Genomic DNA, 72089 nt, shown 5'->3' with positions numbered 1-72089 from the left:
CAAAACTAAAAAAATCTTATGGTACTTTAAAAATCTTTTTAACTGGTCAAATACACAATAATATTATTTTTTGTAAAATATAAAAAAAAACTTATTTATTCATGTTTATCGTTTGTTAAAGTCAAAAACATTCAAACTATTGTGTAGGTTTTATAATTCACTCTTTTCACAAAATGGCTATTATTATTATCTAAGTTTCACTTTTTTATGGCTGGCTGCTTTCTGTATAACTACGTTCAATTAAAAATACATTATTTGTCCTTTTATATTTCTAAATTATTTTTATTTCTTGCGTGGATAAACTCCAAACTACATTTCATCATCAGAATATTATTTAAAGTTTGTTTTTATATTTGAAGACATTTATAAGCTATTAGAAAAAGAAAAAAAAAACTAGATTTACTTAAATTCACATGAAAACATATTTTTTCAGAAAGAATGTGTGTAGATTAAATTGAAAAATAAACAAAATTTTGATGATAGCACAGATTTTTTTTCAATATTGAATGTTGTAACGCTAATAATCGGCTCCGCATTCTAGCGCCACATTGTAACGCTAAAGCTCGCTCCACGCATGTAGGTGCTCATAAGACCACCTACATGGTATGGACAGCCGCTGAACAAAAATCAATCGTATAAATCTAGCTTACTTGCAAATGGGTAAAGACAAAATTACAATCTGATCCTAGACAATGGAAAGATTGTCTCTAATAAATGTAAGAGTGAATCCTGGACGACGTTCAAACTGCCCTCAAACGGATCATACCAATAGATTTCTAGTCAATAGATGCCAGAGGAAAAAGGACGTAATTGAAATAGATAAATAAATAAGTAAATAGATAAATATTGCTCGTTTGTAAATCAAAGGTAATTAAATAAATAAATCAAATAAATGAAATATTATATGGCCGACTTTTATTACAAACGCATTTACCAAACGAGCTCAATCAAGAGATATGAAACCACAGTTAATAGGTAAGATAAATAAAGGTGTGCCTCTTAGGAGGGGGCAATTCATATAAACTAAATATATATATATATAAAATGTAAGATAATCTCTCCAAATAATATTACGTGGTAACATTCTACAAAAAAAAATCAACACTAAGGAATTTCACACTACTTTCGACTCAATAAAATAAAATATTGTTTTGTAAACGATTGTGTTTTAATAATAAAAATGATATAACATAAATTTCCGAAATTTTCATGAAGGATAACAATCGTATAAAAAATAAAATAAAATAAATAAAACAACTTTGTTTTGAACCACTAATTTTTATTTTCCACCGACCGGTATCAAAGCAAACAAGCTTCTTCGTCAAGGTTTACGTAACTAATGAATTGATTACTTTTTTATTTTTATCACGTTCACTAAATACTACACCTTGACGAAAAACCTTGTTTGCTTTGAAACCGGTCGGTGGAAAATAAAAATTAGTGATTAAAAATAACGTTGTTTTATTTATTTTATTATAATGAATAACCACAAAGTTAGTGCTTCAAATATAAACTTTATATATAGATAACATTCGTTCTCAAAATAAAATTAATCAACAGTATCAAACATTTCAAAATCTCTGATCAGTAAATTTGCATTTATGACACCATAGTACATCGCAATAATGACAAAAATAAATAGGAGAATTTAGTAAAGAATTAATTGAAACTCAACCAGACGAGTTCATGTTAAAAAATATTATTGTCTACCCGCAATAATGTCGATTGTTTCGAAATATAAAGTATTCCTTCGAATATTACAATTCAAAAAATATTTATAAATTATATTAATTACCAACAATAATGATTTGACTTTTACAAAATATGCAATCACTGTAACTAGAAAATATGTCCTAGCATTTCTCAATTAAGATTAATACTCGTACTACACAATCTTGTATGACAAAATTATCATATTAATAATCAGCCTAACATAAGAATTTCTACATCATTGTATGAATTTAAATTACAAAACAGCATTTTTTCAAGATGAAAGACAATTGCGTTCGACGTCTATTTGGACCTTGAAGAAGCACGTGGTTCCAGATAGATTTAGTAATGCTTCTTCTAATGATTTGCCACATGGAGATATCATCCAGCATGCTTTCTCCAGCTTACCGAGTAAAATATCTGAGGTTCCGTCCCATCATCATGTAAATTGGAGTAAATATATCTCAAAACTCTTCAAATTTACCACACAGCTCGGTGACAATTTTGCCGTACAAATCGACAATATTCAGTAGCGTGCGCTCACATGAAAAAAAGATTGAGGTTAAGGAATGTGAAAATTTCACTTAGTATGTGGATTTTTTGAACCTGGTAAAAATACGAAAATTATTTTTTAAAAAACTATTTTGGAGAATCTCGCTATTATAAACAAGGATTACTACTTACGTCTTGTTAAGGGACGCCCATTTTAATGAGGGATTATATCTTTGATTTTTTTCTCCTAGCGTGAATCAAATCCTGCCCGTCACGGTTTTATGTCGTGCGTTTTGTGTACCCGGAAGTTCTTTACAAATCACACAGAGTTGCCACTCTCAAAAATTTCAACTCGCGTGCCGGCAGAGTGTAAAATGTTTACAGCCGCGGGAATTAAAGTACCTACGCGTCGAAATCGACTTGTTACAATGTGCCTGAAAATGTTACACAAATTATGAACCTGGGTGTGAGGTACCCGAACGCACTTTGAACCCACCCATATCAGCCCAAGCGCAAGGCACTACTAAAACAAAGCTAGCTATTGATACGTCAGTCTTCTTCCTCCAGTTTCTGATTGGAAAGGGATGCGACGTTGTCACCCGAGTTTGTTGACGCCCGGTTAATGAAACAGATGATTAAGATTCACTGCATCTGGTATATCAATACGATACATAACGCATCATTCAGGTACGATATTTGTTTTTGTACAACTGACTCGTAGCTTTATAAAGTAAACGCTATTTTGCTGTACTGAGAATGAGAAAGTCTATTCAAATCATGAATTTATAACTGTGTAATTATATTTGAAAAAACATATTTAAGTGTAATGAAGTGTCATTTTAGCAACTGTAAAATTGCCATATTTACGCGCAATTTTCAACCCCAGAATTTGCCTCATGTAAAAAATAAAATACCCAAGATTTGACGTAAGAATTATTTACAAATAGCAACAGAGATGGAGAATATTTTAAAGAACAAAATATGGTAGTCCAGGCGTTTACAGGACTTATGACCTGTTATTGTCTGGTTTAAGTGGGCATTCATCGTTCTTTCAAATTCATTTATTTGTTGATTTAAGTGAAATAAAAGAGCTGAAATATTAGTTAGTGTGAAGAAATTTATCTGATCGAATTATTTCACAAACTAGGCAACGCCTTAAAACAATTTTCCAATTTTTATTCTTCCTCTTAGACTAGATGGTTTAGTTCCAATATTTTGAGTTTGTCCAAATGTTTTAAGACAAAATACTGGATTTCACCCCCTAGGGAGATACAGATTTTCACACCTAGAGAATTGGAGACAGGATTTTACCCATTGAGATTTATAGTACAAGAAACTGCACCAATCCATATATATATATATATATATACGGGATAGCCCAGAACTGGTAGCTATACCAGAAGCTGGTTGGAAAAGAGATCGTCGACGTCTGATCTCGGAAAACACACAAAAAGACGACTTCAAAAAATAATATGACTGTTAATTACATCATATCTCGTACCTTATACTCTATACATTTATAGAACTTGCTCTATTTCTCGCATATAACGTATCGTATTGAATGCATCAACGCGACGCGACGCTAAGTTTAGCGAATCTCTACAAAAGGGGGTCCTCTGAAACGTCATAAAATAAATAAGGAACGTGACGTACACCCTCGGGAATTGAACCTTCCATGCTATAGCCACGGGGGCTGTAAAACGTCTGAAGAAACGACCTTGCCACCAAATCGAAAGGCAACCAATGAAACTTTGAAGGGATTGCATACACTAAATGGCCCAATAAGGGAGGAGCTGCAATTTATTTGGACGGGTTCTTATATTTATTGAGGGGTAAGATCAACATCCCCCTTTTTTCTAAATGAAAATGGAACATTGAGCCGCTTTTTTACTTAAATTTTTTTCTCTTCTTTGTTTAAAAATCACATATGAATTCCAAATGTATAGTTTTCACAAACCACTTAAACATGTTTGGCTGAGATTTTTAAACTAATTATTTGTTATATTTTAGAGCCAATTCTGTTTCGTAAAAAAGTGATTTAATTTTAGAATTCTAGTAAGTACTACTACTTTAAAAAATGAAGTAACTTGTATTTATTTAATAAATTACGATTAATTAAATAGTTACACCATTTCAAAAATACAGCAATAATTTTAAATAATTTAAACATGAAGTTAAAAATAATTCTAAAAATTCAAAAAAGACCAACAAAGAAAAATACCTTTGACGGACATAGTATTTCAACTAATATAAAGTAATTATTTAGGAATATGAAAATTAAGTCATTAACTCTTGTGTGACTGTGATGTCACACTAGTCGACATAGGATACAAGACTTGATATATCTCTTTTATTTTTTTAAATGATAAACTCGTATTTTTTGTTGGATGTTTACAAAAAATATTTATCCTTGCTACGCGAATAATGAATGTCCGCTAATTCAGCAACACATCTGTAAAAGAGAGAAAATAAAGATATAACTCACAGCACGGAAGACAGAGACGCTGTTCTGTGGCAGGTGTTGTGTAAAACAGATTCAGTCTTCAGTCGGTTGATGACAGTGATGCCCCGCGTAATATGAGCGGTGGAGGCGTATTTATGTTTTTTTTTTCTTTTTAACTTTTTGTCAATAATTTTATTTATACATTGGCGGATTTCTTGCCAAATGGTAATTTCTTTTACCCACTAAATAAATAATAGTTTTATTTTTATTATTCAAGTTACAAAACATATTCAATAGAAAATAAAAATTAAAAAGCTAAAGATTTATAAAAATATAAATTACCTTAAATTAAAACTATTATTCCATGGGAAAAGGGAAAAAAGAGGAAAAAGGAATGGAGAGATTAAGGAAAAGAAAGGAGATGTTTCTTCACACGTGATTTAAACAGAGATAATGTAGTTACATCTTTAATGGTGGATAGGACATGATTCCACAGTCGAGCCACATGGACACTGGGCTGGAGTGAAATGTGGCAATTTTTTTAAATATCATTGACCCTGTATTACTTAACGATGTTATGGATAAGTAGCTGTTGAAATAGGTATAAATTTATTTTTTTTACCTATCTTCAGGTGGCGCTGAAGACTTAAAATTTAGAAAAAGACAGAATTTTTTGAAACATTTCAATAAATAAAAATAATATTTTTATCCACTTTGACTCCACTATACAAGAATTGTACAATTGGTCAATACGATAAATTAATAACAAACTGATTTTATTGATTGATTTGGTGTTCATTTTGTAGAACTCCATATTTAAACTTATAATATTATAAATCAAACACTGATTTGAGTCTACTGAACACTTTATTTTATTTTTACAAATATGACGCCCTAACAAGGCGAAAAAATTGTCACGAAGTTTTTGTTTTTATATTTTTTATATTTGTAAAAATAAAATAGAGTTATGACTCAAATCAGTATTTGATTTCAAATATTATAAACAGTGATTTTTATTAAATATTTTTTTATTCAGTATTTTATCCATTTTTGTTATTAATATTTAGTACACCTTTCGTGTTTTTATATTTCAATAGTCAACTAATCGGGTAATTATCAAATAAATTCAGTGGACCATACGTTTATTACTATAATCTGTATCTAATTAATGACATACGCATGTTTGACTGATTATCTATTATTACAATATTATGTTGTGAGCAATTCACAAGAGCGTGTCATATCATCATAGAGATTAATTACATTTCAAATTACATGATACCATCCTATAAGGCGATTGTTATTTTCAAAATTTATTTTGTTTTCGTATTATTTTTTAAATATGAATTTGTGAATACAGGTTTATTACGGAAGGATAGAATTTATTGAGTTTTTACACGAATATTTATTATTAAACTGATTAAAGTAAAGTTATTCAACTATTTGACTTACTGAGTTTTTGTTTTACATTTAAAGCTTGGGTAAATAAAATCAAAAAAGCTACTAGATTTATTTTTTTTAATGGTTTTTTTAGGAACAACCTTAGTCTTTAAATTGTTTTTGGATACGTGGCAGGAGTGCTTTCAGACCAATATTTCATGTTTCTGGACTGGGACGTGAAGCGTAAGACTCATCACTTTACGTCCATGTAACAGATGCTCCATTAGAGAGGTAGAAAAATTTAATGTATGGGGTAAGAACGTGTATGTGCAGAGAGGTAGAAACATTTAGCGTTCATGTAAAAAATATTGTATAATGTATTCATAGTTCATACAATTACATTTTATTTTTGGACTTATATATTTATTTATTCAGTATTTTAAATGTATGTTTACATTATGAATATTCTTTAATGTATTTTTTTTACTCAGTAACCTTGACGCAAAGGCTAAAAAGTTGCTTGGGAACTTTATTATTGACAATGCATTTTTTAAATAATATTAAACTAGCATTTTCTTTTTACTTTTATTTTAGTTTTTAAGCTGTAAATATTAACTTTTGTCTAATTATTATTTTTTTACTTTTGTAAAATGAATAAGAAAGCTGTAAAATATTTAGATTTGCTGGGCGGTAATATTTCTTACAAAGGAAATACTTTAATGTTTTGGTATTATGCAGTTTGTTTAGGTGGCTTAAATTTTGAGCTGGCGCGTCTTGGCGCCGGCCATTTGATTCTTAACAAACTAATTGTTCTCCTATATAAAAGGAAAACACATTAAAACTTCGGTTAGATTAATCAAACAGTCAAACAGTCAGTTAAAATGAATAGTGGAGTGTTACTCGCGCCGTTCCCCTGCGTAGATAAAACTCCGTATCACTAAGTCTTTGTATACGGACCACGCTTCCACTACTTTCATACGTCTAGACATTTACGCCCTGCTTGATACCCTCATCTAAAAAAATACTATTGTACTACCAAATCTGTAAAAAAATGAAGTATATTTTAATCAACTCACACGTCTGACAAGTTCCAGAACCAATAAAACGAACACCAGTTAGTTTAGTAAAAAAAAAACAGTTTATAACATTATGTTCCTAAACGAGCTGAAATTCAATGCCTTGGCTTCCATATTACCTTTTCGAAAATGATTTCCCTCCCTGTTGCAACAAATTTCAATCTCAACCAGGTAAACGTTATAATTTAAATGTATTGCTAAATTCTTGGGGATGGAAGAAAAATTCAGCCGCTACATACTCAAAATAGTGTTCATATTAAATTTAATCAGAGTTAACTATATATATATATTTTAATTCATCAAACATCTAATCTAGTATTTAATAGTTTATTTGATCTGGTTTCTGGGTCACCTGCAGTGTAATTTTCAATTCAAAGAGACATCCATTTTCATTTAAACCGGTTCATACATTAATCATATCAAGTTGCAACTCACAACTGAAAAAGTAATGTAATATTATGTATGAACGTTCTACCAACTAGAAAACGTCACAATGCAGTTATTAAATAATGTCTTTGAGAATTTTAAATCCCTAATGCGATTTTCTTTTCATAACTAGTGTCATTCTTAGTTAAGAAAAGGAGAGAAGAATTCCACTTAGCGAATTTTTTAGAAAAAGCAAGTATTTTTAAATAAGCAATGTAAACGTACTCATACCCAGTTCATTTGATAAAAAAACAAATTTGAAATTCCAACTGCACAAAATATGTTATTATAAGTTTAAACTATGCATTTATTGTATTTGTTTACTCACATGTATATGATAGAAAAGATCACATACAGTATATTTTAATGCAAATGATTTTAGAATGCTTTCGGGAAAGTAAAATACAGTCAAAAGCGGGGTTCTTGGAATATATTTATATCTATATATATATATATATTTATAATTCCTCCGTACGTGTGATGTCACTGAACTCCTCCAAAAAGGCTTAACCGATTTACGTGCGGTTTTCAGAGAAATATAGATCTTTGCGCTGTGCGTTTTCGTAGATATTAAAACCTTCTATCTAATATGTAAAAAAGAAGTAAGGAGCATAAAAGTTTTATTCATCAATCTACCAGGGTTGCATTTGAGGAGAACGCATTTACAAAAAAATGGAAAGATGTTTCTTTGTGAATAAAAAAAGTTTGTTTTTGAATGTTTAAAACCGCATTTGTTTTTTGTGGATCTCAATCAGATTCTATCCTTAAATTCCTTATAATTTCTACCCATTTATTTTTTAACTGGATTTTTGATAATACTGAAATAATATTAAATTCAAAACATTTTTAAAAATCGTATTCGCACATAAGTACACCCCTCTGTTGGTGAGAAGACCGGATTTTGACGTTTGCAAAAAAATACCATATTTGAAAAAATATATTTTTTATGTTTTGGAATTCAACCATAAACAAGTACCTTGGTACCTGCTTATCAATGAAAAGTCTTTTTCTAAGCTAATAGCAGACAAGCCAACGTTCGGGCAAGACAACGTCGGAAGGATCCGCTAGTCATTCATAAATTTCACCATTATATAATGATATTAATTTATTTCTTTTGGATTTTTTTATGTAATATTATTCTAACTTGCTTTAATAACTTTGTTTATTTGATTGCTTCACTATTTTGTTCTTGTAATCTATTTAAATTACATACATAACATGTCACATAACGACACAATATATTTTTTAATCTTTTATAAAGTTTTAATGTGTTTCGTTTCTTGAGTATTTCCAAACGAGTATGTTCATTGGTTTTTTTTAAAAATAGATTAGTCGATAGAATTTTAAACTAAGCCAAAATATAAAAAAGTGTACTTTTATATTTCGTATCAACGCTATGATTTTTTTAAGTTTCGTAATTTTGAAATTCACAAGCTCTGTTCTGTCTTGACGTCACAAGTTCTTGTCGGAGAGCTCTGCTGCTTGCCTAGTTGGCTTCCTAAAAACCGTAAATCTATCACAACACTCTATCATTGGTTTTCCCAGTGAACTTGTGACGTAGTTCAACGTAATAAAAAAACAACAGAGATGGAGAACATTTGAGAAAAGGAAATTTGGATGTCTAGGTATTAACAGGGCTTATGACCTGTCATTGGCGGGTTTAAGTAGCCATTTTACACACTGTGTAATAATCACTATTTTTCTTATGTTTTAACATCCACATTTCTTCAAATCGTCTATCTGTTGATTTTGGTGGGGTAAAAGAGGTGAAACCGTTTTTGTTGTGGAGAGATTCACCTGATTGAATTATTTCATATGCATGGCAACGCCTGAAAACAATTTTCGAATAGGCACCCGGACACCATTATGTTGCGTTTGTTGCGTGTTGTAAACCGAAATTGGGATTCAGGAGTTTATTTACATTGATGATTTATGACTGATTTAATCGGTGACTGTGATTTGAAACAAAAATGCAAGGATTGAATTAAATCAGTACGAGATTGTTAAAACCTTAGAGTAATATACTCTCAGGTTAGAACAGTACTCTGATGTGTTAAAACAAGCTATCATAATTTTACTTCCGTTTCCTACAACTAATTTTCTTGATTGATTTGGTGTTTATTTTGTAGAACTCCATATTTAAACTTATAATTAGAAATCAAACACTGATTTGAGTCTACTGAAAAACTTTATTTTATTTTTACAAATATAAACATATAAAAATAAAAACTTCGTGACAATTGTTTCGCCTTATTAGGGCATTTTCAAACGAATGTGAAGATTATTTGGATTGAATGTCCTTATATGGTTATATAATTCAAGGTACTTAAGTAGAAAATAAAAATAATCTTATGAACTATAGCATGTACATTAATCATAATTGAGGGAAAAACCGATGGTTAAGGGTGAGGCTAAGTGTTTAATAGGTAATGGGGAATTTAGGTATTTATATTTGAATTTCGGGGAAAATATAACAAAGTAAGTATTTATTGACATACAAGTATGTATTGTGAGATAATTAATGAAGCCTTATAGTTTTGTAAATTTAGATAATTGCTGTCGAAAAAAAAATCAATAATATTATAACAGGTTGCTGTTAATTTTAATTTTAAAACATGATTGAAATATTATGAGGAAATTTATATAAACATAAATGTATTTTTTTTTTTTTTTTATATGCCTCCACTCGTTTGCGAGTGATTTTGGCATAAATGTATTATCATACAATATTTCTATTTTCAAGAATTTCTTATCAAAATTTATCAATGCAATCGTAACATGACTCATCTATTAATTACGCGTCATATAAGCGTTTACAAAAAGGGATTCTTTTTATATTTTTCCCTCAATTATGATTAATGTACATGCTATTGTTCATAAGATCATTTTTATTTTCTACTTAAGTACCTTGAGTTATATAACTATATAAGGACATTCAATCCAAATAATCTTCACATTCGTTTGAAAATGCCCTAATAAGGCGAAACAATTGTCACGAAGTTTTTATTTTTATATGTTTATATTTGTAAAAATAAAATAAAGTGTTCAGTAGACTCAAATCAGTGTTTGATTTCTAATTATAAGTTTAACTAATTTTGTATTATGCTCCAACAATACCAAAATGCAGAAATAAGCTCGATGCTACAACAGATATATTAGGGTATTAGATGCAAATTTAGAAATCTCCGTCAAAGGACTTACTGAGATATTTGCGAAAAACTTTAAAAAAAGAATTGTGAGATTTCGAATTATGCTTCATCAACATATTTATTTATTTGACACTTTATATACATATACAATAAATATACATATAAGGGCGGGCATATTGCCTTAAGGCAATTTCTTCCTACCTACCCAAACCGTTCAGTTTGAGAAAATTATAAATACATGGACATATTGAATCTTACAATTTTATACAAAAATTAAAAGCAAAGATTAACAAAAATAAATATATGAAAAAAAAATAACTCTTTACTATGAAGAGAGGAGAGGGGATGGGAAGGAAAGAAGAAGGATAAAGGAACAATTTAAATATTTAGATAGTGACATTTCAATCTTGACTTAAATGTAAATAAAGAAGGGGCGTCTCTAACATTAGTGCAACATAGTAGAGAATGCTTAGTTTACGGTGTCAAGTAATACAATTGAAATCTGTTTTTGTATGATTTGGAGACGGTTTTGAATTACGCTATTATATACGTAGGAAGGTTTTTACGCATAGTTTATTTCAACATCAATAACTAATTTTACATTTTTGGTGGAGATTTCTAAATTTACTTTTAATACTCTTATATATAAAAATTAAACTCACCCAGTGCTTGGTATCAAAAACATTTGTGATTCAAGAACTCGAAATCAGCCAAATCATCGAAAGATTTATTAACTCATATTGTTATGAAAACTTTTATTTATATTTTTATTTGTTCATTAACGCCCAAGGGGCATTTACAAAAATAATAAAATACATGCTAACTAAAGCTAAAGATGTGAAATTAGTTAGAAAGGTTAGAAATTTAGAAAAAAATACACACGATCTAATATAAAAGTTATACAAAGTCAAAAAAAATAAGAACAATAAAAGTAAACAAGAAAAAATTAAGCGTATAAATAAAAAATACAAAGATGTCAGTTAATAAAATAAAATCTAAAAATCAAACAAATTAAATAAAGTGTTACGGTAAGCAAGAAAGAAAAATGTGAGTAAAATCAATAATTAAGAAAGCATGTTATCGCGAAAAAAATAGAAATAACAAAAATATATGAAATGCGTATTTGTCATTACTTAAGAGCAATTGGGAATTTTAGCAAATATAAACAAGTATAGGGTAAAAAAAATAAAACAAAATAACGTTATGAAATTTAATTGTCAACAATAGTTTGACGAGCAGCTACAAATAAACTCAATATTGTGGACTTGTAAGATTATTAAGTATTGGACAGAATGTCTGCAGCTGTTCCATAAGTGTTACCTAAGGTATGCAGTCTTGGTATCAATAAATTGTTATAATTAATAAATGTTTTAATTTTTTAAAAATCTTTCTGTTTTATTTTAAGGTTTTCGGATCTGCAAAGTTTTCCGTTGCTGCGAAACAATGGGAAACCCAGAGTCAAATTTATTATCTTACTCGTGAAAATCGCTGCACTTAGTAAATACATCAGTCTTAATATTGGAGATTCTAACCAAGTGGAGGCGCCTAATTTAGGTCGCGGCTTATTCTTGACTAATGAGATTATTTGTGGAGTTCAGTGCTCCATCTTACTTCCTGCCTCAAGTGTCGACCAACTAAAAGTTCTAGAATGACTTGTCCCACGAGAGAATTCCCAAGCCAACTCAACTTCGGGCGAGAATTATAATAGCCCTCATACACCTGGGGTTTGGAACCTATCGCTGATTTCAGATTTCGACTAACGTAGAAATCAAATGCGGGAAAGGAATAAGTTGGTAGCCTCGTTGCAGTATCAAAAAATAATCTTCGTAGATTAAATATTATTTATATATACATATTTTATTATTTTTTTTATTATTTGCAATCTATTTATAAACCTTTACTTTTAATATATTAATTTAGATATATTTTTTAATTCTTACCTACTCTTTGGTATTGAGTCAGGTAGCATATTGTTTAATTTCAGTCCTTGATAAAAATCTATTAGTCTCAATTGTCCTTGTCTCGTTTAAAAATGTTATATGTTATGTTGTTCTGACATTTTCGCATTGTCATCACCATCAGTACGTTTGTGGGCCCTGGCCTCCTCTATAATCTGTATCCGTTCCTCCCTGCACCCTGTGGCTCTTCTCCAGTTTGTCAGGCCAATTGCTCTAAAATTACTTTCAAAATAATCCAGTTATGTTGGTCTGCCTCTGCTTTGTGTGTCTTTCGGAGTGGTATAAAGATTTCTTTGAGGCACGATTATCATTAATTCTGTGCACATGACCTAAACATTTTCATCTTTTTATTTTTAATATATTCGCTTATAGTGCCTCTAATTCATGATTCTTCTCCATTTTCTGTTTTGGTTGACAGTGCCAAATATCTTCCTTAATATATATATTTTTAAATATTTATATTATGTTTTCATCTCTTTTGGTCATAACCTAGCATTTGACACCATATGCAATGACCGATCTGAGAAGAGTTTTGTAAATAATGGTCATAGTTTTTCTAGAGATCGATTCGGATGCCAAATGTTTAAACAAGCCATATTAACATATGTTTGTTTGTATCATAATTAGTTTTCATTACTTATTTTATTATCTAAATATTTCAAAGAGTGCATGGACCGCCATAAACGTCTATCCTGACATACATTCCTAGCCTCTTGCACATTCGTACATCTCGTCGTAAATGATATTTGGTTGTTTGTACTTTTGACATGACGAGACTCGAGATTCATCTGATCATCTTCCTCTTTTTATTATTTTCCACATCCACTCCTTAGTAGAGCATGCGGACATCACTAATTGCCTTCGGGAGACCCTATCGCCAGCCAGGATTTACGCCATCTCCCGTGTCAATCCAGCGCCCCATAGTTCCGCCGAATAAAGTCAAAAGATCGTCATCGACGGCCTTCTAAAACGACGTGAGCCCGCCTTCTAAAACGACGTCAGGTCTAAAGAAGAGGCAACTTGAGTTTAGGTTCTCCGGAGGCATGCGCAGCACGTGTCCAAGCCAGGCCCAACGCCGCGACCTCAAGACGCTCATCTTTTTTTATTGGTGGCTTAAAAGGTTTAAGTATTCTTACACACCGTAAGAAACAGAATATTTGTCTCTCGGCGGCTGACAATTTTCTAGATTTATTTCTATTTTTATTCAATGACAAACCTCACCAAATAGTCGGATTCCAATTCACCATTGATTTTATTCAAGTGACAACGGTTTACTTCGAAACTGTAAAACTAAACTTTAGATAAAGTTTACTGTCACCGTAATAAAATAAACCATAGCAAAGCGTGTTTGATGCTTCCCGTCTTAATATGCATGGTGAATTTAAGTCGTTGAACAATTTGCCGGTCAAACTAAAATTGAGTGAAATAGTAAAATCAACTATCAAATTGGATGGTGTTATGCAAAAATGTGTCAGCGACAAAATCTCAAAAAATTAGTTAGTGTCAGAATCATGATTCAAAAGTAAACATAGTTTTGCAGAAAGCAGTCAGACCACAATTCGAAAACTAAGGTTTTGGTGTTCAATTCTATGTTCTGCTAAAAACTGCCAGGCCGCTTTTATACAAAAACTGTAATAGTCAGCTTCTGAAAATAGCGTCGATCACAAAAACGGCATTTCTCAATTGACAGAAAATACCTAAGACTCTAGAAAAAATTTACGGTACTTTATAAATCATTAAAACTGGTCAAATACATAGTTAAATTATTTATTTATTTATTTATTAACATACACGGCATAATTGCCTTTTACAAATTTATAATTTAAACATATAAGGTTTGATATTTTTTAAACTACATATTTGCACTCAAAACTAAGGAACAATAATCAAGCCTAAAAATTATATAACATAATATTTAAATAAAAAAAAAGAAGTTTAAATAAAACAAAAGTTTGAAATAAAAAGTATACGAGAACTTTAAAAATTAATATAAAAAGTAAATCAAATTTTAAACATAATAAGGTTTATAATAAAAATATATAAAAAAAAAAAAAAAAAACAGAAAATCATATATGAAGTAACTACATTAAATATGATAACTGCTCATCTTTGAAAAAGTTTATAAGGTTTGTCCTATAAGAACAATACCCCACATTAAATATATCCGATACGTGGGAACAACTATTGCCGAGTTCATGAAGTCGGCTCAATACGGCATTACAATCATACACTGTGCGTGAGTTACTACTGCAAAACGGTGGCACCCGCCTAGTTATCCTTCCAGGCACCCTGAAGTTGACGAGTGACAAAAGTTCTGGGCAATCCCATATAGAATGCACAATTTTATACAAATGTTTTTATTTATTTTTATTTTTGTTTATTTTTGTTTTTATATTGTTTATAATACTCGTAAAAAAACGAATGTACTCATTGTTTATAATTTGTCAAAAGTCGAAAACATTTCAACTGTTGTGTAGATTTGATTATTCACCCTTTTCACAAACGTGCTATATCTCAGTTTTACTTTTCAATGGCTGGCTGCTTTCTGCATAAATACGTTCAAGTGATACTGTTGCTTAGACAAAAAAGTTTGATGAGTTTAAACATAAAAAAATATCTGTAATATCTTGATGTGTTAACCAAAAACCATGCAACAGTATAAAAAACAATATAACACTTATTTAGGATACTTAAGATATTATTGCGAATTAAGATCAATATGTGGCTAACATAATAACAATATTGCAAAAATGTGTTACCCGTAAAAGACGCTTTGTTTGCTAGAATTGCCGACAAGTTTTGTTCATTACAAACAGCTGCTAACTTTTCGTAATAATTTGGGGATTTATATTGGAAGTAAATCCCAAGATGTTTTAAGCGTCTGGTTTAGAATATGAAGCTTTTACTGTATTTATTTTTAGTCAAAATTTTCCATCTCAATAAAATACATACATACCATTGATACTCGGCCTCGTGGTGTAATGGTCAGCACGTTTGCCTATCATGCGAGAGGTCTCGGGTTCAATTCCCGACATGGTTGAAATGAAATATTTATTTAAAAGGGTGTTTTTACACCGGAATATTTCATAGTCCCCGGACTGGTACCTGAAGCGTAAGACTGATCATCTTACCTTCATGTAACGAAAAAAAAACCAATATACTCTGCAATTGGTGTACCAATGCAGCGCCTTATGCACCATAAGTTGCGAAAAGGAATGATAATGATGATGATGATAGTTTTTCATTTAAAAAAATATATAAAAATAACAAATTTATGTATTTTTTGGTAACTAATATTGCGTTTTTTAAACATTTTTGCGTAGTTGTTATTACAAAGGTAATATTTTTTTCATGTGTAATCCAATTTTTTTTTTCGGTTTTTTGTATTTTAAATTAATAAATGTAAAAATTTCATCGCCTTTTTTGGTCTATTGAGTATTTTTTATAATCAAATATAAATAATAAATCAAATTTTTAAAATTCGCCTAATGTTAAAGATCAACTACCTTAGTTTGAAGTTAGTGTAGCTTAACTTATTTTTGTATGACATCATCCAATTAATAGTATACGAAAAAGATACAGAGTTTAATTTGACAGATGGATGTTTGAAAAGAGATGAAGAATTGAATATTAAAATCAATATTTATTTTATTTATAATATCATATTATTTTTAACGTGCCCAAACGCTTGTAGACGAGGCTAGATCCAATCCCTTGGGGGTCATTAATATTTAAATTTATTGCAACTGAGAAGAAAAACACTTTTGAAAATGAATTAGGAAGTTTAGGCATTAACAAGGTTTAAAACCTGTCATTAGCAGATTTAAGTTGCCACTTTACACACTGAGTAATGAATAATTATTCAACCAGATTAATCTTACCGTAATCAATAATTGTTTCAGCGTTTTATTTACTTACTTAAAAGTCAACAAATGGATGAGTTAGGGGAATTATAGATGTTCAAACAAAGGAAAAGTGGTGAACTTCGATTTTCAATTCACCTCTCAAAAATGTTATTCCTCTTGTTGCAAAGATTGCACTACGTATTTCTTTTTTTTTTAAATTTTTTTATCATACCATTTTTCACCTTATTGGGACGTTTTTAAACAAATGACAATAAGAAAAGTCAGCCCTACTCGAAATTGAATACAAAAATTGATTTTTTACATGCGGTGAAAATTAGAGCATTAAATTGCAGTGCAAAGTTTTTTGAAAATGCATGAAAATAATCATCAAAAATATTTTATTAAAAACCAACTACTTTAGGCAGTTATTTTATATTTTTTTGTTAAGTTACCTTAATGTTATCTTTCTACAAGTTATGTTGTCTTTCATCCAATCTTCTATCTGTGAATTTTTGTGAAGAGCTAAAAATTTTATTGGCATTAGTGTGATTAATCTGAATTATTTCGCACACTAGGCAACGCCAACGCCTGAAAATACTTTCAAATCTTATATAGTATACAAGAGTAAATATGATGCTTTTTTGACAGTTTAATTCAATTTTCCACTTGCGGAAAATAGAGCACAACTCACATTGATTGCAAACTACCAAACAAGTCCAAAAAATACATAAACTCGTATGCAATTTCATCAAAATATGCCCGTTTTGCTTGTGTTCACTATTTCAAAATGAAAATTCGGACGAACGTTTTAAAATTGAAGCAATCTGAAATGAATTGAAAAATGTCCACAGTAAATTAATTTATGATTAATACTTCTACATATTTGTCCCATTGGAAAGTATTATGTTTGTACGGGTAGCTATAATTTGATAAGGTAAAAAAAAAACACATGTATCTTCTTCTTCTTCTTCAGCCCTGATCTCTCCACTTCTGGATAAAGGCCACTTCCAAATGTTTCCACTTCTTCCTTTCACCCATTGTTTTCATCCATGTTCTACAGACTATCGAGGCAATGTCGTCGGTCTATCTTTTTTGTGGTCTGCCAGCACCTCTTTTGTTTGCCCATGGTCTGCGCTTTATTATTCTGGGTGTCCACCTTTCATGATTTTGTCTCACCAAGTTTTACATCTATTAATTTTGCGCTTAATTTCTCATTATTTATCCTAGACATATCCCAAGCACCGGTCTTTCCATGGATCGTTAAGTGCATTTAAGTTTTTTGACTACTTTTCTGTGTCACAGACGTGGTTTCTAGTTTTTATTTCATTACTGCCAATATTGTAACGAGTGTAATTCATCTTGCCCCATTTTCGAGCACCGCGTAAATACTTACGATTCAGAATTTATATTTTTGTATGCTCAACACCAAATCTGGCAATCATGCCGGAACCCGCGGCACTTGTTCGAAAGATGGCGAACGGGTCGGTTGAAATTCCTTAAAAGGGAAAGTGGTATTCACAAATTAGAAAGATGTGAATTCTTAATTACTGGAAGCGTTGCTTTTGGACGCAAGTACAATGAATTTCAATTTATTGTTTAGAGATGGCCAAAAACAGAATCTAATGGTGTTTTTTTTGTTCAAAAACAGGCTTCCAAGAATCCTTTTATTGTTATAATTTAAATCTTATAGCATAAAAACCACCTTAAAATTCAATTATCATTTACATCTGTCTAAATCTTGACAATTTACGTCAATTTGATTTCTATATAATTTGAAGCATTTTTGATAACCAGATACCCGTAAGAGACGACAATAATGCTTGTTATCTGAAATTCGTCGCTGCAATTATTTTGACGAGGCGTGAAATTCTGTTTGATAATTATGATGTTATTCAAACAAGCCTTTAACATGAAATTTTTACAAGGAATTGAAGGTTCTTGGAAAACAAGAACATTAAATATCTACAAAGAAATAATTTTATGAATTTAGTGTGGTTTAATTGTAACATTTTAATATTTGAAATTAATTCATCTGTAAAACTCTTGAAATTTGGACTTCCAGGTAGTAAATTTATCTAGTTAAATTCATTAAAACTCAACCTGAATTGTCTAGAAATATTTATTTAAATTCACGCTGATAAATTGCTTGTAAAATAAAATTGTATTTTTGAAGTTAAGTCTTTGTTATTTCACAATTACCTGTTTAACATATTATAATTAACAATGCACAATAATTAATGATACTACGAGATTATTTAAATATCGAATCCATTTTTTTATGATTAATCACATATTGTTAATGACATGAATGTATTATTGTTTTATTTTTTCTTTATATATCTTATGTTTTTATTTTTCTTTCTCATGTACCTACTCGTATTTAAAATTATATAAACTCTTACAAATAAACAACTTAAACAGTGTAAGTCACTCTCCAAGCACAAGAGTTAGTCTCTTTCTTTAGAGAGTAACAGTGATAACATTAACTAGATGTGTAAAAGTAGATATGTTTAGAATTTTACAAAAACATGTAATTTTTATGAAATTTATTAATAAAAAATAAAAAAATAAATTTCAAATAAAAATATTACAACCCGTGAAGTGTGTAAGGCTGAGACATGCATTATTGACAGAATTAAGAAAGGGGTGCTGCGTTGGTTTGGACATGTAGAGCGAATGGACAGCGAAAGAACGACTAAAAAGATCTACGATGCAAATGTTGATGGATGCAGAAAACGAGGAAGACCGAGAAAGACATGGCACGATCAAGTCCATCAAATACTTGAAGATGGACATGTCAAAAGTAGGAATAATCGGCTTGCGTGCATAAGAAGATGTATGAATGTAGAGGAAGCGAGGTCTGTATGCCAAGATAGAGTGTTATGGCGTTTTATCCTCTCTGCCTACCCCTACGGGGAAACGGCGTGATGGTTTGTTGTTGTTGCCTTTAACATGAAATTTTTACAAGGAATTGAAGGTACTTGGAAAACAAGAACATTAAATATCTACAAAGAAATAATTTTATGAATTTAGTGTGGTTTAATTGTAACATTTTAATATTTGAAATTAATTCATTAATCTGTAAAATTCTTGAAATTTGGACTTCCAGGTAGTAAATTTAGCTAGTTAAATTCATTAAAACTCAACCTGAATTGTCTAGAAATATTTATTCAAATTCACGCTGATAAATTGCTTGTAAAATAAAATTGTATTTAAGTCTTTGTTTGTTCACAATTACCTGTTTAACATATTATAATTAACAATGCACAATAATTAATGATACTACGAGATTATTTAAATATCGAATCCTATTTTTTATGATTTATCACATATTTTTAATGACATGAATGTATTATTGTTTTATTTTTTCTTTATATATCTTATGTTTTTATTTTTCTTTCTTGTGTACTCGTATTTAAAATTATAAACAACTAAAACAGTGTAAGTCACTCTCAAAACACAAGAGTTAGTCTCTTTTTTTGGAGAGTAACAGTGATAACATTAACTAGATGTGTAAAAGTAGATTTGTTTAGAATTTTATGTAATTATAGAACATGTAATTTTTATGAAATTTGTTAATAAAAAATTTAAAAAATTATCACAAATAAAAATATTACAACAGAGATGTGAAACTGTTATATTACCTGTTTATATGAACATTTTACAACATATTATAATAGAGATGTACAATTAAGAATATACAATATTGTTTGAAGTAATTTGTAAGTATCTTGTGTCTTTCCCTATTTAAAAAATCCTTATGTAAATTAAGTTGTTTTTTGTTGCATATTTTTTTAAACCTATGGTTTTTGATGGTGGAGATATTTCATCAGAAAAGATACAAAAAAGGTGCAAAATTACCAAGACAAAAAGTTTTTTTTACTGGAATTTACAAGCTGAAATTTCTAAAATACCCTACGCAATGTCTTGAAAGGCCCAGTTTATTTTCTAGGAAAAATGGGTAAAGTTCTTTATTTTGTTTACGTATAAATAAATTATGATTGTTGGTACGGGACTTCAAAGAAGATAGGTTTTTCAGTTTGATACTCGAAGCACGTCCGTGTAATAAGCTTGCTAACGTTATGTCTGGTTCCTTCAAAGGGCTTCCAAATACCAATTCAATTTTCTATTTCAAACGCAGACTTGAATTCTTACGATTGAAATGCATTTCACAAGTCTTTCTTAAACTACGAGCGTATTTAGCGAAAGGTGATTTTAAAGATAAATTATAATAAACAAAATTATTTGACATGGACGTAAAAACAATGTTTGAGTATGTCCAAATGCGTGAAGACTGACTGGATTTCCTACCTAGGGAGTTATTCATATTTAAATTTATTTCAACAGAGAAGGGAAACATTTTAGGACAGGGAATATGGAAGTCTAGTCATTTACAGGGCTTTTGACCTATCATTTGCTGGTTTAAGTGGCCACTTAAACCTTCTCAAAAATGTTCCCTCTCTGTTGAAATAAATTTAAAAGTGAAAAACTCCCTAGGGAGAAAATCCAGCCAGTCTACAAGCATTTGGACATTCTAAAAAAATTTTTGAATTAACTACCTGATAAAAAAAGAAGTATAAAAATTGGAAAATGGTTTTCAGGCGTTCCCTAGTAGGTGATTTGGTTCAGCCGGATGAATCTCACCCACGTGATAAAGGTTTCAGCTCTTTTACTTCACAAAAGTCAACAGATGGAAGAGTTAAGGAAATGTGGATGTTCAAACATGTGCAGAATGGGGAATGTTACACAGTGTGTAAAGTGGCCACTTAAACCAGCCAATGACAGGTCATAAGTCCTGTAAATACCTAGACCTACATATTTCCTTCTCAAAAATGTTTTCCCTCTCTGTTGAAATAAATTTTGGATAAAAAAAAAAGGCTAATGTGAGATTTAATTTTTATCTTGCGAATTAAATCAATGTCAATCAAAAAATATATTACAACCAATGCGTACACAAAAAACAAAACTTTTGCCTTCTCTGGTTATTCGCATGGTTCAAACTACCCAAATTCCTCAACTTTGCCACGACTCCACGTGTTTGCAAAGAAATATTGAAATTTATTAATTAGGTAAATAAGGCTGAGCAAATTGGCTCTGACAACGATCATGAGCTTCGTTTTTGGCTGGAAATAAACAGAACTAAAACGAAGATCATAATCGTTGATAGAGCCAATATGCTAGAAACATCAAATAGACTCCAAGACCTTGAAAAAGTGCAAGATTTTGTTTATTTAGGCTCATCCATCTCTGCGTTTGGTGCATGCACGTCAGACATTAAAAGACGCATCCTAACAGCAAAAAATAGCATGACTCGACTTACCAAAATTTGGCTAGATCGGGGCATCTCGAAGAAAGCTAAAATGTTCATAGAGCGTACGCTTGTGTTCCTAATATTATTATATGGCGCAGAAACGTTGACAATTAAAACACGTGAGCAAGAGAGAATAGATACCTTCGAGATGTGGTGTTGGCGTCGAATACTGAGAATACCATGAACAAACAAAAGAAAAATATCTCCATACTGGAGTAACTTAACGTAAAAATTCGCCTATCGGCCATATGCTGCCAACGTATGCTGCAGTTCTTCGGAAACATAGCTAGAAGTGACCAATAAAATCTGAAGAAAATAATAATCACGGGCAGTGTGCTAGGACGAAGAAGCAGAGGTAGAGGCAGAGCTGCAGCTCGATGGATCGACCAGATGAAAACAACGTCACGGGCGACCCTTTATGGAGCTGTGGAGAGGGCGCGGAGCCGTGAAAAGTGGAGACGCTTGATGATCACGACCCTCAGAACTGAGGAACAACAGAAAAGAAGAAACAATATGTTTACAATACATTGACAATTTATGTTTGTATTAGTGTAGGACTCCCATGCACACACCAAAATAATTGTTTATACTGAAGGTAATAATTCAAATTATGTTAAATATAACCAACGTAAAAACAAGAAATGAAAATGATATACCTTTATAATAATAAAATTAAATAAATATCTGCTTCTCTTTATATTTATGACTTGATTTAAACTTTCGTTTATTGTCATAAAAAATATCAGCCTTAGTAAATCTATAATGATATTAATCGCAAATTCTAGGTATTGTAGACTGTTTAATATAGTTAAATTTATGGTGTAGTGGTCAATGCATTATCTTACCATGTAAGAGTTATCTGGTTTTATTCTTGATATGGTTGACATGAAATATTTATTTAAAAGGGTGTTTTTTACTCTAGAATATTTCATAGTCTCTGGAGTGGCACCTGGAGAGTAAGACAAATTATCTTACCTTCAAGTAAGAAAAAAAATATTAAGATTCGCTGCGATTGGTGTACCAATCCAGTTCCCTATGCATCATTAGGAGCGGAAAGGAAATGAGGATGATGATGACGTGTTGTCTGTGTAAAACAAAAGATTATCAGTTTTGATAACACACTGAGTGGAAGTCTTTAAAATAGATTAGGGGAATCAATTTGATTGTTTATAAGTTTGTAGAAAAATAACTGGTTTAACCATAGAATTAAGAATAGTGCAGAAGGAGCGTAGAATCAAATTTTTGGATATGTCGGCCTGTGTCCTAAAATTCCCCCACTATTCCCCACTTTCACCGCGCGCATTCGTGATGTCGCCGCGTAATGTTGCACAATGGGAAAAAATATAATCATAACACAAATGTAAGGTTGAAAAAAAGCAATTTGTTAATTTCTCTAAAATTTTCTTGTGCACGCAGAAACTTTGATTGACACAACAGAGTAGATAAATAAAAAGGATCATTTAATAAGAGTAATTGAATTAATGAACTTTGAACTTAAAATTTAAAACAAATTTAATTTGACATAAAACGGATATTTTTATATTATGTTAAATAATATTTGATGTTTTAAAAATAATGTCGGTCAAATTTCCACCACAGAGTTGTTTAATCCGAGGTCCAATTTTCATTAGTTCTCTCATTAGATGAGCAAAAGAGAGTAAACAAAATTACTACCCTGGCAACACTAACGAAATGTCCATTTTGATTTCTTCAACAATCTGACAGATAGAAAAATAATTCAATTTTTAAGTAATGCATTTGCTACTTACACATTCATTTGCTAATTACACATGAAATCTGATCCCACCCTGTTTCTTTAAGATCCCAGAAGTATTTCTACACTTTAAAACCACACAACACGGCATAGTTGAATTCTAATCGGGAGTTGCGTACTGAGCGACGTCTACAAAGAAACTAATGGGTTAAAACGTAAACCTACTCATTTATGAGTAGTTTAGTCGCCTTCTGTTTGATGTGCGTACGCGGATTCTGGACTATTCTGAATTATATGTTAACATTAATCATTGATTTTAAACAGAGTTTATTCTGTGGTATTTCATACTTTCGGAATAGTTAGAGAAGTTAAAGTTTAACAGGTAGTCGACCTATTCAAAGATTTTTTGTTGGATCCTTCTAATCTCTTAATACTAACATTTTATTTAGTTGACCAAGTAGGAGTACAGTATTCTAGCTGGTGACGAATAAATATTTCGTAAAGTTTTTCACATGTCTCTGCATGTTTAAATGGTATCGATACCCGCCTGATAAGTCCGACCATTTATATGTTTTTTTTTAATCTTCCTTTTAAAATTACAAATGATATTTTTAAGTATTTATTTTCCAAATTGTAATTATTAACTACGTTAAGTACTGTCTGAGGCTGATTACTTTAATATAAAGGAATAAATTATTATATATCGCCTCTCTCACTCAATTTTTTTTTATTATTTCATATTTCCTAAAAGTCGTAAATAACTTTTGCTGGAAAAATGGAAATCGAGTTGTGGTAGAGTAGAATTTGAACCTCGGACTTTTGGCCCGTGAGTCCACAATACTACAACGGAACCACAGCCCAGTTTAAAAATGTTTTCTTTCGTTGTTGCGGTATATTTAGAATAATATCTCATTTATTAACCCACCCGTTCCTGTCATGTAATACTGTGGGCGTCACAAATTGCAATTCATTTATTCATATTTCAGCTTGTACTTAAAATATAACCACAAACTTTGTAATCTTCAAGTTAACCTCAATACATAAGAAAAAAATTAAGGTTAGTTGGATAATTTTAAATGAAATATTTTGTTGGTCGGAATCTCCAATAATGACAAAATATCGAGAACCATGAGACAAACATTTATTTGAGAGAAAGAAATGCAATTCAATTAAATCTCTTAGCAGGACACCATATTATTTTAATATGATGAAAAGATACAGTGATTATTAGGCGATCATTTCCTAATCTCAGGTTACTACACATGACTCACTGGAGTTTTTTACAAAGTATGTTAAAGGTTAAACTGTTATTCAAATATTACTTTTGTGTCATATATAATATTTTTTTTAATTTGCTATTTTTTTCTTGTTAATTATTATGGCTATAAAGTCAGGCACAGTCTAAAAAAATAAGTCAGGTTGTGTTAGTAAATGATTTTGAATGAATAAATAAATAAATACAATGGATAACTTCCTCTATTATTAAGAAAAAAATACTAAGAAGATTTATTTATTATAGCTTTACAAACAAAAATTAAAACGGGGCGTTATAAACACCCCTCTCAAAGAAAATAAGAAAACATCTAGTTTAAACTTCCGCCCTTATTTATTCCATTATAAATTTTACTAGGCCTTCACAGTTTTTGCGAAAGCACAAGGGTAGTTGCTCGAAGCCTCTCGAATAGGCCTAGAGACGTGAGCTGCCTGGGAACTATCGCTCTATGTGAAATAAAGGCCTTCTTTTATTTACAGTAAACCAGTTTCGTGCTAATTACTAACCGTTTCAGTATTGCTGAAACGTTTCAGGAATGCTAAGGCGGAATCCCAGAATTTGCGAGTTTGCCAAATGCGTCATTATTGCAGATTTTTAAACATATTTGCGTGGGGCATACAATCAACCATCATTTGCGGACAAACCGAGTCCTACTTGGCAGATTTTTTTCCAAAAATGATTTCAACATTAGTTCAAAATGTTCATAAATCACGCAGGGCCACATAACCGCCATAGACACACTAGTTAGAGACCAAAACTTCCGGGGGCCTCCGACCAAAAGAAAAACTTGGAATTGCTGAAAATTTATCGGATATTATTTAATTATTTTATGAAACGCATTTTTGTCTAGGTTTATTTTTAAAAGTGGGTATTGGCGTAATTAAACTCAAATTAATATATTTTTTTAAAATAACAAAATATTTTAGGCGTTATATCGGAACAAAATATCAAACCAGAAACCCTTGAGTATTGATACGATATTATTAAGGTATAATACTGTCCAATACTAAGAGTATTTTTCTCTCAAAGGTAGTTTCACTGATGTGAAATTATCTATATTGACAAATTACAACAGGACTGGAGAATACCTTAAAGAAGGGAATATGGAAGTCCAGGCGTTTACAGGGCTTATGACCTGTCATTGGCTACAATGAAAGCATCCACCCCTTTCACAAAACTGTTCAAAAAGACTCGAGTCTTTCTTCAGTTTCGCATATCAATATCATTTTTTTTTTTAAATAATTAAGCAACAATTTAGTATTTCTTTACAATCAAACGCGGAAATAATAAAACAAAGAAACTTTAAAAGCTTTCATTTTACCCCTCACTGCAGTATTGTCAGTCTGTTATCAATTAAATACACATGGTCAGCACAATCACCTTTTTCTAATTTCCAGTATTTTCCGGTATATGTTTATAAAAGGCATTTGTGCCGCGTACACCAATAAAATAATAAACAATAAATATAATATATTATTAACCGTCAAAGAGTTATAAAGTAATGCACTATGACCCCGATTATTTTCTTTCTTTTGACGATTTTCCTCTATCCTCTTTTCTGCTAATGAGGTGGAAGGCGAGTTCTAAAAGTTTCTAGTGCCGGAGGAAAGTTTAAAGTTGGGCCGTATTCTGGAGCGGGAGCGACTTATCAACCGCAGACATAATCACACAAAGTGCATGAGTGTGGAGAAAGTAATAACACCTCGCAACACTAAGTAGAAGTGGTGTTTTTAATTTTTTTATTTTTCAACAAATTACAACAGAGATTGAAAACATTTGAGAAACTTATGAACAGCTTTTTTCACAAAATGGCTTTGGATTTTTTTTTAATATTGAATGACAAAAACGTTAATATTATTTTTTTAAAATTAACATAAATGAATAAGAAATAAAATAAATTTGAAACAAGTTTGTTTTAACGTATTTATTTTTATGTTTTCTTCCGACCGGTTTCAAAGCTACAAGCTTCTTTGTCAAGGTATACTTAGCTAACAAATCTTATTTTATTTATTTATTTGACGGACTTATGCAGTCCATTCTAACGATGGTAAATAAAATTTCTTATAATAAATACAGGCACTAATAAAATAAAATGCTACTAAATAAAATTAAAGCTAGGACAAAAAAAATTCTACCTCAAGACAAGATCCGGTCTATCTTAGTGATTTTTTAAATCTATAAAGACTTACACCAAAAAGCCCAGATCTTGCCTCGAGTTTACAATACAACACAATGGGACATTTTAACAGTGATTACTTAATTATATCGAAACATATGGAGCTAATGAGTCAAGTCTTTTTGTCATGTTGTTTTATTATTATAAATGTTATAACCACAAAGTAAGTGCTTCAAATAAAGTATTTTTTTTTAGAAAAGACAAGAAATAAAATATACTCGCAATTGTTTTTAATTCGGCTGTTATTTTTCTCTGACATGTTTTTTTTGTAAATTCTTTAGTTATACAATATTTTTTGTTGTTTACTTAGTTTCCGACTTTAATATTGGCGTTCGTGTTAGTGTGGTTTAAGACATTTTTTTAACAGATATTTTCATCTAACTGAATAAGAATTTATTTTTATTTACTTTTTATATACATATACAAAATATAGCTGCAGAAAACGAAATACCCTGGGACACTATATTAAAGTATTACATTCTGAATTACCTTAAATTATATAACTATATGGGGACATTCAATCCATCTATTCTTCACATTTGTTTGAAAATGCCCCAACTAGGCTAAACAATTGTTACGAAATTTTTGTTTTTACATTGGTAAAAATAAAATAAAGTATTCAGTAGACTCAAATCAGTGTTTGATTTCTTACATTATAAGTTTAAATATGGAGTTCTACAAAATAAACACAAAATCAATCAATGATTATGTTCAATTTATTTTACCGGGAGTTTTGTTGTATAGGATACGAGTATTTCATTTCATATTACATGGAGTATGTTATTATTTTTTATAACTAACAAATGTTTAAATACGATAATGAGAAATATAGACCAAACCGAATGAACTCAACCATTGCATTATAATGAATTAAATTAAAGTAAGTGTCAAGTATCGGCTGCGACGCCGACGTTGCGTTTTACATCTGGTCCCAGCGCTGATCGCAGAAAGCGTGTCTCGTTTCCGTTGTGTAGCGGCTGGTGGCGTGTTACGTTGATGATTGTGGACACCTTGTTTCTTGTACTGCCAGAAGTGTCCACATAGTATCATCATCATCATTCCCTTTCCGCACCTAATGGTGCATAAGGCACTGTATTGGTACACCAATCGCAGCATGTCTCGATCAAAAATTCAAGTACCAGTCTAGATGAAATATTCTACTTTGAAATATTCCACTGTGAAATATTCTAGTGCGAAAACACTCTTTTCAATATATATTTCATATCAACCACGTCGGGAATCGAACCTCAGACCTCTTGCATGGCAGGCTAACGCACTGACCATTACACCACGAGACCGACCATGGCACATGGATTGCAATACAAGAAGTTAACTTTACAACTGTCTAGTGTCGGCTGCGACGCCGACGCCGACGTTGCGTTTTGCATCTGGTACCAGCGCTAATCGAAGAAAGCTTGTCTCGTTTCCGTTGTGTAGCGGCTGGCGGCGTGTTACGTTGATGATTGTGGACACCTTGTTTCTGGTGTTACCAAAGGTGTCCACATAGTATCAATATTATCATCAGCATTCTCTTTCCGCACCCAATGGTGCATAAGGCACTGTATTGTTACACCAATCGCGGCATGTCTCAATCAATTTTGTTACATGAAGGTAAGGTGATTAGTCTTACGCTTCAAGTACCAGTCTTGATAAAATATTCTACTTTGAAATATTCCACTGTGAAATATTCAAGTGTGAAAACACTCTTTTCAATATATATTTCATATCAACTACGTCGGGAATCGAACCTGAGACCTCTTGCATGGCAGGCTAACGCACTGACCATTACACCACGAGGCCGACCATGGCACATGGATTGCAATACAAGAAGTTAACTTTACAAGTGTCGAGTGTCGGCTGCGACGCCGACGCCGACGTTGCGTTTTGCATCTGGTACCAGCGCTAATCGAAGAAAGCTTGTCTCGTTTCCGTTGTGTAGCGGCTGGCGGCGTGTTACGTTGATGATTGTGGACACCTTGTTTCTGGTGTTACCAAAGGTGTCCACATAGTATCAATATTATCATCAGCATTCTCTTTCCGCACCCAATGGTGCATAAGGCACTGTATTGTTACACCAATCGCGGCATGTCTCAATCAATTTTGTTACATGAAGGTAAGGTGATTAGTCTTACGCTTCAAGTACCAGTCTTGATAAAATATTCTACTTTGAAATATTCCACTGTGAAATATTCAAGTGTGAAAACACTCTTTTCAATATATATTTCATATCAACTACGTCGGGAATCGAACCTGAGACCTCTTGCATGGCAGGCTAACGCACTGACCATTACACCACGAGGCCGACCATGGCACATGGATTGCAATACAAGAAGTTAAGTTTACAAGTGTCGAGTGTCGGCTACGACGCCGACGCCGACATTGCGTTTTAGAGTATATTAATATTTTTTGCTACATGAAGGTAAGATGATCAGTCTTACGTTTCAGGTACCAGTCTAGGGACTATGAAAAATATTTTAGTGTGAAAACAACCTTTTATATTAATATTTTATATCCACCATATTGGGAATCGAACCTAAGAGCTCTTGCATGGTAGACAAATGCGCACGAGACTGACATCATTAAAAAACAACTCATATGATTAGATTTTTTGATATGATATGATATGAACTAATACAAATTAAAGCAATATGGATGTTCAAATATAGGCAAAATTGTGAATGTTACGCAGTGTGTAAAAAGGCCACTTAAACCAGCAAATGACGAATCATCAGCCCTGTAAATGCCTAGACATTTATATTCCCTTCTTTAAGGTATTCTGCATCCCTGTTGTTATTTGTTAATCTTTATGTCTCCGAAGAGGGTGAAATCCATTATTTTGTCTGCAAACATTTGGACAAACTCTAATATTGTAATAAAACCGACTGATCTAAGAAATTTAAAAGTTGTAAAATTGTTTTCAGGCGTTGCCTAGTATGTGAAATAATTCAGTCAGATGAATCTCTTCACAACAAAAAAGGTTTCAGATCTTTAACTTCACTAAAACCAACAAATGGCAGAATTGAAGAAATATGGATGTTCAAACATTTTAGTAGAAAGGAAAAAAACATGTTTATGTTGTATTCGACCCAAATTTTATCGTCAAATTGGAAAACTGCATGATAGATTATGTTATCTAACGCAAATATAGACTAGCTTTATGTTTATTCTAAGTAAATTCTTTGTAGGTTCTCAAAACTAAATACAAAATTTTATTATCTAAGTAGGTAAATAACATAGCCTAGATTTGTTTAATTAAACATAATATATTAAAATTAATAAATTACAAAAGAGATGGAGTACATTTTAGAGAAGATAATATGGACGTCTAGGCATTTACAGGGCTTATGATTTGTCATTGGCTGGTTTAAGTGGCCACTTCATACACTGTGTAATATCTACCACTTTGTTTATTTAAGGCAAAATGGTGAAGGAAAAAATTAAAAATTAGCCGTTGGCATAATGGTGAATGTTACACAGTGTGTTAAGTGGCCACTTAAACCAGCAATGACAAGTTATAAGCTCTGTAAATGCCTAGACTTTCATGTTCAAATTTTTTAAGATATTTTCCATCCATGTTGTAATTTGTTAACTAATATTAAAATAACAAACGCTGACAAACGTTTCATTTACTTTAGTTTTCAACTCAAATCTTTCTCACCAGGAAAAATTCAGTCCTGAAACCCTCTTATAAACAAAGATGTCCTTGAGAACTTTATACACACTTTCAATATATTGAACACTCTCGGCGTGATAAAGGTGTGCCTCGGAGCAAACGTCGTGTGGGTTTCTAGTATAAGATAATTCATATTCCGTGAAAACCCCGTGCTGAGACATCTCTGAAAATATTCATCATTCTGCTTCTGTTGATTTAAACGTTCATAATTAATATATTTATTTGTATTTATCTTTTCTACCTAAGTAATTCTAGCAAAGCGAAATTTCTTGAATTTTAAAACCAATTAACTGCCCTGAGTGTTCTCGTATCAGTGCAACCTTTAGGCAAGTGAGGTCAAGGGTTGATCTTCTAACTCGACCACAAGTGATTTAATGTTCAACCCTTATTACATGCTTAAAGGGATAGAAAACGTGCATACATAGTGCCTACTTACGTCATTGAAACGTATAAATTTATTCAAAATAGATATGTAATCACTTAACTTATCAAAACATCTTCAAAGTAATCACGAGGAAACATGAAATAATTACGGAAACTAACGTCAATAAGTATTAGTATGTGACCACATACCGACTTTTGTGTCTACCGGTTTCGAGACGTACCCGTCTCATCATCGGGACACTCACTACACCAACACTCAAATTCTAAAATACACTTTCTAAAATACAAAAAAAAACAAAACAAACAAATCATCACGCAGTTTCCCGGTAAGGTTAGACAGAGAGGATAGAACGCCACATCTTTCTATCTTTTAATACTGATCTCGCTTCCTGTACATTCATACATCTTCTCGGGCGCGCGGGCCGATTATTCCGACTTTTAACATGTCCATCTTCATTCTCTTGGGTTTGGTCATGCCATGTCTTTCTCGGTCTTCCTCTATTTCTGCATCCATCAACATTCGCATCGTTTATATTTTTTGCCGTTCATTCGCTCTACTTGTCCAAACCATGACAAAGCTCCTTTCTTGATTTTGTCGATAAAGCTTAACTCAGCCTTACACAATGTACGAATCTCAACATTTGTTTATCTATCGTTCATAGTTTTACCACACATTTGCCTGAGAGATCGCATTTATAAATTTATTTATTTTTTTCAAAAGAAAAAAAAAATAAAACGAAAAATATTTCGCGAGTTTTTATTATATGATACAGGACTTAAAATTTTTTACTCGAATGCTAAAAAATGCTATAAAATTTATTAACCTGGAGGTTTTTCACATTTAAAAAGCTTTAAATAAAGAATAATCCCCTCATTAAATATTTTTTTTGTTCTTTTTTAATATGGCCTACATTTTGATTTATAAATTAATCAATCGAACAAATTTCAACCTCACACCCCTTTCTCTTGCCAACCTCCTACCAATTCACCAACTTTAAAATTCATGTTCTATTATTTGTGATAATATTTTTAACATCTATTTTAAAGGTTATCTGAGTCTTTTGTCTGGTAATTTATTGTATAATTTCAGTCCCTAGTTTATTAGTCTCGACTGTCCTTGTCTCGTTTTAGAAAGTTGTATATGATATTTTTCTGATATTCTCGTATTGTGTCCATGTTTACTACTTTTTTTTTCAAGTTTTAGTTCTTCGTCTACAATTACATAAATGGCTAATTTATGAATAAATTTAGGTGATTCTGGTTGAAAGAGTTCAATTATATTTAATTGCTTAGTTTGTTTAAAAAGTTCTCTAGTTGCTGTTAAATAGGGAAGGTCACATACTAACTTTAATATTTTATTTTGCTGTCTTTGTAGTCTGTTTATGTCATTTTGATATCCTGTTCCCCATAGTAGTTGCTTATAACATATTTAAGTTTTTACATAGGCTTCATACATTAGAATTTTTTTCCGTTTTTGGAACAAATATTTGATTTTTTTAAAATACTCGATAATGTCGTCACTTTGCTAATTAAATTGCTAATATGAATAGTCCACGTCAGTTTTCTGTATATTGTTAGTCTTAAGTATTTAATTTATTATATAAATAAAAGACGAGTGGTACTTTAACTCACAAATTTGGAATCAATCATTTAATAGAAAATAAACATTCCTTTGAATTAAAAAAAAATGTAAAAATAATTAATATTGCACCTAAAGGCCATAAACTTGACAAATTAGAAATTCCCGAAATTAATAGATTATAAAATAAACCCGACGTAGAATTACATAATGAACAGATAACACACGTGCGTTCTCCATTACTATACCCATTGTAATATATTTTTACTAATGACTTTTTACCCTTTGTTTTTCAGAAATCATAATTGGCAAAATCACACTCACGAAGGATGGGACACTAAAAATAAAATACTTAAATTCATAAAAATAGCATTATATCAACTCATTAGTTAACCCGAAAAAAAATTGATGATGATCCTTAAGATAAAAATAACTTTATTTAATTTACTTTCATATGATTTTGAATTCTCTATCCTTACCTCTGTTTTGTATAAATACATTAAACTCCTTAATAAAGATACCAGTCTCGAAGATGTCGCGAAAGTGATCAAACCGGTCACTGGATATTCGAAATTTGTGGATAAAAGCATCACTCGTCTTTTATTTATACAATAAATTACAATGAACTTCCATCAAGAGTTTTCACTTACAAACTTAAATGTTTTAAGCATTTAACATGTTTAATTTTAGTTAGTCGTGTATCATTTATGTGAGCATCTATATTATGACACTTTTTTCGAGATTCAAAATGGATAATACATTTTTTTTCATTAAGTGTAAGTAAGTTTGTGTTTGTCCATTTAGCCAGCATAGTCAGGTCTTTGTTTGTCATTGTTTGTTAATACGTATTTTCTAGAATATTCCTATGTCGTCGGCATACATAATATTTTTCTTTTAAAATGTACAGTGATAAATCATTAATATGTAAAATGTATAAAAGTGGACCCAAAATATATCTGAGTTGCAAATGTCTCCAAGTGTACAAAATCTAAAATCGTATTCGGGTCGGCTTTAAACGGGGTTTTCCAAAATTATGGTTTAATGATTTTTTGAACGAAAATCATTGTAATAAAGGAGCTTTCTTTGTTTACAATGAGTAAGTACTTTATTGAGTAATTAAGCACTTTCCTCAAGTGTAAATGTTTTTTTTTCTCTGAATATTTTACGTGATAGCTTTCAAGTGTACAATATTGTTAAGAAATGTTAATAATCTGTATATATTTTAATGATAATTAGATATAAATTAATATTAGGACATTCATGCATTATATTTTAACTATTTTAAGACTAAATAAAAAAATAAAAAAACTTGACTAGTTTTGTATGCCCGGCCCTCCGAGGATGGAAACGGAGAGCGTGTTAACGAGCTTATGTTTGTTTTTTTTAATGACAGCTGCCGGGTAAGGTCGTATCTATGGTAACGAGTTACACAAATGTGAACATTGTAAATTTATATCTTTCTTACATGAGTGATTTTTTTTTTTTTTAAAAAAGAAATATTTGCGTTCTTATGATTTACCCAAATATTTAATTTTGAGGGCCATTTTCAACGAGTTGTAAATAACTCACTATTAGAAAATGGAATCAAGTTGGGGTAGAGTGGGATTCGAACCACAGACCTTTGGTCCGTGAGTCCGAGACACTAGCCACAGGACCACAACCCGATCAAATTGATTGTATGTGAATCGTGATTTGATTTTTTTTAAATATTAAAACCAACGCAATATTTCCCATATTTTGAATGTTCCAAGTATAGGAATGATATGTCCATCTATTGTACATTAGGGGCTAAATTGTGTTAAGTTAAATCAATAAACTGTCCAAAAGAGTAATTGTAAATAACCATCTAATACCAAATTACCGTCTAACTGTTAGTCAGGCTTCATCAATTCAGTGAAACTGATTTCTATTTTGGAGGTCAGTTGTTTAGAAGCTTTATTGGAAAAGTTTTACCTCGGCTTAATTCCGAGTCGCAAAAAAACTCACCATTTACGTTTATTGGATCAAGGTTACTTACTTTTTGCGTAGATGTTTATCAAACTTGGCTTGATCCTATTGGAAGCCATTTGGATAACTAATTTCCTTATTTATTTCATCAGTAGCCACATCTAATAAATATTGAATAGACAACGGCTTTTGTACGCTAACGGAGAAGCTTGGTGCTACGGAATATCGGATAAAGAAACTGTTTTCTTATACGTGGTAAAAATTAAAACACTTCATTATTTTTGGTACGTGCACACACAAATCTGGATTTTCTCCCAAGGGGGAGTAGGTGTATATTTTTATTTATATCCCTACAGAGATGAGGTAGAATTTTTTCAAATTCAGGATTATGGATATTCGAGCGTTTACAGGGCTTATGACCTGTCATTGGCTGGGTTAAGTGGCCACTTTAAGTACTACAAGTACTACAGCGGAACGGAATGGGGAATGTTGTAGTACTTAAAGTGGCCACTTAACCCAGCCAATGACAGGTCATAAGCCTTGTAAACGCTCGAATATCCATAATCCTGAATTCGACCAAATTCTACTTCATCTCTGTAGGGATATAAATAAAAATAATTAAAACACTTAATTGTAAGGCGAAGTTTCTCTTAAATAAATAAATAAAAATATTTATAAACATAAGTTACATTGTAATATAACAGGTTTATGTGATCACGTGTATTTGATAGCTAATAAATTATAGCCTTGTTTTGTTGTTGAGGCAACCGGAAATGGATTATCAGTTTACGGGGTAGCGAAGTTATTCGACGCTAAGCGTGTTTTGACGTTGAGTGGGTACGAATTCTATTTTTTTTTAAATTATAGTTGCAAGTTATTTGTCCCTTGCTTTTGTTTTATGCAAGGTTTAATAGGCTAATGGGTCAAAACGTAAACCTTCTCATTTATGAGTAGTTGAGTCGCCTTCTGTTTGATGTGCGTATGCAGTTTTTAACTATTCTTAATTCTATGGCTGGAACCAATCATACTGCAATTCACCATAGTCGATTTTTATTTATTATAACGTAAATATCCTATTTATTTACAGACAAATTCAAACATAGCTACAAAAGCATCCGATCGAACTGTTATGTTTATGTTGTCAATTAAAACAAAATGGCTACCAATTGGTTGCTAGCCAACAGACCAACATCGCTTGCGTTTTATGAAACATAGTGATAGGGCTTCTCTCGAGGTTACGCATTATTACTCTGAGGATAGCCTTAATTCAAAATAATAGGGAAATATCACATATCTACTACTAATACTGATAAAAATATGTGAAATGGATTTAGAAAAGTTAATTTTACATTAAAAAAACATTTAAAATAAGTATAGACGGATAGCATAGAGATAATATTTTTTTAGTACCTAACTAACAATACTAAGCATTCGAATATATTTAAATACCTTCCATGTTCAAATTTTGACAATACGACAAAACTAATTTTCAGATATATCTGTAATCGATCAAAATTCCCTGTTCAGAAATTCGTTAGAAGCAACATGTTCTCAAAAACGTGGAATCTATATAGTAAAATATCGCAAACATATTTATCATTCTAAATTAACAATCCGGGAGATTTTGATACACAGAATGAATTTAAATGGAACAACGTCATCAATTCTCAATTATATTTCTACATCTCGACTATGTTTGATGGCCCAAAGTGACCTCCCAGCAGTACATGTTACTTGTAAAACTACTTCGAAGTCAAAATCAGATCCAACCCTCTATCCTGTACTTGCTGGTCTGCCAAACAATGAAGATCCTGGACCGTCAAAATCAAGTCAAAATCAGGACAGAGCTGTCAGTTTAAAAAAAGACGTAAAAGATGAAAAAACTAGAACGCCACAAGGTAATTACTTTGTTTTTCAGTAGAAAAATGGCTTTTCATACGTAAATAAGTGAATGGTAAGAATATAATAAAGAACAGACCAGAAACCGCATACGCGCATCAAATAGAAGGCGACTAAACTACCCTTAAACGAGTAGTTTTACGTTTTGACCCAATAGTTTCTTTGTAGACGTCGCTCAGTACGCAACTCCCGATTTGAATTCAACTATGCCGTGTTGTGTCGTTTTATAGTGTAGAAATGCTGCTGTGATCAACAAGAAACAGGATGGGATTACATTTCATGTGTAAGTAGCATTGTTAAAAAAAAATATATTTTTCTGCATGTCAGATTGTCGAAGAAAACGAAATGGACATTTTGTTAGTGTTGCCAGGGTGGCTAATTTTTTTAAGCTACTTTTTATAAATATGAATATCAAATATTATTTAAAATAACATAAAAATATTCGTTTTATGTCAAATAAAATTTGTTTTATATTTAAAGTTTAAAGTTCATTAATTCAATGACTCTTATTAAATGACCTTTTACTTATTTACTTTGCTGTGTCAATCAATGTTTCCGCGTGCACAAGAAAATTTTAGAGAAATTAACCAGATGTTTTTTTTTAAATTATATCTTACATTTGTGTTTTGGTTATATTATTCGCGATCTGGCCACATTACGCGGTGACTTCACGCATGCGCGGTAAAAGTGAGGTAAAGTGGGGGAATTTTCGGACACAGTCCGATGTATTCAAATATGATTATACGCTCTTTCTGGACTTTCTTAATTCTATGATGGTAAGTATAGATTAAATAAAAGTAACGACGAAGAAACCTTGACAGGTAGAGGATATAACAATGACGTATAAGAGGTCTTTGATTTTAAGAATAATACTGTCTGTTTTTTTAAAAAAAGAAGCGAAAGGAAAAAATGCAAAATTATTTTAATGTAGATTTTCTTTTTAAAAAGTTTTATTTTTTATACCTCCCTACAGTGCTAACAAAATACTATATTCATTGATTATATCTCAGCGTATACAATGCTTGAAGTTTAGAACGGTTTGCTTTTATTTTCTTTTGATTGAGTATTATCATAAATAAACAAAACAATTCAATACTTAGTTTATTTTAGAAGATTTTACTTTGTGTTTATTTGTAATACAATCAAAATTATTATAAGATAGGTTGTTTTTAACAATGCATTATTTATTTAATTACCGATCGGTTTCCAACACTTCCTATGGTCCATTAGTCACAATAATTGAATTACAACCCCCCTCACCACTCATTCCATGCCTACACAAACACAAAATACTACTTGACATGAAGACTTGCATTATTACTTCCTATTTAGTTTTCATTAGACACTTAACATAAAAAAATAGTATAATATTCATTTCTTGTTAATACATTGATAAAGAAGCTTCCATTGCTTTGAAACCAATCGGTTGTAAGTGGTTCAAAACAGAGTGTTTTTATTTTAATTTTAAGGCAATTCAAATCCATTTTAATGGCGTTTACAAATTCTGTGGTTAATTAATGTAATTTTTCAGATATCATTCTTCCGAAACCTTCCACAATCCCTGAAAAAAATGAAGATAAAAAAACGTTTCTTGCAAATCAGAACATTCAGTTAATGATGACTAACCTAAATCAGACTCGCATTGCAGCAGACGAAGCTATTTCTATAAAATCCGTTCCCAAAAATTCATCCAAAAGCCCTAAAATTGAAAGATCGTCCTCAGAATATACAATAATTCAGCCTTACGTCCCTACGTGGTCTAGTATCAGTCTTCGAGAGCACTCATCATCCAGTATGGGAGTCGGTATTTGTCGTATTTGCATGGTATCTGGACCAGAAAGGTAATAATATTCATGCTCAAATTCTGGATTACATAGATTTATATACGAAACATAAATGTGCAAAAACAAATAGGTAGAGACTTTCTGTAGGTCGTTTGAAAAGGGATAGACTCGTATATCACAGAACTGTCAAAATGGTTTACACGTTTACAGTCAAAACATGTTCGTAGGCTTTAAAGTATTTCTGATGCTAACTCTTAAAGAAAAACAAGCATTTTGATAAATTGATTACCTGCTTACATACACAGTAAAAAAATATGAAAGTATTTAATATCTCTTGTAAAGTGCGCCTTCTTTTAACGCGTAGGCTCTTTCCACGGTTTCATCAAATGTCGTATTTTTGACACACTGAGTTTAATTCTACTCTCGTGTATTACGAAATAATCACGGTGACATATTTAGGCATGCGTAAACTGAAAAAGTACGTATGTACATATATGTATATATATTTTATAAAACATCTCTGGTTTAGAGATACGCTTTTTATTTCAAAATTTAAATCAAATTCTTTTTTCTGCCGTTACAACTCTAAGTTCGTTTTGTTTCCTCCAGGCACGCTCTAAACTCTTAACTCCGATCATTTTTCTACAATTGTTGCTTCTTACTTCCTTTCTTGATTCCTCCAAATAGTGTATTCACATTTCTAGTGAATTCCAAAGTGAAATGTGATCCTTTCAGATATTTTCTCTATCAGTTTATATCATTGAATTTCCTTTTTGGTTCCTCTCTTTTTTAGCCCTGCTCCGATTCTCTCTCACGCTTCTTTCCCCTTATCATCCCATGGTATAATTTTATATTTCTCTATTTGGCTACTCTTCTGTACTTTTTGTTCCTTTCTATTCTGCTCTAATCCTCTTCCGCACAGTCGTACACTTATCCTTACTAAGATTGGATCCTCTAGGAATTTTCTTCATATTTTTCATAATTTTAGAGTTTTTAGTTCTTCCTACCCCGCTGCAAACCACTATTACACTATTATGTAGGTTCAGTTGGCACAAAGAACCAGACAGTTTCATAAAAGAGAGAGAAGAATAATATCTCAAAAATATCCATCTTCTTCTTTTTCTCGTGCATTTCTTTCCAAGTTTGACGATCATCACTTGAAACTCCTCTCGATCCCGGGCCATTCTGGTGACAATTGCTCCATCCGGTATTTCAACCACTACCGAAGAGTCTTAAGCCATGATATTCTTTTGCACCCTATGCCCCGCCCCGTCTACACTCTATCTTCCCTACTGTAGCTGAAGAAGAGCGTATTTTTTTTACATGGAATATGAGGCCAACGTATGCGGCTTTTTGTATTTTTACAGTAAACAGTGAACAGAGATTAATATGCTCGTATCAATTTGACGAGAGTGTTTAACGAGAGGGTTTTAACGAGAGTGTTTAATTTTTCGGAAGAGGGTGTAAAGCTCTCAAGGACAAAATGTATTTTCGAAAAAGAATTTTAGGACTGGATCTTCCTTAGGTGGAGGAATTTGAGTGTAAACCTCTTTTATGGTTTTTCAAATATTTGAGTTGGTTGGTTTTATTTAAATTTTATTTTTAATTCTTTCATTTATTTTTTATTTATTTTATTTATTTTATTGATTTTATTGATTTTATTTATTTTATTTATTTTATTTATTTTATTTATTTTATTTATTTTATTTATTTTATTTATTTTATTTATTTTATTTATTTTATTTATTTTATTTATTTTATTTATTTTATTTATTTTATTTATTTTATTTATTTTATTTATTTTATTTATTTTATTTATTTTATTTATTTTATTTATTTTATTTATTTTATTTATTTTATTTATTTTATTTATTTTATTTATTTTATTTATTTTATTTATTTTATTTATTTTATTTATTTTATTTATTTTATTTATTTTATTTATTTTATTTATTTTATTTATTTTATTTATTTTATTTATTTTATTTATTTTATTTATTTTATTTATTTTATTTATTTTATTTATTTTATTTATTTTATTTATTTTATTTATTTTATTTATTTTATTTATTTTATTTATTTTATTTATTTTATTTATTTTATGTATTTTATTTATTTTATTTATTTTATTTATTTTATTTATTTTATTTATTTTATTTATTTTATTTATTTTATTTATTTTATTTATTTTATTTATTTTATTTATTTTATTTATTTTATTTATTTTATTTATTTTATTTATTTTATTTATTTTATTTATTTTATTTATTTTATTTATTTTATTTATTTTATTTATTTTATTTATTTTATTTATTTTAATTTTTTTATTTTATTTAGGAAACATACAGTACAGTTAAAAAGTTTTATATTTTACACTGTTAGACTTAACTCTAATGAACCAGTGAATTTATTATAAAGTAATTATTTGCAAGGTTATTATTTAAAGTACAAAAAAAGAAGAAAGAAAAATCATAAATAGAAGTTAAAAAATTAAGAAAATTTGTAAAAGTAATTAAGAGTTAAGAATTAAAATAAAGAATGAAAAACATGCTCAGATGTAAAAATAAAATAAAATAATCATAACATTTTTTTAAAAAGGAAAAACACAAATAAACACATAGTTATTTTAAGGGATTCAAAGAAACGATGAGACGAATGTAATGTATTTATGTATTTTTATTGCATGTTTCTTTTTATATTTGATTTGCCGTGTATTTTTAATGGTGTTTTTGTTACACGAGTATGCAGCTAATATGATAATTTTGACTGTCAAACTTTTATACATATATTCGTCCCTACTCAACACAGGACTTTGGTTCCACGGAGTTGGTACTTGTATCTCAATAAATGTTTAAATGAATAAATTGTAAATAAATAAAAATAAATTTAAAATCTTAAAACGTTTATATCCCCGTCACTTTTAAACAAGTGACAGGGCGTTAGATCCCGTTAGACCTAGCGCCGATTACCTTTTCGCTATTCCAACCTCTGAACTGCTTATAGTATACCCAATAGTTCTCACCCGGGTGGTTTCATTTTTGGTATTATTTTATAATGTAATGAAAGTACAGCTTTACAAAATGTTTTATCTCTTTCTAGACTGATATCTCCATGTCACTGTAAGGGTTCCCTCGGTCTGGTCCATGTGACTTGCCTGGAGCGATGGTTATCCATGGCGGGACGGTGCCGCTGTGAACTATGCGGGTTTAGGTTTTCAGTAGTTCAAACGCAGAGATATCCATTATGCAGAGCACTCACCATGTGGTTCAACCATTCACGGAACAGAGCAACGTTCCAGGTAAATTCTTCAAACATGTTAAATGAATTAAAAAAATACTTCCGTAAGCATGTGCAATGCGCATGTTCACATGTACAGTCCTCTTAAGAACATTTGAACACAGTGCAGAAAGCAGCCAGTCCACAATTTCAAAAAAAAGGAGATTATGTTATCGGCTGCAGTAAGATTAATAAATCTTTGTTCTGTTAAAATCAACCAGGCCTCTTTCATACAAAAAACTGTAATAATAACCTTCTGAAAATAGTGTCGATCACAAAAACGGCATTTTTCAATTTGCGAAAAACACCAACAATACTAGAGGAGTCTGACGGTATTTTACAAATCAATAAAACTGGTCAAATACATAATTAGATTCTTGTTTGTAATATTAAAAAAAACTAATGTATCCATTGTTTATGATTTGTCAAAGTCAAAAACATTCCAACTGTTGTGAAGATTTGATTTTTCACTCGTTTCGTAAAGGTGCAATTATTTCAGTTTCACTTTTCTATAGCCGGCTACTTTCTGCATAATTACTTTTATTTTATCCCACAGATAAAAACTATTCACGTCAATTTACTACGAAATTTTTTTATGTGTAATAACGATTTATTTTATATTACCTACTGATAATATATAAACAGAATCGAGGATTTTTCAAAAAGTGCGAATAGCTTAGTTTTTTAAAAAATTGATTAAGAAAAATGAAACATTGCAAAAATATACAATTTTATTTTTAAAAACTAGCGGACCCGACAAACGTCCTGACCGAACGCTGGCTTGCCTGCTATTAGGTGGTTCAGCAAACGTTTTTTCGATTCTCGAAATTCCGATAAACTACGAAGCGTATCCAGAATGTAAGAGTGCTTTATTTTGGTTTTTTTTTATTTTTATTACAGTTCATTGTATATACGAGGGCAGATTGAAAATTAAGCTACCAAAGTAGGAAAAAAACTTTTTTTTTTTTCAAAAATAATTTATTTCTCAACATAGTCTCCTTTTACTTCTACACACTTAGTAAGACGATATTCCAACTTTTTTATACATATTGTATCGTTATTACGAACTATTTGATGTGTTTGATAACGAACATTAATTTTAAAAACATCACTACTTAAGGTGATTCTAAACGAAAATATGAAACTAATTATTTATAGATGGCGCTTTTATCATTTTATATTGAAAAATGCCATTTTTACGTTTATTTTCAATGGAAATTTTACAAAACTTGGTTTGCGGAAACTTTACACTATGTTTATTATAACAAATACCATAACCATATAATTTAGGTCCTTTTTACAAAATAGTGTACAAAACAAAAAATAATTTATCTTCTTATAAAAATATAAATAAGCAGCGAATCCATACAGTTCTATAAAGGAGTGCCCTTGGTATAAAAATTGTAAGCCTGCGCCTGCGCTTTTTCTTATGCAAATGTTCATGCAAAATGTTGAACACACGTTCATATGAGATGTTTACCATTTCAACAATCTCACGCAACTTGGCGATCATTCATAACTATATAGAGGATTTTTTTGATATTTTCTTCAGTAACCACTTCTTTTGGCCTTCCTGTTGATGGTATTGTTACAGTGCTTGTTCGGCCGCGTTTAAATTCAGCAATCAAATATTTTACCATGTAATCTGATGGAGCAGACTCACCGTAATGTTTATCGAGCTTTTCTTTTGTCTCTTTTGCCTTTTTCCCTTTTAAATAATAGTGTTTAATCACTGCACAAAATTCGCTATTTTTCAATTTTTCTAGAAACACAAAAGTTGTTTACTTCAAACGACTATAACAAATAAACTAATCGATGAATTTGAGTAACATTTTAACAGCTGCCGTTTGACAGATCGCAATTTGGAAAAAAAATCTTTTTTGTGTTTGTGCTGCCATTTAGCGCTAAGTAGCTTTATTACCAATCCGCCCTCGTATCATGGGCATACAAGAGAAAATGACCAAGGGACAAAATCAATTTTTAAGGAGCCATTTTAGTGTTTTTTCTAGAGTTCAATTGCTTCTCAAAGATCAGACTTTTCAAGTAAGTTGTTGTTAATTGTACATTATATGTATGGTACTTTCAACTTTAATATAAAGTATAAACGTATTTCAAAAACATTATCATTTTTTAATAAAATAAAAAAATTAAAAACTTATTCAATTTTGCCTGTAAAATTTGTCATGAAATTTTGCATTTAAACATTTTTGTTTCGTTCATTAAAGGAAGGTAGTATTTTAGTTTATTTTATTTTATAACCATAAATTATGTTTTTGGGATTTTTAAAAATTTATAAAGTTAAACAAACACAGAAATACAAAATAAATTAAAAAGAACAAACAATTAAGAAGTGTTACGTAATAATCTAAAGAATAAATTTTATTAATGAACTTTTAATAAAAAAACATATCTGTCAAATACAAAACGTATACTAACTTACTAAATACTTACTACTAATTCTAACTCTTCATTTGTGACATCTACCTACATGTAAAATGTTACTTGGTCAATTCCTTGGATCTTAAATTTACTAATAAAAGTGACGATGTGTGTTGGTCGATTTTTCTTGTCAAAAATCTTTGAGCGTCAATGAAATGGTCACATATTTTAAAACTATTTTTTTTTTTGAGTGTTGGATTGACTTAGCATTTTTACCAGTCAAGCAATATTTAGCAAGCATCAAAAACTTTTTTCCAATTTATATACTTCTACTTTTACCAATTAGTTGATTCGTGTCCAAAGACAAATTCAAAACATTGTTGAAAAATAAACATTGGACCTTTAAGATCGAAGCCACAGATTTATTAACTGTTTTTTTTTTTTTTATGAAAAACACTCATTTTAATTTATTTTGTAAATATTACCTAATTTTCATAAATAATATACAAAAGAATCACATCACATTGACCACATTTCAAAGAAAGCGTCCAAAATATGTCGATTTATTTGCGAATATCTAAGCCATTCAAAAGCCCGAAATTTGCAATTACATTGTATAAATCATTTGTTCGTAGTTTTCTTGAATTTAATTCTATAATATGGTTTCCTAAATTATAATAAACATATGACGCGGATTGAATTGGTGTAACGTAAATTTTTAAAATAGTTAATATTTAAAAGCGGATCAAATACTTTCATAATTAACTATAATGATCGTCTAGAGTGCTTTTACAACTTTAGCTTAGAATTCAGGAGGATTTTGGCTGGTTTGATATTCTTGCACAAATTAATATCTAACTGTATAGATGCCCATGATATCCTTGCTCAAATAAACATTAATGTACCTCGCCGTAACTCGCGTACCAATCCTGTCTTTGCTGTGGGAAATTATAAAACTAACATCGGATTCTTTTCCCCTCTGCCAAGGATTCTCAAAACAGTGAACGAAATCTCACTAAACGGTACTGTCGATGTGTTCCTACAGCAAAGGGCAGGCATTTAAGAAGCAAGCGGTGTTGTCTCTCCTGACTCGCGATGTCACACTCGCCATTTCCGCCTAGATACATATACATCCCTTTTGTTAAATATACACTTTGTTTAGATTAAGTATTACTCAGTAATGCCAATCTATTAGGGTTTACTTAAGCCTGGCTTAAAAAAAGAACAAATATACTTTTACATACAATTTTAATATGAAAAAAACAAAAAACCCGCAAATTCTACAGTTTTACACGTATATGGAATTAAACCATAACCATTATTTTTATTTCATAGGTAATTTATAAATTTCTACCATCTCTATCAGATACATTAACTTAAAAAGAAGCAGGTGAATTGTAATTCTCCATGTTTTTTACTTTTCTAACTAGAGCAGAAAAATACAACCCGTCTGGCGCCAGCATTTCTAAGATAATACGTTATTTCTAATAAAAAACGTCTAAATCACGATTTGCGACAAATACTTCAAGATCGACATGCAGCAGAACTCCAATTATCTGAATCAATTGGGACCGGACCACATTCGGATAGTAAAAAATTTAGACAATTAGATTTTTTCGGCAAAAAGGATATAATTTTATGATTACTTATCTTTTATTAAATTAAATAAAAAGGCAACACTTTTGCATGTAAAGCGTAATAATAAGTGCTGTACATTAGTACAGTATGTACGTACCGTACAATAAATGAAAGTCATTGCTTGCTGAACATCTCGTTCAAAGTAAGCTGTTTGACTGTCATCATCCATTTTCTGGCAGCCAAATCGTTATTTTGCGAATCGCAGAACGTTTCCGTCTTAATTTTTTTCTTCTGAAATTTTGAAACTCATTCGGATAGTCGGAGTTCGGATAGTTGGAGTTCTACTGTACATACATACTCGTACCTTACGCTCGGAGTATTTGTAGATATTTAGGTATAGCACACTATTATGCATTTTCGAAAGATGCACATTAATAACTTTTTGCTTACGTGTTAATGCTCAAAAAAAATTTTAACGAATTAACTCCACGATATTTTAAGTTTTTCTAAATGTTTGTAGAAAAAATACTGGATTTCACTCCCAAGGGAGTCATTAAGATCAACATCACATAAAACAAACTGATTTAAGAAGAATTTTTTGTGTTGACTAGCATGTGAAATAGTTTGATCAGATAAATCTCATCACGACAATAAATGTTTCAGCTCTTTTATTTTACTTAAATCAACAAATGAAAGAATCTAAGAAACATGGATGATTAACTGGTAATCCGTAGCACTGATTTTCCTCATTGGTAAAAACAAGGATGAAAGTTAGCTGAATGCTATCGAAATGCTTGTATTTTTTTAGACAGAGTATCAAAAGAAATTGTCTTTTTCGTTCCTCTTTGCGTTTTCCAAAAATAGTAATCATATTCGTATACCGCGCACCCAAAGAGAGCAGATAAAACTGGGTGCTTTTATGGGTTTTTGGATGGTTCTAGTTCCCAAAAAAATAATAATGACACGCCATGGTAAATATCTATAGTGTGTAAAAAAAATCACTACTCTAGAGCCGTATTCTAGGGAGAAAATACGGGATTACGTTTGTATTAAGAAAAGTCAGACCACGTGTCCTCTTAAGATAAAACGTTAGTAAGTATACTTACAAAACTTTGGTTCATGATGCTTTAACGTCACCATGGAAACATATTTGGTTTTCTTAAATAAAACCATAGATCATAGAATTAAGAGTAGTCCAGAAACCGCATACGAGCATCAAACAGGAGGCGACTAAACTACTCATAAATGAGTAATTTTACGTTTTGACCCATTTGTTTCTTTGTAGACGTCGCTCAGTACACAACTCCTGATTTGAATTCAACTATGCCGTGTTGTGTCCTTTTAAAGTGTAGAAATACTGCTAGGACCTTTAAAAAACAGGATGGGATCACATTTCATAGTAATTAGCATATGAATGTGTAAGTGGCAAATACATGACTTAAAAATTTAATTATTTTTCCATTCCAGATTGAAGATTTTAAGAGCAATAAATATGTACAGGCAAAGCTCATCATTTAAAAAAAACCCGCACGTAAATTGGTCCAGTAGTTATTTTGTCTATCGAGGACACACGAGCAAACGTTGCCTTTAATATATATTTAGATGTAGTTAATTTATTTATTCTAATGATGAACTTCCAATATTGGTGTATAACTATTTTATTTTTTTTATTTTTATTTTTTATTTTATTTATTGGGGATATCAACAGTAATACATGTAACAAAAATACAACAAATAAAATATACAGAGAATATTAATCGAATATTAATAGAATTTAAATCGGGTTGTGGTCCCGTGGCTAGTGTCTCGGACTCACAGACCAAAGGTCCGTGGTTCGAATCCCACTCTACCCCAACTTGATTCCATTTTCTAATAGTGAGTTATTTACAACTCGTTGAAAATGGCCCTCAAAATTAAATATTTGGGTAAATCATAAGAACGCAAATATTTCTTTAAAAAAAAATAATAATAAAAATAAAAATAAATAAAACCAATGATAGATATCCACAGAAATACATTAAATACACGTACAATACATACTAGTGTGTTTGTGTGAGTGTAAGTGAGTGAGAGGGTGGGTGTTATATTGGAATGAGGGTGGACATGTGTGTAAATATTGCACAAGTGTCAAGTGTCGAAAATAAAAATATTAAAAAAATAGATAAAATATAATAAAATATAATAAAATAAAATAAAATAAGATAAAATAAGACTTTATTATTGAAACTAAGTATATGACAAAAAAGTATGTTTTAAGACGCGCATTTTAAACTTTGTTTTTTTACAATCAAATGGATCAATAAGGGGAAAGTTCGTCTCTTTAATCTGAAAACTTAATCTCCATCTTAGAACAAGCTGAACCATGTTACAAAGAGACTAACCTACAGTCCATATTAATGTTCAAATGCTCTAGTTTATATAGATTACCTGGTAAAAATTGTATATGTATGTGCAATGATTTATAAATAAACAAATAATAAATAAATGCGCCTTAAAACTATGCACTAACACCAACATCTTGTAGAGCGGACAATGTCCTTTCGAATGATGATTTTTTTTTAATTAAAAAAAAAAACGGAAACAACTGATCACATCTAATATAATATATTTGGATGAAATTTCAAATGATAATGTAGACGTATATCGGGGGAGGGTTATGCATTACCCACCCGTCTAAAGGCAATAAGTTTGTTCATCGCCTATTTGAACCTGACAAATGGATATGGACATATTGATGTGTATTCCTGAATAAGTTCCCGAGGGAATGAGCAGCTATGTAGGAATTGTAAGAAGGGAAGTGCTTGAGTTCGCATTCAGAAAACAGGATGAATGGGAATAGATATTTGAATAGAGTTTTCAAGGGGCTGAAACTGGTTATTCAAACGGCAAATTGTACTGTAAGGTCAATTTTTGTTATATACATAGTTTCTATGCCAATCAACAGGCTTTTGAGAGCCCTAATAAATAGGCATTTATTATACAAATGTATAATCTTAGAATGTATTTCAATATCATTGGGTATCATGACATGATCCAGCGCCAAGATTTGCCTCAAATTTTTGCCTAAATTTTAGGCAGTCATGGAAAGTGTCATCTTTAGGTGGAAGATTTTGTTTATTGTTCTGAGGATCCTTGGCAAAGGGGAAATACTAAAATGTAATGTATAATTAGTAATGTAAAAATTCTCTGGACACAGCTAGATAAAAAAATATTAAAAAAACACAATACTTTTATAATAAAATATATGAAACCACTTCGTTTTTAACCACAATTTTTTTTCTACCTACCGTTTTCAAAACAAACAAGCTTCTTTGTCAAGTTTTACGTAACTAGTCACGTAAACCTTGACGAAGAAGCTTGTTTGCTTTGAAACCGGTCGGTGGATTTTTTAAAAATAAATAAATAAAAAATTGGTGATTAAAAAAAAAGTTGTTTTATTTATTTTATTACAATGAATAACCCAAAGTAAGTACTTCAAATATAAAATTGAAACAATAGTTTTAGTTTGTAGATAAGACTGGATTTCTACCCATGGGAGTTATTAAGATCAACAGATTACAATGGAGATATAGAGCATTCACATCAGAATTACCTTTCCACGCCGAATAGTAATAGGCCACTGGTTTGATACACCAATCGCCGCGTATCTTAATCATTTTTGTTACATTATCAAGATGATCAGTCTTATGCTTCAGGTACCAGTCCAGGAATTATAAAATGTTATATTGTCAAAACACATTTCTAAATAAATATTTCATGTCAACCATGTGGGGAATCGAACCCGAGGCCCTTTGCATGTAGAATGTCAGGGAAGTAAATGTGGAAGTCCACGCATTTACAGAACTTTTGACTTTTAAATTTATTGGCCACGCCCCTCATACGTCACGAATAGGTTAAATTTTGAAGTTTGTTTGTGTTCATTTAAATTTAAATAGAACATCGTCACAAATCTTGACGTCACATTTGTCAAGGTCAAACATGTTGCGTTTTTGTAAATACGTGTTTTTTAACAATTCCATTAATTTTATATATTAATATTTAAAACACAATCAATTTTTCTAAATCCATTTCACATGTTTTTATCGGTATTCATAGTATGTAATATTTCTCTATTCGTCCATCTTTTAAAGTTAAAGAGCAAACACTTTTATTGACGCGAGTGAGATACATTTGACTAAATTAGTGTTTTTCAACCTATGGGTCGCGGGCCCAAGATAAACAAAAATAAAATTAATTTTGCGTAAAAAATATACACAGTTGATAAAATAATGAAAAATAAATAAAAGGCATGAAACCTGCCATCCTATTCTATGGGGGCAAAGGATAAAGAAATCTTGCTCTACCTCCTCTCTAGATCCTTAACTTTTGTATTGCTCATGACCGCGACCCCCCAATCAAGGCAAAAGCTGGTCCTGAAGGAGGGGTTCACCAGCTATTTTTTTACTCGTAAGGGGATCGCTTATAATGTATTTGAAGCTTAAAATACATTAGGGAAAACACCGTCAAATACTTTTTTTTATTCCAGTAAAATGGCTACATAGTGCAGAGCCAATTCTACCATATAAACATAAACATAGAACAAATTTATTAAAAACACAAGATAAAATGTTTATATGGGAAGCACTTATGCTGGTCTAAGCATATCCCGCCATCGCTCGAACAACGGTGAATGGATCCACCCTGCAGTGGCTTAGAGAAGCGCGTTATTAGAGCTTTTCAGGCGTTCCCATAGGCCCCAGGCTCTTTGGTGAAGTAGGGCAGCGAAGGTGTTTACCCGTCCAGCTGTAAACATTTCGGAGGCACTGCAATATCTAAGCAGTCCGAATAATTGCCTGTATGAATTATTATACGTGACCCTTCATTTATTATATGCTGCTTGCGTATAATTCTTCCATAGTTACGCTGAATACATGGACGTGAAATACGATGTAGAGATGATTTTTTTCACTTCGTCACTGCATTGAAAGAAGCGTCTTGCTAGCATAGAAGCGCTCACATTGATGGCTCTTCTCTGTCTCTCTATGTCCTGATCATCTTTACAATCATCAGTCAGTATGTTCCCTAGATACTTGAGTTTTGCAGTTACCGTTAAACTGTTGTTGTCCAGAAATACAGGTGGTGATGGGTACACGAATTCAGAAAATGACCTCTTATGTTTAAATATAAGTACGGCAGACTTTTTGGCATTGTATATTGTGGTCAATTGCATATTTTTCGCAAATATTGAGTAACAATGTTAAACAATTTATAGACAAATTTTACAAAATATCCCCCAACAAATTTTACAACATATCCCTCTTAATACATACTTGAATTTCACATCTAATGGGCAGTTCAAACTTCTTAATAAACATACCAGTAGCTCAATCACAAATAACTATCAACTTGCTTAAAAACATGCCAAGCGTTTGAGCGATAACAATGAACATGCTTAAGTTATCGCAGTCATAAGTCAACACTCGTGTCGGTTTATTTTTTGTTTGCCTCGTAAATAAATGTAGTTTATTGGCGAAAAATCGGCGTTTATTATAAAACATAATACAACATATTGCATTTGCCAAAAAGTAGGGAGTATCTAATACAAAAACGTGAAAATTAAATTACAATTTCTATGGCAACTACTTTTCTTGACATTTGGCTTGCCAACTGCCGGCTAAATGCAATGAATAGCATGATAAATAATAAATAAATAAAAATAGCAGTTATGGAATAATTTCCATATTTACACCGGTGAAATTCAAATATGTGATTGCGCAGCAGGATTATACGTAGCGAAACGTAAATATTTTGACATTTAATATTCGGGTTTCGCGGATGTTCCATTGTGATCGCGAATACGATAAACAACCATGGTGAAATATTGAGGGTACTTTTTGCAAACCCGGCAAAATCCATCTTTCTTTATTTTGAGCAAATCACAAAAAACTAATCCAATACCTTATTTCAACTTTTTTTTAAACTTCAATTTTTTTTAAATCAGTAAATATTTTATACATAAGGAGTGAGGACATAAGCATGATAATGTCAAAAAACAGTCGCGAAATAATAAATTTCATTTTATACATTCCAAATTTGCAACACTCGAGTAGAGGTTGCCATGTTTGCAATACTCCCGATAATTTAAATCTCAAGTTCTTACAGAGAGAGCCGTATTTTTAACTGAATGTTATAATTATTGTAAAAAATTGTATTCTGAATAATTTTAAGTTAATATCTCACTTTTTTTAGATTTTGGATTTTGCCAGGTTTGCAAGTAGTACCTTAAATTGTTATTACGTCGCTTATCAGCACGTTGATAGTTATTTGTGATTGAGCTACTGGACTATTCTTGATTCTTTGCCTATTTAGTATTTTAAGCTGAACTCATATTACTGTTAAATTTTCAATTTTCTTTACCGTTAAAATAATTGAAACTGATGTTACAAAACGGTGCATCTGAAATTTGGGGCAGTTTTAGTACCTACTACGAGTTAGTTTTGAAATCTCCTGGGATTTGAATCCGACACCTAAACTTGATCGAGCGGTTCACCAAGTGTGGAGGTAAAATGCATCTGCATCACTTCTGGGAGATCTCTAAACTAATGGAGATGTATTACGTACGTTTCTTCACGATTAAAGTTTGTCTTACAATTATATTTAATATGTGGTGCAAAGCCAGCAGCCTAGAATTAAGTATTTAAAAATATAAAATAATGTATTTTTAAAGATTTAAAAAATCTATCTCCTTTGATTACAAAATCGAAAACATTAACTTATGTATACTGTACATTCATGGAGACTGGACCGCTGTGCAAGTGCAAACCACGAGCCCACTGCGTGATATCGCATTAATGGCCTATTTCACACCACGGTAAAAATCTAGGTGGCATAATAAATGTGGCCTTATTTATAACAATTAGCATGAATACATGTGGATATATATGTATGTGTATATATCCACATCCAAAATAAGTGGATATATATGTATGTGTATGTGTATGTATACATATTTGTATGTATATATGCATGTATAAGGGTGTATGTACGTGTATGTGTGTATGTACGTGTATGTATGTGTGTATGTGTATGAATGTTTATAAGGGTCTGTGTGTATATGTATATGGAGATATATAAATAAACATCCATGTTAGTCTGCCATAGCACGGGTCTTCTCCTACTAGGCATTACTTTATAATATATATTTAAAATAAACAAAATAATCAATAAAAAATAGTTAAAAAATAAATAGAAGAATAAAAAAATCTTGTTTAAAATTTCATCAAAATTAATTTCTTTGAGTAAATTATAAGAACGTTTATATTTCTCTATTGTTTTAATAATGTATAAACCAAGACGTTTTAATTGATATTTTTACTAAAGTCATTTACTATGGAATTATTTAAAAAAAAACGAAATAGATGAATATTATCACATTTAAATAGGTACTCGCGAATCTAATAAAAGTCAATCGACTGTAATTTTAAAGTGCCGTTTAGATTAAGATGATATGTGTGAAAAGGGCTATTCTCCGTCGGGTATCACGCGGCTGGTTTGTTTACTTGGAAATTCTTGTAATAATGAACAGAGATTAGTCAGGTCTTTTAGGGAACTCGGAGTTTTCATGGACTGTAAACTTTCCTTTACCCTCAACAAAATATACACTCGCATAGCAACATAATTGAACTGTATTGTCCCACTTGTATCAACCTCCTTTGGTAAAAAAAAAAATATAATGCAATCGCTCCAAAAATATTTAATGCTAAATATAAACGACTGAAAATGTAAAACAAATTTTGAATAAAAATAACTGCCCATATAAATAGTGTAGCGAGAGATTTAAAAAAAAATATATGTGAAATAATAAACGTATTACTTTATATAATTGGTGAACACATTATTTATATAAATTTTATATTTGAAGCATTTACTTTGTGGTCATTAATTGTAATAATATAAATTGAAACAACTTTGTTTTTAACGGCTTATTTTTTTCTATCGACCGGTTTCAAAGCTATACAAGCTTCTTTATCAAGGTATACTCAACTAGTTAGTTGGTCAGTTACTAGTTAGTTCAATATACTTTTTATTATTTATTTTAAATTTTATTGTCAAATTAAACGTAATGAATTTCTTACCGTCTATGCGCTCTGTAGCTGCAAGAAGTATCGTAATCTAGCTCCTCTCTTTTATAATTTAAATAGATCATAATAAAGAAGTTCATTGGATTTTTTACTTGTTATTAGACTTATAAATTTGTTGCAACAGAGAGGGAAAACATTTTTGAGAAGGGAATATGGGAGTCAAGACATTTAGAGGGCTTATGACCTGTCATTGGCTGGTTTAAGTGGCCACTTTACAAGCTGTGAAACATTCACTATTCAGCCCGTGTTTCAACATCCACATTTCCTCAATTCTTCCATCTATTGACTTTTGTGAAGTAAAAGAGCTGAAACCTTTATCATGCGGGTAAGATTCACTATTCACATTCACTATTCTGCCCATGTTTCAACATCCACATTTCCTCAATTCTTCCATCTATTGACTTTTGTGAAGTAAAAGAGCTAAAACCTTTATCATGCGGGTAAGATTCATCCGACAGAACCAATTACCTACTAGGCAACGCCTGAAAACAATTTCCCAATTTTGTATACTTATTTTACTAGGTAGAATGGTGAATGTTACACAGTGTGTAGGCCACTTATACCAAAAACACCTTATTAGTTGTTTAATTTATGTTTGTACAATTATCTAGAATAAATACATTTCATTACGTTTCCTTCTATAAAATATCTTCCATCACGGCAATATGTTGATAAAGCTAAAAACTCAAACATTGTAAAAAGTCTGAAAAAAGTAGGAACATAAAAAATAAAATAAGTTTCTAAAAACCCGTTTGTTTTCGCTTTATTTTAATGCATTTAAATTTTCTTCTTTGAATGGTACTAAAGTAATAAATTATACTTGAGTAATATTTCGTATTTGTATTTCCTCGTTATTCTTAAATAATCTTCTTTTTAAGAGCAAAGTGTCCAGAATACTCGATAAAGTCTAACTAATGAAAATAAAGAAATCCGGAATACCTTTTAGCGTTACGATTATGAATTCATAAAATATGAAAAATGGCTATTACCGGGCTTTGAATTCACTAACCATTTCCACGAAATTATTTAGGAAGATTTCGACAAGGTACTGGAGTTAGACTGAAGTTTGTAGTATGACATTCTACAAACAAAATTACGTAGCGAAATTTTACATTAGCGAATTTTTGGTCAGTATAAACGAACTATTATCGATCACTGTTAATTGAAAAAAAAAGTAAAATAGGTGTCCTTATCATTTATGTCCTTATCAACCCAAATGTTTACATTTAGGAGAAAAATTACATACACAAATATGTAAATATATGTCCTTATAAAGTTACTTTATCAGCGGCAACGTATGATGACGCTTTTGAAAAATTCAATGAGGGTCGTGGCATCGTTGTTCGACTTTTGATTTTTCAATATTGAAAATTTTCCCATCAGATAAGGTGAACAGAAATAGGTTTTCATATTGAATTATGACTTAAATACCATCTAAAAATCCTATTTTATTCAATTTACGTAAGGGATTTATGATATTTTATAAGGAGTTTATTTATTTATGGTATTTAGTTATTCAACAAATACAAAGAAAGATTTATTTAATCTACAATATTTTCAGTTTGTACAAATTTTTACACACAATATAAACAGCCTCTTAGGGAGTTGAATCCAGTATTTATCTACCAAAATTTGGATAAACTCAAAATATTGTTGATAAATCCACCTGGTCCATGAACAAGAAGAGAAATTTTAAAAAAAACGTTTTTAGGCGTTGCCTAGTATGTAGGTGAAATAATTCAATTAGATGAATCTCACTTGCATAAATAAAGGTTATGGCTCTTTTACTTCATTTAAATCAACTGATGGAAGAATCGAAGAAATCTGGATGTTCAAACATAGGCAAAATGGTGAATGTAACGTGTATGGTGTGTGTAAAGTGGCCACTTAATCAGCCAAATACTGATCATAAGCCTTGTAAATGCCTAGACGCCCTAGACTTTCATATTCCACTCTCTAAAATGTTATCTATCTCTGTTGTAATTTGTTAATACTATAATTATGTTTATTGAAAAAATAATTTTGGATTCGTGTTTTTGTATTAACGTCTATTCATAACGGCATCAAAATATCAAGAAAATTAAACTTCCCAATTAGCAGATGAGAGTTAATACGCGAAGATACTAGAAGAAATCATACGAAAAATGGACCTTTTGCATTGTTCGTGTGAAGCAGAAACGCCGTATGGCCAGGATAGGCCTTTGACTGAAAGAATAATAATATCGATATATATGTTCAAACCATAGAATTAAGAATAGTCCAGAAAGAGCGTAGAATCATATTTGAATACATCGGACGGTGTCCAAAAATCTCCCCACTATGCCCCACTTTCACCGCGCGCATTTGTGATGTCGCCGCGTAACGTTGCTCGATGGGAAAAAATATAATCACAACACAAATGTTAGGTAAAAAAAAAAGCAATTTGTAAATTTCTCTAAAATTTTATTGTGCACGCGGAAATATTGATTGACACAAAAGAGTAGATAAATAATGGGTCATTTAAAAATAGTAATTGGATTAATGAACTTTGAACTTGAAATTTAAAACAAATTTTATTTTACGTAAAACGGATATTTTTATATCACGTTCAATAATATTTGATGTTTTAAAGATAATGTCGGTCAAATGTCTACCACAGAGTTGTTTAATCCGAAGTCCAATTTTCATTAGTTCTCTCATTAGATGAGCAAAGTAGGGTAAAAAAATTTACTACCCTAGCAACACTAACGAAATGTCACTTTTGATTTCTTCGACAATCTGACAGATGGAAAAATAAATTAATTTTTAAGTAATGCATTTGCTACTTACACATTTATTTGCTTATTACACATGAAATGTGATCCCATCATGTTTCTTTAAGATCTTAGCAGTATTTGTACACTTTAAAAGGACACAACACGGCATAGTTGAATTCAAATCGGGAGTTGCGTACTGAGCTACGTCTACAACGGTCCAAACGTAAATTTACTCATTTATGAGTAGTTTAGTCGCCTCCTGTTTGATGCTCGTATGCGGATTTTGGACTATTCTTAATTCTATGGTTCAATCACAGGGCACTATTTTCCCTTCTCTAAAACGTTCTCCATCTTTGTTGTAATACATGAATCTCACTTAGTTAAAATGCATTTTCTAATCCTTTTTGATCCGGGATTACTTATTAAAGCCACTTACGTTACATTCAACATAGGATATTATCTTGCTAAAACAATATGATAGTCTGTGGTGTGCAAAGTTATAATGGATTTTGGACAAAATGGCGGACATCTATAACGTCAAAAGTACCTTAAATATTAAATGTTGAAATCCGTGGATTTAAACTTCACAAAGTGCACTTAGAGCCTAGGATAGTATCATTTGCACAAATTGTTAGGTTTTTTTTCTTTTTTCTTTTATTTTGCTGTTTTATTCTATGTGGATTCCGCGCGTTCTGGTGAACGGCCGTTTACAAGTGGAAATCCATTATTTTTCTGTCCCGGAACTCTACTAATTTTTACGACATTGTTCCGAGACACATTCAAAGTGATAGACGGACCTTAATATTATCTTCTCAGAAACCGGGTTGTGGCCCCGTAGTAATGCTATGATTATAGGCAGATCTTAAGCTCTGTAAAAGCCTAAGCTTCCATACTATTTAAAGTTTCACTTCCGTTGAAAATGTATAATGATACATTACATCTTTTGCTTTAGTTTTAATATGTTTTTTTTCTCTTTCTACTCGGTGTTTTGCTTTGTTTTTTTTTAAATATGCTTTTTGTTATACACATCCATATTTTTTTTACTATGACTTTAAATATGTTTCTTACTATGTATTCTGTTTTTGTTTCGCAATTTCTGAGTTTTAAAATATGTTTATATGTATATATTTTTATATTTTTAATGTTTTTTAGTATGTTTTCACTACATTTATTATTTATTTATTTATTTATTTATTTATTTATTTACGGACAAAGTCCATTATAAACATTACAATTAAAAGAAATTTTTACAAAGGAATAAAAAAATATAAGGAACAGAAATAAGCAGCAAAGACAGATGATAGATTTTTTAGATTAAGTAAAAAGCATAGGCTAACTATACAGATTCTTTAGCTGATTTGTAAAGAAAGACATCCTTACACCATAATAATCAAGATCTTGATGATCGTTCACCCGCCTGATCATTCTGGGCAAAGGCGACTGTGCACCATAATTGGTCCTGTAGTGACCGAGGAAAAGCATTTCATTATTTCTTAGTCTACGGGTGGGAACGTTAAAAAGAATCTTTTGCAAAATTTCAGGGGCATCAATGAGACAGTTCATAATTTTATACATGCAGATTATATCTGCAATGCATCTGCGTTTTTCAAGACTTGATATGCTTAAAAACCTCTCCATATCAGAATATGAATAGTCTCCTCTTTCCAATCCCATCTTCCATGCAATTTTTCTTATAAAACGATGTTGAACTGATTCAAGGCGCTTGATATGAACAGCATAATGAGGGGACCAGATTACAGATGCATATTCAAGAATAGGGCGAACTAAAGAGCAATAAAGTGTTTTAAGTGTAAGCATACTTTGGAAATCAGACGTAGTTCTATTAATAAAGCCTAAAATTTTTAAGGATCTGTTTACTATATTATCAAAGTGTTCCAGAAAAGTTAGTTTATTATCTAGGATCACTCCAAGATCTCTTATAGAGGTGACAATCGAAAGAACTTGGCCATTAAGTTTATAATCAAAAATAAAAGGATGTTTACATTTATGGTATGAAATAATTTTGCATTTATCGATGTTAAGTTCCATGTTATTAGTTTTGCACCAAGTATGAAATGCATTTATGTCTTCTTGGAGTCTGACACAGTCATCAATATTTTTAATTAGCTTAAGTATCTTGTTATCGTCAGCAAAAAGCCAGAATTTTGTAAAAGAAAAAACATTAGCAGCATCATTAACAAACAGATTAAATAGAAGAGGGGCCAAGTGGGCACCCTGTGGTACACCAGAAGTTACTAGGAAGCTATTTGATATGAAGTTATTGATTTTTACACTTTGTTTTCTATGTGAGAGGTAGGATTTTAAAAACGATAAAAAGGGATCTCTAATGCCTACAGCACGAAGTTTAGCACATAAAATGTTGTGATCAACTTTGTCAAAGGCCTTGGAGAAGTCTGTATACAGTACATCAGCTTGAAGATTATTCTCGAACGCTGTAAAAATAGTATCAGTAAAAGAAAGCAAATTGGTCGTCGTTGATTTGGCTGTCCTAAATCCATGCTGCTCCTCAATCAGCACATTTTTAAATATAGGTGTTATTTTTTTTGTAATAATTGATTCGAATAGTTTAGGTACAGGAGATATCATTGAAATGGGTCTATAGTTAGTTACGTTAGATTTATCACCAGATTTGAATATCGGTCTTATTATAGAAATTTTCCAAATATCAGGAAATACACTCGTTGTTAAAGACATATTAAACAGTAAAGACAGAGGCTTGGCAAGACTAGATTTACAATTTGATAGTAGTATTTCAGGAATACCATCTGGACCAATACATTTACCATTACCAAGTTTACTTAGAGCGATTCTGACATCCTCAGCTGACACTTCACAATTATTCAGGTCTACAGTATTAGTATAGCTAAATTACTTTGTTTTTATTATGTTTTTGCTTCGTTTTTTACTACATTTTTACTATGTTTTTACTACATTTTTATTGTGTTTTTACTATATTTTTTACTTTGTTTTTCACTTTGTCCTCTATCTTTATCACTGTTTCTATATATAGATTACTAGTTTTTATATTTTTTGACTGTCTTAGAACGGGGTAAATAGCCCTAGTTATGCAGTCAAAGCAACTTTGTATAAATTATAATTTTGTGTATGTTATATAATGATAATAAATAAATAATAAATAAATATCAATTCCTTCAAATGTCCAAGGTTCAAATCTCACGAAAAATCGATTTTCTTTTTTCTGCCACAACTTAATTGCAAATTATAGAAAATGGTCTTAAAATTAAAATGTGTGGGTAAATAATATGACGTCAAATACTAATGTATAAACATGTAAAAAAAACGATTTCCGTCTCAAAGATTATCGACTCGCGATCTTCCAGGGATGGTATTCTAGATCTTCTCTACCCCTAGAGAGTGATTAATTAAAAAAAAATATTCTTTCAAAGTGACCAAACTTTGCTTCACATAATGGCAAAACTGATGATTAAACGTCAAAAATATGAACACGTTAAATCAAACATAATGATTTTCATTTAGAACATTATTGCGCCCTTGAGCATTACCCAAAACACTTAATTAAGTGAATTGACCAAACCGAATTAATTGTATTTCCGTTTTGGCAGCATTTTTATACATTATTTGACGTTTAATCATGAGTGTGGCCATTAAGTGAATCAAAATCTCGTCACTTTAAAATAATAAAATTCTTCAAATGTATCACTCTCTAGGAGATTTTGATGTTATCGGGTGCAGTAAAGTCAATTCTATGTTCTGCTTAAAAAAACAGACTGCTTACACAAAAAAAACTGTATTAATCACCACCTGAAAATGGTGTCGATCACGAAAATGGCATTTCTCAATTTGCAAAAAACAGCCGCAGCACTAGAAAAATCTCACGGTAATTAAAAAATCATTAAAACTGGTCAATTACGTAATAAGATTCTTGTTTGTAATATATAAAAAAACTAATGTATTCATTGTTTATCATTTGTTAAAGTACCTAGTGAGTAGATTAAAAAAATTCACTCTTTTCACTAAGATGCTATTATCTCAGTTTCACTTTTCTCAATTGAACGTAGTAAAACAGAAAGCAGCCATAAAAAAGTAAAACTGAGATAATAGCACTTTTGTGAAAAGAGTGAATTATCAAATCAACATATTAATTAGAATGTTTTTGACTTTAACAAATAATAAACAATGAATACATACGTTTTTTTTTAATATTACAAACAAGAATCTTATAATGTATTTGACCAGTTTTAATAATGTTTAAAGTGCCATAAGATTTTTCTAGTGCTGTGGGTGTTTTCTGCAAATTGAGAAATGCCATTATGATTGACACCATTTTCAGAAGGTGATTAAAACAGTTTTTTGAATGAAAGCGGTCTGGCTGTTTTTAGCAGAACATGGAATTGATCTTACAGCACCCGATAACATCAATATCTCATCTTCTCAAAATTGTGGACTGGCTGCTTTCTGCATAACTAGGATCAATCATGAATCTTCTCTACTCCTTTAAGAGTGATTAATTTGAAGATTTTCATTATTTTAAAGTGAAGAGACTTTGATTCATATAATGGCCACACTGATGATTAAACGTCAAATAGTGTATAGAACTGCTGCAAAAATTGAAATATAACTAAAACGGTTTGGTCAATTCAACTTAATTAGATGTTTTGGGTAATGTTAACGGTCGCAATAATATTCTAATGTAAGACATATATTTTAAAAAGCAATTTGTTAATTTCTCTAAAATTTTACTGTACAAGCGGAAACATTGATTGACACAACAAAGTAAATAAGTAAAGGGTCATTTAATAAGAGTAATTGAATTAATGAACTTTAAACTTAAAATATAAAACAAATTTTATTTTACATAAAACGGATATTTTTATTTATTTATTTATTTTATTTATTTTATTTTATTTAGGAAACATACAGTCATACAAAATCAGTATTAAAAACAACAATTTTTTAACATTAAAAGACCAATTAAGTTTTCATAAATTAAAAAGATATAAACATTAAATGTGACAAAAAATAAATAAGAATTTTAAGTGAAAAAAAGATCGTTGTTGACATTTGCGTTTTCCATGGAGGTAATAAATTAAAATAAATAAAAATACCGAATGTACACTCCGAGCCATCCACGCACACACATGAACGCACATATAAAACATACACAAACATATACATTACATGCGGCACATATGCATAGCATAAACCACTCAAGATGTACATTCAGCAACTATCCCAAATAATCGACCCCATGAAGAAATTTTCTGTACAAATGCAACGTGCAGTTAAAAATGTCTACATCAATACTGAGTCCGTTATAATTTCTACAGGTGCGTCTAATGAATGAATTCGAGGTATAATTGTTTTTACAAGTTGGTACATAAAAAAGGGAATTTAATCTAGTATAGCGAATATATTTATATCATGTTAAATAATATTTATTGTTTTAAAGATAATTGTCGTTCAAATGTCCCCCACGGCGTTGTTTAATCCAAGGTCTAATTTCATTAGATGAGCAAAGTAGCTTAAACAAATTTACTACCCTGGCAATACTAACGAAATCTCCATTTTGTTTTTTCGACAATCTGACAGATGGAAAAATAATTAAATTTTTAAACAATGCATTTGCTACTTACACATTCGTTTGCTAATTACACATGAAATGTGATCACATCCTGTTTCTTTAAGATCCCAGAAGTATTTCTACACTTTAAAATGACACAACACGAATGTAAGATATATTTTTTAAAAAGCGATTTGTTAATTTCTCTAAAATTTTATTGTACACGCAAAAACATTGATTGACACAACAAAGTAAATAAGTAAAGGGTCATTTAATAAGAGTAATTGAATTAATTAACTTTTAACTTCAAATAAAAAACAAATTTATTTCACATAAAACGGATATTTTTATGTTATTTTAAATAATATTTGATATTCTTATTAATAAAAAGTAGCGTAAAAAAAAAACTAACCTGGCAACACTAACAAAATGTCCATTCTGTTTTCTTTGACAATCTGACAAGTGGAAAAATAATAAAAAAGTTGTAATGCATTTGCTACTCACACATGCATTCGCTGCTTACACATGAAATGTGATACCATCCTGTTTCTTGTTGATCCCAGCAGTATTTCTACACTTTTTAACGACGAACACGGCATAGTTGAACTCAAATCGGAATTTGTGTACTGAACGACGTCTACAAAGAAACTAATTGGTCAAAGCGTAAACCTACTCATTTATGAGTAATTTAGTCGCCTTCTGTTTGATGTGAGTATGCGGTTTCTGGACTATTCTTAATTCTATGTCTAAAGTTTATGCCAACAAGATCAGGACTACTTACGCCTTGAATGCGAAAATTGAGCGCTGTGTCAACGAAATTCAGGTACATTTACGCAAAACGTTCAAAGAAAATTTCGATAAAAGATGGCGTATGTGCCTTCAAAGCCGTCAAGGCCATTTATCCGATGTGCTATTTAATACATGACCCATATACTTTATGAATCAATAAAAAATGTACGATTCTTAATTAAAAAGCTGTGTTTCCTATCGAAATACTTCTCGCGTGAATTTTGAATCAACCTTTATAAAGTATTCGTTGATTGTGGAAACTACACCGTATAAAATACAAAACATTGTTTGTATGAAAATTGTTAAATAACCTTATTGATTTTGGCGTTAGGATCGTTTACAAAGAGAAATGTATTAATTATTGTGGAATCTAACTTATACTTGAACAAGGTAAACTTGGGATTATTTGTCAGAATTCAATTTAGACACCTTCCAAAAGTATTAATCAAAATGTGGAATAACTATCCAACTATTTAAGTTCTATGGTAACAAGTTCGCAGCCGCCATTTGGGGCCTTTAATTAAACCTTCGCCATCGATCGCCATCGTAAGGGCCGGAGATAATCCTCACCTTAGCCATAATCCAGATGGCGGCAATTATTATCTATGGATATCATAGAAATGCCAGAGAATATAGATGTATAGATTTCGAAAATGTTGTTATTTATTTGCGTCTGAAAAGTAAATTACATGTTATTTAAGTAAAATAAACAATAAAAGTAAGATATCCAAATTATTCTGAGTAATTGCGAATCACTATGTCCGAGCGGATAAAGAATACAGTTCTGTGTATGAGATAGAATCAGAACCCTAGACAAGTGTTTTCGACTCGATGGCAGCTCTGAATCAAAATTCCTGAATAACAAAATCGAGTCGAGATAAGTCCGTCTCATTGTGTGGTGGTTGACGCGTTCACCTGCTAGTCTCGAGGTCCTGGGTTAGATTACCGGCAGAGCGAGCGTAAAATATTGATTTAAAGGTGTTCTGAACTGCTTTATAAAACTACAAAAAAAAACGTGTACAAACTACATTAAATTTTAATTAGTACGAATGTAATATTGTTTTATGTTTTTTCTTTATATATCGTATGTTTGTATTTTTTTCTCATGTACTCGTATTTTAAATTATTTAAACTCTTAAAAATCTTGATCATTTTTGTTACAAAAAGGAATGGTATTGGTCATACGCTTCAGGTACCAGTCTAGGGACTTGGACTCTAGCGTAAAAACACCTTTTTAAATAAGTATTTCATGTTAACCATGTCGGGAATCGAACCCGAGATCTCTTGCATGGTAGGCAAATACGCTGACCATTACACTACGAGACCGACAAGTTTATTTAGGTATTTGTATTTGTGTTTTGGATTGATAATATTTTTAAGTTTTTGAAATAAATTAAATTAGTAGACTCGAATCAGTGTTTGATTTTAATATTAAAACATGGAATCTACAAAACAAAAGCCAACGCAATAGAAAAAAAAATGAAATAACAAAACACGAAAATCGCTTTTAAAGTATCTACCTACTTCTCGTGCATTACTATCCACTGTTCAAAAAATTAGTGTATTAAGCTAACATGCATCTTTAGTACTTATTGTGTAGGATGTGAGTTGAATCGATAGTAGTTCTTGAATCAGTTTATAAACCCTCTTACAGCTTGTATTAAATTGTCCAGTGAAGCATATACGCGTGGGTGGAATGCTAGATCCAGCAGCGACCCTCAGAAAGAACACCACGGGACAGAAAACGGACTTAACTCTGGAAAAAAACTTTTCAGAATTTTTCCAGGAATATCATTAACTCTTAAAAGACTGTGGTAAATAACCCCTTTGCACACGGTGATGTAACATCGTGTTACCACTAGTAAAAGACGGAATATTTCAAAGTTCAGACATTAAATAAAAAAAACATGGAGCCTTGCTGTAAAATAATTTCTTCAAAATAAGTTGTTCTAGACGACCCTATAGAATTTTGTGAGTCAAAATTAGTTCAGATTATAGTCCAGTTTCCTATTCCGTGTGATTCAACCATTTGATAGTTCTACGTATCTACTATCTACCCTATGGTCTAGATATTTCCTGTAACTTTAGCGATCCTTAATACGAATACGCACAGATATTGAATAAATGATGTATTTATTAACTAGATATTTAAACAGAGAATGAGAACTTTGAAAGTAATGCGGAATTCTTGATTTTACAGAGGCATACAATTAAATCCCAAAAAATATTCCAGAGAATAAATAAATAATATTGCTTGCCAATGCCTTACACAACAAACTTAAAATAATATGTAAGCATCGTCATCATTTCACGTCCGCTCCCTGGTCGACACGTAGAGCTTGTCCTGTGCCTCGAGTATGATCGCTGTCTTCATCTGTATATATCGAGACGGTATACTTAACTTCTCTACTATCTGTATCTTACCTCGGTAAGTTCTACCTACTTGTCATATCAATATCATATGATTGAAACAAGCCAATGGAATGACCGCAAACAATTAGTCATCGTTCCTTACGTCATTAACATTTAATATATTTCTCATTTATAGTTTAAATAGGCTTCTGTAATAAAAAGTGCTCACTTTAAAGCAATTATAAACTCCAATAAATCCCAATTCATGCAAAAAATGCTCGTTTTATTATGAATTTTGTATGACTTTTGGAAATCACCAAGACGGTACGCTTAACGATCGTCTGTATGTATCTACCGACCGACTACTACTCGGAAAGATAATAAAACAGATGGAAAAAATAGAAAAACTTAATTATTTTTTTAGAGTGGTCACTTTCTAACGCCTAGATATTCTTATTTGTTAATAGTACAGAACCTAGCAACATTATTTTTACATCTAGGCGTTTGTTTCATTAAAGTGACAGTTGTGTCGGAAATTAATTCGACTACAAAATTTACTTATTTCTCTCTCATATTTTTAATAAGCTTTAAAGAAAAAAAGTGCCGACCTCAAAACGATTAAAATTTTTAAAAATCATGATTAAAGGAAAAATGACTAGGTGGAACAAAATTAATGACACTTTTAATGCGTAGATAAACCTATCGGGGGGTTCTAGACCCGTCGGTATAAACCGATGTACTTACATCAAAACTCGATGGTGGAGGTATCGGTAGTGTACCTTTATAGCCGGTCGGGAGACTTTTATCTTCAACTATGACGTCATACTGAAGCTATATCATTTAAGAGCATACATATGTGTACCGTGACGTACGCTTCCCCTTGTTTCATATCGATGTACCTACCCAAAACTTGAAGGTGGGGGGTCGGTAGTATATCTTTACAATCGCTAGAGGGAATTTGTCTTCAACTATACCGTCAAGGAGAAGGTATGACGTCTTTATCTTCCCATCATAGTCGAGGCCCAGAAAGGGCGAATCCGCCGCGATTCTCTCGTGCGTAATACGTAACCGCGAATCAAGCGCGAGTCGAGAGTCTGGCGAAATGCACGCGATATACGCGCGTATTTAGAATTAGCGCGATGCCTGTGGGCGCGATGTATTGGCGCCTAGCATCTCGCTAACGCGCGAATGAATTCGCGCGAAACGTTTCGAGGAAAATTCGCCCCTTATTATGAACGCCATCTTCATCTGTACATATCGAGATGGTATACTTAACTTCTGTACTATCTGTATATAACTCGGAATGTTCAACCGACTTGTCATCATGACATCATATGATCGAATCCAGCCAATGAATGACCCCAAAAATTTAGTCCGCGTTCCGTACTTCATTAAAATTTAAAATAATAAAAATTTTATGGTATTTATATATTTAAACATTTTGGTGACTCTAGTGACAAATAAACATTTTGAATGCATCATCTGTAATATGCCTGACACATTTGATATAGTCGAGTTTACTATTTAAAAGAACACCGGCTGACTGAAAGCGACCCGTCAGTGTTTGATCTTATAGGTAAAGAAAAGTGTTGCAAAATTATCGGCCGGGAAACAAAGCAGACTATACCCTATCTGCGTAATCTATAAGTGCGAAAGCACTACAATTAATGATATGAATCATACACGTATAAAACATGTGAGTAGAGGTCCTGTAACCGAGTTCTTTAACAAAGCTTGGTTTTGTGGAAATTCCGAAATATTTTTTTTTTAATAAAACATTTGTAAAATTTACCGAGCCTCAGTACAATTTGTATGGTGTATGTATTTATGTGTATCTCTTTATGTACCTCTTCATTAGGTAAATGAATTAATACATATTTCAAGTATCTACTTTCGTTTTTTTGTACCTCCTAAACATATGCGCATAATAGTACATACATAATATGTTAGGAATAGGAAGCCTGATTATGTTTGTAGACCTCAGAAAAAAAAGCATAGAGAACATAACCTCTTAATAAGAGAAAAATGTCCCAGTCCCTTGGGCTCTCTTAAAACCAGAGGTGATATTCCAAACGCTCTCGCGGCCGTAGAAAACACTTTTATCTCGCTTATTTTGTAGATAAATACGCGATATAAAAGTGTTTTCTACGGCCGCGAATGCGAATAAGAATAGCAGCGCAGGTTCGACTATATTTCAACTGTATATTACGTGGTTATTTTTTCCTTTATTTTTTTTGTACCTATACACATTTTGTATGACTTGCAACAATAAGGGGTTCCTGTATCTTAAAAAGAGATAGACAAAAATTGGAGTCATTTTTGGATTCAGATGCGAAAAATTAGTCAAAAACAAATTTCATATCTAAGTCAACGAAATCTATGTTTCTTAATTTTAACTTTTTTAACGTATTTGTTTTTCCTTTCAGACTGACTGCCTTTTCTTCTCGATGCTCTCCATCTTGACAACGGCCATGGTGGTCTGCTGCATCATGGGATCCCGCTACTTCATGGACCAGGGAGGGGTCTTGGGCCTTTCGAGGGCCCTGGCCGAAGGTTTGACAGACGCCCTGATGGTGACGGTCGTGTGTGGCTACGCCGTTACCGCCTACGCTTTATGGAGTGACCACGCCACCATTTGGAGACGATGGAGAAACGCCACCATGGATGTGCGATTGGTTCTAGAAGACCAAAGACCCAACCAAAATCAAAACGCAAATTAGATGGAGAAGAAATATTTGACATTAATTTACCGCGTAAATAAATCTTTTATGATAAAATTAATACATGAAGCACTATCTTAGTTTTATTTTAAGGCTTGGCAAAGGAACAGTCGTATTCTAAGTCTAATAGGACTCTTTAAAAAAATATTTTTAACGTACGTAATGAAACAATATTTTTTCGATATTTTTATTATTTATTTTCAAGATCCATATACCGTCCATACGGTTGACTGTAGAATGGTCTACCATTTACTATCAAATAGGTATATTTTACAGCAATTTTTTTTCAGTATTTTTCTATCTCTTCCTTAAACCCTTCTTTCTTTCTCTCCTTTTTGAAAAGTATGGAATTTAGTTATATAAAGTCATTTTTCTATAAATTTGTACTTAATGAGATTTACCTTTCACTACCACAATATTAAATACACCTCCCCAAAAAGTCGATGAGCTTTTTTTTCTTTAAGGATTTTTAGTCCTCTCTCCTTAAATTGAATAAGGAAGTTCAGTGCTACGGGAAATTGGATATAAATAATAAAAAATCTTATTCGCGGTAAAAATTAGAGCATTAAATTGAACGACAAAGTATCTTGAAAATATATTAAATAAATTAAAAAATATATTTTAATAAAAAACGAGCTTCATAGAACGACGTCGCTAGTTTTTTTTTTTTTTTAATTTGAAAATTTATTTATTACATTGATTTTACATAGAACAATATATACAGTTCAGTTCTTACAGTTCTTCCAAATCAACCAATGAAAGAGTGTTATGACAGATTTCCGGTTTACGCGGAGCCAATTCAGCAACCAGCAAAACTCACCGAAGAGAACTTGTGATGTCGCACGCGGACTAATTTCAAAATTACGAATCCTAAAAAAATCATAGCGCTGATGTATATGTTTTTATTTATTTAAAATAGTTGTTCAAATAAAATTTGAACATCTAGTTATACCTTAACTAATAAACATATATATATATATATATATGGATGATTGTTTTTAACAAAAGTCATTGCCATCCCACGAAACGATGCTACAGACCCAGCATCCCTAATCTCGTTGGCAACTCGCTAAACATCTTAAGTTCTTTGAGATACAAATTGTTTTGAGTGGCCTGGATTTTTGTTTTGGGGAGTCTGAAACCCCTCACCTCTATTATATTTTTTTAATATTTGGATAAATTTGATAGTAATAGTTTATTAACAAATAAAAAAATATAAAAAATCTTCTGAAACTTCCTTATCGGTGCCCTTTTCTGGTTATAAAACCAATTTTTCAGATTTTTTACTTATTCTTTTCCTCATTCGCTCTTAAGTGGAGCATGTAGACATCACCAGACGCCTCCAGGAGACCCTATCGCCAGCGAGCACTATCACCCCGTCCCTATGTTTCACCGAACACAAAGCTTGTCATGATTAGAATTGTCGTCTTAGAGCCCTGATCAAAAAGTCACCGTGACTTTTTGTCACAGAGTCAAGTGCTATGGAGATATATGAGAGTGCGCTCACTGTGGCGACATGACAATACAGTGACAAAAAGTTCCAGCGTGACGTGACTGTCACCCGGCCTGTACATTGCTATGGGAGTGCGCTCACTAGAAACTTTTTATCACTCTGCCGGCAGACGCCTACCAAACGAAACGTCTGTTGTGAATTTTTCAGTTAATATAGAAGTCTAGGCATTTACAGGGCCTATGACCTGTCATTGGCTGGTTTAAGTGGCTACTTTACACACTGTAAAACATTCACTATTCTACTCATATTTGAACATCCATATTACTTCAACCCATTTTTTTTAAATAATGGAAATATTTTCGTTCTTATTATTTACCCAAATATTTCAATTTTAGTGCCATTTTCAACGAGTTGTAAATAACTCACTATTAGAAAATGAAAATCAAGTTGGGGTAGAGGGGGGTTCGAACCTCGGACTTCTAATCCGTGAGTCCTAGTAGGGTAGACAAATTTACTACCCTGGCAATACTAACGAAATCTCTATTTTGTTTTTTCGACAATCTGACAGATGGAAAAATAATTCAATTTTTAAGTAATGCATTAGTGATAAACTCATTAATTTGATAATTACACATGAAATGTGATTGCATCCTGTTTCTTTAAGATCCCAGCAGTATTTCTACACTTTAAAAGGACACAACACGGCATGGTTAAATTAAAATCTGAAGTTGTATACTGAGCGACGTCTACAAAGGAACTAATGGTCAAAACGTAAAACTACTAATTTATGAGTAGTCTAGTCGCCTTCAGTTTGATGCGCGTATGCGATTTCTGGACTATTCTAAATTCTATGTTCTCAAGCATTTATTCCCGAAACTCAGAAGTGTTTTGGGGTTAAGTAAGAAGACAGGATTTGTATCCATTTAGGAGAACTGGAAATATTCAAGTAGCATAATGAGCTTATGGTTTTGACCAAGTACCGAGTATTCATCAGCATCATTATATTTCCGCACCCAATGATGCATTTATACACCAATTTCAGAGTATCTGAATCATTTTTGTTACATGAAGGTAAGATTATCAGTCTCATGCTTCAGGTGAACTATAAACACTCTAGTGTAAAAACCTTAGAGTAATAATGCGTGAACTTATAGAGAAGCCCTATCACTATGTTTCATAGAACGCAAGCGATGTTGGTTAGCAACCAATTAGTGGCCATTTTGTTTTGTTTGACAACATAAACATGACGGTTCGATCGGATGCTTTTGTCGGTGTGCTTGGCTTTGTTTGTAAATAACTTGGATATTTATGTTTTAATAAATAAAAATTGACAATGGTGAATTGCAGTATGTTTGGTTGCAGCAGTAGGAGCGTCAAAGGTGTTAAAGGAGTCAGTTTTCACAGGTAATTGATTTCGAATATTTTCTCATGATTCACATTAATTTTTGTCATTTATTGTCCCGACATGTGTATTATGTTCCTTAAAAACTTTCCTTATATCAACATATTTACTTCAGATACAATTTTTTCTCAATTTAGGAGATAAATTTGTGAATGAAAGTGTGTTTACTGTTGATAATGTCAGTTGATTACGGGCAGTATATCGGGGCCGCACTAGACATCCATATAAAGTTTGAGCTTTTATCGAGTAGAGGTTGATTCAAATTTTACTCGAAAATATTGAAATTGCATCTAAAATGACATGTCCGAATTTCAGGCCGCTACGACTCGCCGTTTCGGATATGTGACGGACAAACAAACAAACTCAATACAGGACTTTGTTTCCATGGAGTTAGGTATATTGTGAATAAAATGAATAAATAAATAAAAAAAGTAAACACAAACATGTATTTTCAATTTTATAAAATAAATATAGGCGAATTAATAATAAATACACAGGTACATATGTCAGAGTATTTACAATGCTAATTAATATCCATTTGGCAATTCTCGGCCTGAGTACGGCTCATTGTTTTGCTGCGAACTGTAGCTTACTTAATACCCAATAGTCATGGAATGGTTTTCCTACGTTTGGGCTCCTCTATAGCTTGGCGCATTATTACTCTGGGGGTAAAAACACATTTTTAAATAAATATTTCATGTCAACAATGTCAGTTATCGAACCCGAGACCTCTAGAGACGCGCTCACCATTACCCCTCGAGGCGGACAGCGAGTATTAAATTTAGCAATTTCAAACATACGCTCATGTTCATCATAATATTTTATTACCAATTAATAATGCTAATGCTCATTATTCGATTCAGTATTTTGATTCTAATCCCTAGCTGCAGTTGTTAACATATATGTACATGAAATTAAATCAATGAAAATTTCCCGGGTATTTCTTTATACTGCACGTACTGTGTATTCAATAATCAACGAAACGTTGAAATTAATTAAATTTCTAGATCATTCATAATACTATCGGATTTATTAAACGTCATCCAATTGATTTCTGGAATCCTATCGCCATTTGCTGATAATCGAATAATCGGCAATAAAACAAATCTTACTTGACCTCAATTTATTAGAAAGGGGATTATTATCGTGCAAATTCGCCCTCATCGAGGGTTGTAGGTAATCAAATAGATGACAAAATGACATAACAGAGAATGGCTTCGAGAAATCCTACGAATTTCGGAGCTGAAATATTTTACTGAATAAACATATGTCTGTATCCACTTTTGTATCAACTCTACATAGAAAATATAAATCTAGATTTTGAATACTAAATCCATAGAATTAAGAATAGTCCAGAAACCGCATGCGCACATAAACAGAAGGCGACTAAACTACGCATAAATGAGTAGGTTTACGTTTTGACCCATTAGTTTCTTTGTAGACGTCGCTCAGTACGCAACTCCTGATTTGAATTCAACTATGCCGTGTTGTGTCCTTTTAAAG

The 72089-nt window shown here is 31.3% G+C and overlaps 1 protein-coding gene across 1 annotated transcript; it reads left to right on the top strand.

Annotated features, from left to right (window-relative positions):
* Positions 1-35998: 35998 nt before the first annotated feature.
* LOC148280227 (uncharacterized) lies at positions 35999-68287 on the top strand. The gene is made up of 4 exons (XM_088228716.1): positions 35999-36434; positions 37967-38276; positions 41319-41517; positions 67438-68287. Exons 1-4 carry the CDS (start codon positions 36173-36175, stop codon positions 67729-67731), a joined length of 1065 nt encoding a protein of 354 aa, XP_088084842.1. The 5' UTR covers positions 35999-36172; the 3' UTR covers positions 67732-68287.
* The last annotated feature ends 3802 nt before the right edge of the window (positions 68288-72089 follow it).

The sequence above is a fragment of the Micrasema longulum genome, unplaced genomic scaffold, assembly GCF_059751315.1.
Source record: "Micrasema longulum isolate JH-2025_06_02 unplaced genomic scaffold, ASM5975131v1 h1tg000605l, whole genome shotgun sequence".
Lineage (NCBI taxonomy): Eukaryota > Metazoa > Arthropoda > Insecta > Trichoptera > Brachycentridae > Micrasema > Micrasema longulum.
This window is presented reverse-complemented; position numbering and strand designations above follow the sequence as displayed.

Excerpts from the sequence above, each read along its gene's own strand:
- LOC148280227 (XM_088228716.1), top strand. The coding sequence starts at position 36,173 with ATGAATTTAAATGGAACAACGTCATCAATTCTCAATTATATTTCTACA. Across the intron at positions 38,277-41,318 it reads ATGGTATCTGGACCAGAAAG|ACTGATATCTCCATGTCACT; the intron begins GTAATAATATTC and ends ATCTCTTTCTAG. Across the intron at positions 41,518-67,437 it reads GGAACAGAGCAACGTTCCAG|ACTGACTGCCTTTTCTTCTC; the intron begins GTAAATTCTTCA and ends TTTTCCTTTCAG.